The following is a 72,089-nucleotide window of genomic DNA, read 5'->3' on the forward strand; positions in this document are numbered from 1 at the left end:
TCACACAATAGGCTGTGTTTATTATTGGAAGGTGAATGTAAATTGACTCTGGTATTGCTACCAGCCTACCTGGGTCTGACTATTGGTGGCATTATATGTGTTGGTGTCTTTAGGCTGAATCTGTCATGTAGACACAAGAAAAATGTTTCAGGTGATGGATTTCCAAACACAAAATGTCAAGATATGAATGAAATAGCAACAATATAAATCATAAATGCATGTGAAACGAACCTGCTTCCCGTTGGAATATTCTCCTTTAAGATGGGAAAGCATAGAACCAGATGTCAGTTCCAATGTTATTTTTGTGTTCTTACGTATGAGTATTAATATCATCATTTTAAACTGGACCTACCTCTGGGACTTCATATACATCTAAAACAGAATCAAGGACAAAGTTAGAAACTCAATTTCCCAAGTCATCCTTAGTTTTCTTCAAAGCTCATGAATCATTGCATGTTCATGTTCATGATTGCCGAAAGTTTAACTCTTTATTTTTTAATAAATGCTCTCCCACATTGTAGTGTATGTAGTAGTTGCATTTCTGGAAGTTTCTCTACAGTCAACATTATTATTGATAGCTTGGTTGTGACTGGTAATGTGACTTACCAGGATCACATGGGAGTTTCCACAGGGTTTCCGTAGGGCTGCTATTTACACCTGTGACATGTATTAGAGGTTTTAAGATTCTTATTGTTATTCTCCTCATGATGCAGGACCGTTTTCATCAAAGGGACACACACAAATAATTCTTACTAAGTGGGGGGTTCTCTCTTGGCTCTATGTAGTCGTCTTGCTCACCAAGCTCTGGATCGATGTAATCGTCCTACAACAAAACAGCACATGAATGAGTCATAAACCCCTCGACCCCCGATGGTGTAAACATGATGGCCCCTTGCCTGCTTCAGTGTATCTTAAAAAACAAACAACAAAGAAAGAAGAAGGAGGCAAAAGCATCTGTACAGATCTGACGGTTGACAAAGAGAATCCATAACATAGAAACGTATGCACAAATGTATTGCCTATATGGTGAAACACCACTACCACCACAACTCTAAATCAAGCGTCACCTCATCACTGGGCTGCCGTGGCTTTGGGGGCAGCGGTTTGTTGGCCTTGGCTGGGGGCCGGGGTATCCTGGGTAGAGGATCGCCTCGCTCCTCGCTCCGGCACCTGTCTAGAAAAGGGAAGCAGAAGCGAGCTATGAGGCGTTTGGCTAATTCACCAGTGTGGAGCCCCGCATCATGCTCTAGTTTTCTGCAGCGTATGGTCAGCAATCTATGGTGTAGCGATAACAAAAAATGAAGGTCCATATTTGACAAGAAAAGCGTAATGAAGTAGCGAGGGCGATATAGGGAGCTGGTCCAGCTGCTAGCGCGTCGCTCATCCCCAACCGCGCTGCTAGCCAGAAGGCACTAAGGAGCTGGGGGGAGGCACCGCTTATGTTCACGTTATATTTACTTTACTTCTGTGTTTTGAAGCTATTGAGAAGGTATGTCAAGCAAAGAACACAATATAATGACGTTTCAAGAAATAAAAGCAGCCGGATTGTTGTGCTCATTGACGTGAGGCGTTTTGGGCTGGTTAGCCGACCTGCTGCCCAGGTGGAGCTACTCACCGACGTACTCATCCCTGGAGAAGGGCGAGGAAGAAGAGTGGGTGAAGAGTCTGTGAGCAGGGGGAGGCTCATAAGCACCGCCCTCTTCCTCATATTCATCACTCTCCTTTGTCAATAGGAAGATAGATATATTGATTAGGTGACACTTTTCAATATTCTGTTTTCACTACTACTACTAGGCCTACTTATAAGGATTATTATAATGACAATTATAATATTTAATAACAAGAATAAGAATCATACTTCTTATTAACATTAAGAAGAAGAATCATACTCCTTATTAACAATTAATAAGAGAAGCCCTTGTAGTATTTGCGAAATGATTTAGAAATGTTAAGCATTACGTACATCAGACCATCTCTCAATGTCGTCCACATGTTCCCCTGGAAGCCCAAAAAAGTGAATAATGTTAGACATTTTCATTTTTCTGATGTGCTATAGCTTAATGCCCCTATCTTCTGGTGGAATCTCCTTCTCTGCTTGTGCCTGGTCTTGTGAGTGGTATTGGCACTTTTGAAATGATATTGCCATATTGACTGGAATAACTTATCATGTCTAGACAAGACAGTCTATCTACTTATTATGCATGATCGAGTTTGCTCTAGTTCCATAGAACGTGTGTGGGAGACCAAGCATCATAGCCCCGGAGGCATCATCTCCGGTCGGAGTCTGATGGTCACATAATTCTATGCAAATAGTGGGATGTGAAACAGGCAGCCAAGCCAAACCAGCCGAGCATGGCATTGTATAGTATTGTAAAAAAAAATATTATTGGTAGCACTTTATGACTTTTGCTTACTATTGCTTACTAATTGCTTACTAATGAGGATTAATGTAGGAACAATCCGTTATAAATGTTAAATTCTATATTCACTACTACTTATTAATGCTGCAGTTATTTCAAAGTGCTACCAGATTATTTTACATGTCAATATATTTTCTTTCCTATGCTAAGAGCAGTAAACTATTTGAACTCTTTGTAAATATTTGCTAGAATCAACTGAGGGGGCCATATATTCATTAGTGGGTCAGTCATGTGGAAGATATTTCTGGGATGATATTTTCTATTCCACTGATAATTGATACTAAACGTGCTAAAATACTGTAATAACTCAAATTAAATGTAAATTATGTGTGATATATGGGCTGTTGGTACCTTGGTAATCTCTTTCTGGGACTTTTGGGCCTGGTTTGACTTTGAGTCTAAAGGGGAAAATATAATTTGGTTAACATCCTTTTCTTTTACACATATCATTTGATGCATATTTCACTTGGGTGTCTTAGCATGTGAACTATATAGAGAGTTTCAATGTCTTCCTTTTTTTTTTGAAAGGAAAGCGAGAAAGCAGCCAGCTGTTACGGATCTTCAATGACTCTTTCTGTGTCTATTTTCAACTTAAATGAAAGAGGAATTGGCCTCTTCAGATACACATGGGTGCACCCATGTGTAATATTAGTTTTTGGAGGGGGTGGTTGGAAAAGAAAATCAGAGAACATTGTGTTTAATCACTATTTAAGTGGGCTACCAATACTCGAGAGGCACCATGGTTTCCCTCATTTACAGTGGCGACATACACAATAAACACAATTACAAGGATAACATATAAAAATTACGCTAATATCTATTAAGTATATGCAATACAATAAGAGCAAGAATTAAATAGGATGAAATACTAAATGAGAATGAAATCAGCTTAAACAATTACAGTGGGATATGTGTACAATTCAGAAATCATAGAATTTAATAAACCAAAAGTAGGAAGAGCAGTCATTTTTAAGTTGCTCTGCAGAGCATTCCATGATTTAGGAGCAGTGAATGAAAAGGCAGTCATTCCTAAGCTGGAGTGAGCTCAGGGAACCTTTAAGAGGACCAGCTCGCTGTACCAGATACAATAGGTCTCTGAGTCCCATTCGAGCATGTTCAACATGTAGGGTGACTTTTTCCCAATGAAAGCTTTAAATATATATAAAAACCAGCGTTTCTCACGTCTCATTAAAAGAGAAGGCAAATCAACCTTTTCCTACAAGGTGCAGTGATGGGTTCTAAAGCAGTCACCTGTAATGAATCTAAGAGCTGAATGATATACCGAATCCAAAGGATTTAGGGTAGAAGCAGACACAAGCTTATAACCTACATCCCCTTAGTCCAGCACTGATAAAAACACTGCTTCAATAATCGTTTTTCCATAGGGAAGATGGTTCTATTCCTTTATAAAATCACATTTGCTGACGTAATTTGCTAACAAGTTTATCAATATGAGATTTAAAAGTGAGTTTTTCATCAAGCTAGATGCCTAGATATTTGTATTCAGAGACTTTTTCAAGAATAGTCTCACTGATAGTGGAAATGCAGAGTATTGTGACTATTGTGACCCATATCTCTTGCCTGAGAACAACATTAATTTTGTTTTGGTCTGATTAAGAACCAGCTTTGCTTATGGGAAAGAAACCAGATTGGACATTACCTAGTTTCACACATTTAAATCGGTCAGATAGGTAATAACGGAACCAGTTACGAATTTTCAGTAAGACCAATGCTACTCAATTTATCTAACGATAAAGAATGGTCGACCGTATCAAAAGCTTTACCAATATCATAAACAGGGCACTGCAGCACAGTGTTTTCTATTATCTAAGGCAGAGACAATAATGTTAGTGACCAGAGTGATGGCAGAGATAGTAGGCTACTATGGTTTGCTCTAAAACCAGATTGGTGTACAGACAAAATAGAGTGATTTGAAAGGAAATATTTGAGTTTGCGGTTAACATGAATTAACAGAAAAATCTCACCTTCTCAATTTGTTAAGGATGCTGCCTTCATTCTTATTGATGTCCTGGACGATTTTCTGGAGTTGCCTAAAGAAAACCAACATATAATTGATCTTCATTGTTATCCACTCCTAGCTATAAACCGGACAATCACATAGCCGCACCGGCGCTCGCACTAAAAGTTAGCTGGGCATGGGAAGAAGTAGTCTACGATGAGATCATTTCCCACTCCACGTTGGCAGCAGCTATTCCTCGATCATGATCAGTTTGTCTTTATGCTACACTTTAATTCCAAGCTTGTTAGAAACTTCTTCTAACCATGGTAAACTGTGTTCTTTTTGTTGAATCAAATGTGGTTTAACATGAGGACAAAGCAACAGATATCAAACCTTACTTTTGTATTGTATTTTGAATATTACAAATTCCACTGAATTTCAAACGATCTATGGTGTTATTGTTGTCGTCAAACGTTTTCTATAAAAGAACCAAAATAAGGTTCAAATTCTTACCGAAGTTTTGCAGTAGCAGGAGCAGCGAATCTACTGAATTGTTCCATACTAAGTAATTACTTCAGCCGTTACGTACTGATATGAAACATGTCTCCAAGCGTACGAGTAAGCTGCATGAAGACAGTCATTACGTTGGCATAGGGAGGGATTCATTCAAACCATGGCTGTAAGAATCATCACTTCTGCTTTCCACCCCTGCAATTCTCACGCACGCACGCACGCACGTACACACACACACACACACACACACACACACACACACACACACACACACACACACACGCACCCCCACACCCCCACAACCCCACCCCACCCACACACACACACACACACACACACACACACACACACACACACACAAATCGCACACGACGACGGTCACGACGCATACCTCTTACAAACATCCTTTTTTCTACACTCCCCCTACAAGTTTTAAAATAAGAGAATGATTATTTGGTCAAGCAAAACCTCTTTCTGACCAATCATGTTCGGTTTAATTTATTTTGTGTATATGTGTGTGTTTGCGCTGAGTGGCAAGTATGAAGATGTAGTAAATGTAACCTGAAATTGCTTAAATATCCTGGACCATGACCACAGACAGACAGATAGAGAGAGACGCAAGAGGATTCCTTCACGCTGAAGCTACCAGGAAGGACTCAAACAAACAAAGTTAGAACTTCTCTGTAATTTAAGAAATGAATACAAAGAAATGCATTGCTCACCTGTTCTCCAGAAATAGCAAATGATTCATTGTGAAAGGGAGGCTTTCATATTTGTTCATGGAGAGACCCATTCTTTTTAAACTTAAAACTTTCCCAAACCTTGCTGCCTATAATGTTCGATATTGTACAGTGCACATATAGAGCTGTATTGCTGTCAAGTTAAATACAGTCATACTCGATATAGGCTATGCATCACTGGTGACTTATATGGGAAGTTTTATAGATGTGTACATTGATGTTAGGCCTATGTAACCATAGAGATGATGTTTGAGTCGAATATCTCTCTGCAACTTCCTGATTACAAGAGTTTACGGTCAGAACTGACAGGATAAAAGGGAACTTGCGATAATATACATGGAAGGTCAACAGGGTTGCTGCTGATGACCTACTTAATATTAGTTACATATCAGCCATGATGACTGGTTAGGAATGTAATGCAACAGTTTAACACTTTACGAAGAATGCAGTCCCGTTTGTAGACACACATGTGGCATTTGCATCCACATTTCTGGTCTGTGTTCAATAAAGTACTAACATATATATTAACTTAAAATAAAAGGCCTACTGGATTAGCTTTTGAACATAACAAGAGAGGGGATGAATAGGTCCTTACGGTTGTTGGACGAGGCTGAACTTGCTGATGTCACTGTTGGACAGAGTCTGTAAAAAAAAGTGAGAAATGGAGAATTCAACAGCGACATATTATAAATACAAACTAGAACAGGATGAAATAATGAAAACTTTTAACAATATCTGTTAATAACCAGAAGATGGCAGTATATCCCGGAGAGTATGGATGTATGTGTGTGTGTGTGTGTGTGTGTGTGTGTGTGTGTGTGTGTGTGTGTGTGTGTGTGTGTGTGTGTGTGTGTGTGTGTGTGTGTGTGTGTGTGTGTGTGTGTGTGTGTGTGTGTGTGTGTGTGTGTGTGTGTGTGTGTGTGCGTGCGTGCGTGCGTGCGTGCGTGCGTGCGTGCGTGCGTGCGTGCGTGCGTGCGTGCGTGCGTGCGTGCGTGCGTGCGTGCGTGCGTGCGTGTGTGTGTGTGTGGATTAGATATATAATTTAATTATAGACCCCACAACTTGGGATCTATATTTAATAAAAACGTGTTCATATTTGTTCATAGATATCTTTTTTAATCAACATTTATTTAGTTTAAAGTATGTTACGGAAAAAATATATGCAACAATACAATAATCACAATTCATAGTACCTCGTTTTGATTAAAGTGGTATACGTTCTCAAATGAGGAAACTGTGGTTTGTAAAGTAAAGAAAAATGATTACCATAAAATATGCAAAAAATACCTCTAAATTATGTATTTCCCTTTCCATTCATAATTCATTGCTACAGGTCACCTCTTACTCTGTTCCCCTCCCTATTTAATTTACTTTTTTCAAAGCTGTGATAAAAAAACTGATCCATATTTGCAAACTTATGCTAATCAATATACAATAGTAGATCATGAACACATGTTCATTAGATCATTAGACCCACCTTTCCTCTGTGTGTGAGTAGGGACCTGGTATGCAATGTTTGGTTGATGGTACAGTATCAGCAACACGTCAGCAAAACGGCAACTTCATAGGCCAGCAATGTTTGCGAATAAATCATTCGAAAAAAAAAATCAATGAGTCACATGACTTGACATGAAATCCCCCCCCCCCCCCTCCCCCTCACAGACAGAGCATGCTTGATCCTGTTCTGGGTTACAGCGGAAGGGCGAGAAAAAACATCTGTTTCAAATCAGACGTTGCATTTTGACACTGAATATATTATCAGGTAGCTTGCCCCATTGTCTGCCTCCCTGCCTGAATAATTTATGGCTAGTGTCTCTGCCAGCTCAAATGAGACGCCGCACCCACATCTTCAGGTGTAAAGGGAGAAATCCGCTAAAAATAAACGTCCCTCCTGCTCCATCATACCACATCAGACGTTTCAATATAATAACACCAACACCAGAATGATGAATGAGGAATGAATGGCACGAAATTAATCAAGAAATGCAAGGTATTCTTATCATTGTGATATTTGATCTATGATCCCTTATTATTATAAAAAATTATAACGAAACAAAAAATATCGGCATGTCACAGAGCAGATCTGTTCCCGCTCACTGGTTAACGGGATGAATCATCCCCTTAGTGAGCAGACGGTTCATTCAGAGTCTCTGAGATAGGAGTAGTGAAGGAGCAGTGGACTGGACTCCAGCCGTCCATATAGAGGGCACCCAGTGTCTGAGTCACGTAACTTAGCAACCCTGTTCAGGGCCTGAGTTGTTTTGTAGGCTGCAGCTTGTGGTAAAGGAATGGGGACAGATGGAAAAGGAAATTGTAAGTGTCTCGGTCATAATGGTCAAGAGTTTTTTTATTGACCCTTGACAATGTTTTGATTTGTGAAGCCCACACTGGAATATATTGTTATTTCATATTTTTATGGTTACCAAGTGTAGCCTTTTTTTATATGCTCTTGTGTGGGCAGCTTGAATGCTGTATAGTGCTTTTTGATTGAAACTTAATTTCATGTAAGTGAGTTTATTTTGCATTCAGTTGATGAGTACAGACCAAATCCAGCACTATAGCTCAATGCATGCAGCAGTTCTTGACTTCCACACCCACAGTGAGGTCAGAGGTTAAAGCCAGGTCCCTCACTTCCCATAACCACCTTTTCAGATTCCGACTCCAACCTGCTTACTCCCTTTTAGAGTACAATGAATGCACATAAATCCTGCCCAGTCTAATAAATAAAACATAAAAACTTGATGAATAACCCGAAGAAGGGCCTCAAAGTCCTCTTACTTCTTGCTAAGAGTCATACTGCAGGGAGAGCTAAAGCCACGACGGACCAAGTTGGAGTTGGAGAGAGAGTTCACGTGCTAATACTCTGAATCATAAAGCACCAAAGGCAGTTTTATCCACTGTTGTGGTCCATGCTCTGACCTGAACACACCAGAAACCCACAGAGGTAAAATCTCACGTAAGTTTACCCCATCACCCCATCGCCGTGTTGCGTCAGTGCAAGTCAGTCGGCAATGCAATCGATCGATCCAAGGACATATGCACCCATGTATTTATTTTTCTTTCCTGATCGTCTTTAACGATGCACACTTCAAAGTCAATCCGACGCAATTTAAATCTCTTGAATTGATTTTGGTCTAAAAAACCTTGACCGAAAGCCGGGGCCGAGCCGAATCGACAGATAGCCAGGGAGCAGGAAGAAGCAGGCTATAGGGGCGCGGGAGACAAGATGAGGTGGGCATTGAATTGTAAATGATTTTGCAGCTTGTCTGAATTGCATGGCTCTTATTAAGTAAAGCTCATGGCTGTGATGTCGCTACTAAAACGAGAGCACGCCTAGGGTCAATGAATTATGAATAGTAAAAGCGGAGCGCTGTTTTCCTCACACAACACCACTAGTCCTGTTTTTAAAGTTCATCACACACCACACCCCCAGCTTGAATTAATCCTGTCAGAGGCTGATACAAATGAAACAGCTGAGGCAACCAGAAACAACAACAGCGACGGCAAAACATGAACTTGAACGAATGAGACGATGGGCGTTCTAATAGCATCTGAACAGGGGTTTGGGGTTTGGGATGGTGGCTGGCTGGTGGCTGGCAGACAAGTGGGCCATTCATCTATCTTGTTTCTCTCTGTCTTCTATGCTAGCCCGATATCAAATCAAACATGGTTCCCTTTAATTTATGAAACCTCTTCACAGTGCTCCAATCAGAGCGTGGAGGAAGAGGTCAGAGCACAGGGGTTCGCAAAGCAGAAGAAACAAACTTCCTCATTAGCAGAAGCCCATATTTAAATATCAATTGCACAAGCCTGGGAACTAACGGAAGGTCTGACAAAATCCTCCCTGAACATTTTCTGTCATCTCTCACCTCCTTGGCCAATTCAGTTTTTCTGAATATATTCTTTATATTACAAATAACATTTTCTTCTTTGTAGAACATAACTACCACAGGAACAGTAGGTGGATAGTCATATAAGAACTTACCAGGAGTCTATGCCCATTAATTTTAAATATGTTGACGGTCTCAGCACATTCTGGCATTTGTTTCTGAATGGAGCATAAAAACAACAAACAAACCAAAGATTATAAGCATTCAAATCACTTTAGATAAAGAGATGTGCCATGTCATGTGTGTGTAAACAATAAGAATAATTCATGTATGTGTATGTTGATGAAGTACATTAACCACATACGCATTCCCTTCTGGAAATGTCGATCTGTATCAATTTCGTGACACATACGCAAAACAAAAATAACATTAACATTTCGATCCCCGGCCCTCTTTCAACCTACCTGGCACATGAAGCGGGCCACCTGATCGGGGCTCCAGCCCTCACACTCCTCTTTAGATGGTAAGTTCATGTCCGTCCCTCCCTGCTCTTCATATAATAGCAAGAGGGTAATTGAAACTGATGTTTGAAACTGTGGTTGCAGCGCCTTATGCATCGAAGAATAGCCCTGAAAAGGGAAATGGAGACTTCCTTAAATGTAAAAAAAAAAAAGAAAAAGTTATCAATTTGCCAGGAGTAGTTTAACTTCTTTCACACATCGTTATACAGATCAGAAACATTGCAGTATTTTATTAATGCATGGTATTCAATTTGTCATATTACACATAAACCAGCTGAACATCTGTGGTTATCCCTTACTTACTGTTTTCATAAAGAAATAAATCCTTTTTTTTTTTTTTCTCAGGGGGAATGGTGACAGCTTTTTTGGTGAAGTGAATAATTGTTACAGAAAGATCAAGCAATGGTTGTGAATGCTGTAACAGAGTGCACTACAGTGGTTGATTTCACAGCCACATGTAAAGACTCAATCCCAGTTATTTGGGATCTTGTACCTATCAACTGGCCCATCTGTTGTCCCTAATTGGTGGTATTCTAGGTAATTCTAACGAACACATCGAGATAGTGACACAAAGTACAGAGGGGGGCTTTTATTTTCAGAACCTGGAATTTCCACCATTGTGAGAGGAAGCATGTTTGGTCCGACCAGATGAGTCACGTTTGGTTGGACATGACTACAATTACTACCGGACAACACCCATCGTTTGCCATACTGAGACCACACACAAGGGGTAACCACATATGTTAGATTGCGATTAATATATTTACAGGACCAGACATTCTGTCGCTGTGATTCGGATTAGAAATCCAAATTAATTCACAGATTCTCTCTTTGACAAACCAAAGGACTCTGTTACCATTGGCCTCAGCGTTTAAAGCACTTGTTTCCTCCTCTCATTCGCGACCTGAGCCAAGCCACGGCATGCTGGACACTTTGAGTGATTAGAGAGAATTGGGGTTGGTGAGGGAGCTGGCGTGGTGGCACTATTATTCTCGACATTTGTACTGTGATTTGATCAGAAGACCCCAGTGATGACAAAGTGCACAGATATATTGTGCATAGTAAGGGTCAGATACTCCCTGATAAATGTGCGGAAATGTACAAAAGGGTAGCTAATTGTAGCTAACAAGAAACCTATATCCGCATCCTGTACACCCTCCTCGCACCTATAATATCAAGTAAAGTCCTAACTGAGGATAATTACCTGCAGTGTGTTGACCTTTCTTCCACATGGTATTCTTGGAGAAAGGTCACTTGCTCATCCCACTGTTCATCAGGGAAAAGTCCCACAATGCAATGCATGTAAATGAGTCAGTGGAAGGCAGGTACAAATGATCCCAACAGATTGAACTGCCTGGCAGCCTGTGTCCCTGACAGCTACTGCTAAACACCTCTTTTTATGAGCTGGAAGTAAAACACGATCTGGCCTATTCAGTGGCATGTGTGTACACGCGTGGCAGTGCGCTTGCGCCAGCCTATATAGGTGTCTCTTAGGGAATGGGCCCTCAAAGGCTCTCTTCATTTAGGACAGCGGACTAATTAAAGCCTGGTCGCAGATGGCAGGCAGACCTGGCGTGGACATAATGAGAATGGGAGGGATGGAGGGAGGGGGACAGAGAGGGAAGGAAAGAGAGAGAGAGCTGTGGGGTTGTCTTCTGAGGTGACTACGGCCCCTGGAGAAAGGCCCTCAACCTCAGGTGTTTTAGATCAACAGCAACCTGCCCACTTGGATTGGCTCTGTTTGAGGCACATCTAGCCATCCTTGAATTGGTGATTCCTCTTGTGTCCCATCTTGTCATTTGTTATTGACCCTTTGAGGAGGGTCAATGCTTCATTCATGATGAAATTTGGGAGAGAGATTTACAATATAGTCATAACCTTGGCTAGGATTAGTTAAGGATTTAAAATATTATATTTAAGCAATAGATCACGACAGGCTGTGGTATGTGCTCATTATACCACTGTTAAGGGGCGTTGTCCGGCCCCGACGCGCAGCGTCGGTATGTGCTCATTATACCCCTTCACAGTGGTATAATGAGCACATACCACTGACTGAAGTGATCTATTGCTTTTATACAACGGTTACTATTATGGCGAAACGAAAGCCATAGACACACTCCATTTAAAAAGAAACAAAGAAAGTCAAAGTAGCCGTTTTATTAAAGATTACAAAAAAGTAGTCCCTCCTGGCTGCCTTCAAAATGCACGACGGTCGCTATGCAACACACTTTAGCGTCCCTCCGAGAGAAGGCTCGGCTAGAGCGGTTCGCCGGCAATTTATCCTAAGTTTAGGCCCACGGCGAGTTCACTCGCCGTGGGCCTAAACTTTCGTTAGTCCCTCCATCGCCTTGCTCACTCCCGGAGTAACAACATTTACACCCTCTCCATCATCCAACATATGTTTTACTTTGTAACTGTTTCTACTTCCAGGCGCGCAGTGATATGCAAACTTTCACAAAATGATCGGGCGTCATAGCAGTTATGTATACGCTCATTATACAACAGTTAGGAACCAATCAGATCGCTGGATTTAGGCCCCCCGTTGTATAAGTAAACATTATATATATATATATATATATATATATATATATATATATATATATATATATAATGTGTACTACAAATATTTGTTTCAGTGCACAGACTGTAGCCTACCATGCTTACTATTTCTAAAGCATTATTCTGCTGTACTAATTCGCACTCCATTTCATCTTGGCAGTTGAACTGTTTGGTAAACACCAAATCCTGAACACCTGTTGCCAGCGTATTTTCCTGTCTGCAAGGGATCCTCACCAATTCTATGCCAACTGTCATCAAGTCTTGGGCAAAATAAATCAACAACTGGTACCTTGCCAAACTGGGTGTTTTCTGTTGATAGAAGCATATAAAAGGGACACACAAGAAATAAAGAAAAACATCACCATATCCCGAGTTACAAGAACTGGATAAATGTAACGTTGACCTTGAGCGCTTGAGGTTACAGAGATGCTACACGCTACAATGCTACCTCCGATGCGGAAAAGACAAAGGCGCACAGAGGGCACAGAGGGTCCGAGGTACGGTGTGGAGGTGAAGTTTCCAGATGTGCGGCTGTACCTGGTGGAGAAGAAGATGGGGGCCACCAGGAGGGGTTTCCTGGCCCAGCTGGCAAGGGCCAAGGGGTTCCTGGTGGAAGACGTCCTCAGGTTGGGAATATCGCTGAACTCTCTGGATGTCCATTTTACCTTACAGACGACATTTAACTTACAACAACAGAACACGTGATAATATAAGTAAGAGCACTTTTGGAAAAGTCAGAGAATCAGTCAGGTCAATCTACCATATCGTTTCTTCCTCCCATGCATATTAACTATATTTCCTCCCAGGCTTACAGTGACCTATAGCTGACTAGGTTTTTTCCACTCCCTTCTTGTAGATTTAATAACTTCTAGTGAATAGTATTTCAGTCCAGGAGCTTACAGGAGGTTCGCTCTTGGGAGGGGAAATTAAGGAGAGAATCCAATGTGACACAATAATGTATTCTGTATGGCAGGCCAGTCCTCCGAAGATCAAGGGCCGCTTATTAAAAAGACAATTTGACACAGTATGGGTAATTGGATGCAAATAGAAAATACATTTTCCGTCTTTTAGCACTTATCGCTCCAGAAGAAATCATTAGGGGTTTATATGTGCAAATAGAAGGCATCATCAGAGATGATAACACTGAATGATTTAGAATTGATAGTTATGTTTATATAATATAGATAAAATCCCAATAAAGGATGGGTAATTAAACGGTAGCTGTCATGGCCAAACAAAATTTGTCATAGAGTAATTTGAATGCATAATTTGAATGTATTTTAAATTATATAAATATAAATCCCTGTTCTGAAGGGGCATCGATGTGAAGCCTGAGAGGTGGTTCATCTGACCACATTGAGACGTTCACACGACGCGTGAAGCCGCCACGCGTCGTGAGAGAGAGAGAGAGAGAGAGAGAGAGAGAGAGAGAGAGAGAGAGAGAGAAAGAGAGAGAGAGTGTCATTTGGGTACATGTTTCCATATGAATAACATAAACACGTGTTTTGTTGTACTGGATATGCGTGTTTATGTATACTTGCATGTCCATGTGTGTGCATGTCTTCATGTGCCAGTGTGCGCCAGCTTGGCCATGGCAGCATTCCCAGAAACACAGCTTGAGCTCTCTTACGGTTACACTTGGTGTGACATAAGACTTTGAAACCAACGACAGGAAGTGGAGCAGGTCTGCCTCAAACTGTCATTAATTCTGCACACTGACAAAGCTGATATCAGCTGCAGTTTGTCAACACCCCCCCCCCCCCCCACACACACACCACCCTGTTGACAGTCAGCCTGTCCCAAGTGTATGGGGCATTTATGTTCACGCATGAATAAGATGCATGGACACAAACATACACAAAATTCGAATTAAAACGTTATCATTGTCATACGTTCTTGCTGGTGATACAATGAGACTATGTGTGGGGAATTGTGATGAATGATTCACCATGTCATATCACAGCTTACCTCAAGTTAGCTGAACAGGGTTTAACATGCATAGGTTGATGTAATGCCAGCCTCATAATAGATCACCTAGTGCTGTGGCATTTTTTCCTTTTTTTTTACTGTTGCTGTAATTATTATTAGTAGAAAAACTTCCCAAAACGCAAATCCATTAACATTATAACATTGGGCTGCCATTACCCCAGGAAAGGGATATTGTGGTCATTTAATTTGGTTGATGATCATAAAGAAAAATGTACGGCAGATAAAAAGATTGATAGATGAAAGATCAGAGTCGAATCATTTCCCCCTGTCCTTAATGGCTCTGAGCTTAACTGAAGCTACAATCTGGTGCCAAACTGCATGGGATCTCATTTGCATGTCAATCGGCCGATACCATTCGTGTATGAATATGAAACTTTAGGCACGCAGGCTGAGATATATTCCTAATGTTGTAAGTTGACGGGAAAAACTTTTGAACAAACGGATTGCTTCATTGTCGTCCTCATACTGGATGGCTCCAACACCCTGCTGTACGTCTCTATGCAGAGTTGACGTTAATTCGCATCGCAAATTGTTCACCATTGGTGGGCGAGTATTTAAAAAAAATACCTTCTCTGACGTGGGTAAAAAAAAAGGCAATTAATTGCAGAATAAATTTCAGCTTCATTAATTCTCGCAGTCCATGCATTATGTGGCACCTGTAGTAGTAGTTGTCGACCCCAAACAATTATGCCGCAAGATAGTTTTTCCAGTGACATCAGCCAATCAGGGATACCTTTTTCAAGGGACATATTATACCACCAGGTGTATGTGTGTGATTAGCCTTACAAGTCGTTTTGAAAAACTGCCCCATATGACATCACTAGTGGGCGTGTCAACCTAGATCTGTGCTGGATAGATCAGTCTACCAGCCTACCCAGTGGACAGAAGTAAACATTGCTCATCTATCCAGCACAGATCTAGGTGGACACGCCCACTAGTGATGTTATATGGGGCAGATTTTCGAAACGGCTTGTAAGGCTAATCAGACTCACACCTGGTTGTATAATATGTCCCCTTTAAGATTAAGGAAGTTCACAGGTGTCGCCTGTGCCTCTAAAAACAACATCATGTTGTAAGAATACATTTTGAATATTTAAGTGTATTTATCTATGCCGTAGCAGAGGTATAGAGAACTAATAAAGTCAGTCTTTAAAAACAGACTATGCTATTAATGGAGCAAGTTATAGGGTTACAGTGTTTATCTTGCAACTGATGTGGAAGAGGCCAATAGTTATATACCGCTGGATGGATTGCCGACGTATGCAAATACCCTTTGGTGGGTGGGTGGTTACTGCTGACAAAAGCTATGTTTAGGTATTACGTACGCAAAGGTTAGGTTAATGAATTACTACATTAAAAATGGAGACATAGATGACCTACTGTAGGCTAGCAGGTGACAAATGCACAGCCGCTGTGCCATTCCTGAGCATATCTGCTAATACATGGACAACTCATTTATTTTTAAAATATGCATACATCAGTTTGATAATAACTACATTGAAGATAGAGATACAGATGACCTACAAATGCCAAGCCTTTCTTTCATTCCTGGAGCCTTTGCTAATACATGGACCATTCAAATATTTATGCATAATGTCACTGTTTGGTGAAGGACAAAAAATGTATATTCACGAACAAAGCAAATATTAATACGAGAAAACCTAATCATTGTTTTGCCGTCGTTGTGTTTTTCCCTGCACACAGTGAGCGGGTCACTCATGTGGTGTCCGAACAGAACCAGGCACAAGAGCTGTGGCAGTGGCTGAGGAGGCAGGCTCTGAATAACTTGCCCACACTGCACGTGTTGGACATCGGCTGGTTCACCGACAGCATGAGAGAGGGGAGGCCTGTCACTCTGGAAGCCAGGCATCACATACAGGTGACTCACTTCCACAGACATCACCCTTTTATATTATATATTAGTATATATGTGTGTGTGTGTGTGTGTGTGTGTGTGTGTGTGTGTGTGTGTGTGTGTGTGTGTTTGTGTGTGTGTCGTGTCGTGTGTGTACAGCATGTGTGTATGGTATGTATGTGTGTGTATGCAAAGTGGATATGTGTGCATGCATATGTGTTTGTAGGACATGTGTGCAAGCTCAAATCTGTGTCGTTTGTTTCACTTTCATTCGCCTCACATTTGTGTCGACTAGTCATGTTCCTGGGGCGGGGATCTGTAGGTTCATGTTTGTCTCAACTGGAAACCACCTGGCCGGCGGAACCACAATAAACAAGATGTGGGTGACGTGAAAAAACAAACGGAATCAATAAGCTTACACGTTTTGCTTTGATTTTTCATACATGAAAAGAAACAAATTACTAGACGGCAAACACTCAAACATGAAACCAGATAACACTTGCTTAGGAGAGTAAACTGACTTCTTTGGCATAAGTGATGATGCCAAGGGGATAGCACAGACTCTTCTACAGCGCTATCACCGTTGTGGTAGTGATCATATTGGAGGTCTATTTAAATCTAGACCTCCATGGGGCTTAAGCTAAACAACAACTAACTCACTTACTAACTCTCCTCTTGCGTTAAGCCAAAAATTTTAAACAAATCGATTAAAAGTAATCAATAACGCTGTGTTGATGGCCTTAACAGCGCTTACAGTCATTTTCCACAGTTGAAGACTCAGGATTTAGTTACAGGTCTACGATTACTGCACTTTATAGGCCTATTGGTTTATTTTTTATTTTTTTCTAAGGAAGATATCTTACAGTATGAATAAAGGGCCAAATAATATTACTTCATGGTAGACCGGACATTCATGTTAGGGCAAGGCAAGGAAATGGAGCATTTTACGTCAAAAGGAGCCTACCCATGGTTTATAAAAGTTCAACCTGTCTAAACTGAAAACTTTGACCAAAGACGTCGGAAAACAAACTGAATGTGTGTGCATGTGTATCGGCCTATTGGGCTTGAGTGTATGGTGCAACCGTACCGGGGTTGGAGGGCAAAGTTGTCCTTGCCCGTATACCAGTGGAGGATGGTGGTTTTTAAAGTGAGGGAGGAAGGACTGCGCGCTTGGTTGCCATTGGCCTGCTTGCACTGTTAGTGGCTTATGTTGGCATAACTTTGTGGACTGAAGTTGTTTCAGGGTGTTTTGGTGAACTTCAAAATAGCAGGGAGGGATAATTATATGAATAAAATTGATAGAAATCCACCAGGGGCAGCGTTGTACTTTGAAAGCTGGTGGGCAGCATTTCTTGGACTACAAGGGCAGTAGGAAAGTATGCAAAGCCAATTAGTCAAATCAGGCCTACTCTTGAATGGTAAGACAAAATAAAAAAATCTGGGCCTATCATTGGGCCTAATTTGCCCTCAATGACTGAAGCTATTAGTTGTAACTTGGCTATGTTTATTTTCAGCTACAATTGTTTTAAGAAAAATGACACAAGAACAAAAATGATGCCATTCAAAATGCATCAGGCTCTGAATCATTCACTAACGTTCTTTCCACAATATCAAACAGAACGGTCAGAGTGAGAAACAATTAAAAGAACAACACGAACATATTTCACAACTATTTACATGGGCTGTAAGCCGAACATTGTTTGAGGCTAATGTGGATGTTGATGGATGTTTCAGAATGTTGGTCATGGTGTTAAGCCAATTAAGATTAAGGGACATCATAGATCAAGTCAACCCTCCTCGTTTGTGTTGCAAAGATATCAGTTACCTTGCATACCAAACAGGAGTGATTTCAAAATAACGGCATGTGTAGCTCCACGTGTTTGCCACCCTTTCAAACGGCTTGGTAACCCAACGTAGGAGTGTAAAATAATAGGTAGGCCCAGCGTGTTTATTTCGGGACCTTGCCCAACTTTTGGCTGTGGAAACGTAAATATAAGCGAACCGAGCCGCACTGGTTCTCGTAGCGTAGACTTGAGGGGCTAACCCCTCCGCTCTGGATGGTCCACAGCCAGAGCTCCTGCTTATTGGTTCATAGCGCAGCCAGGATCCTTCTTATTGGTTCAGAGCGCAGCCAGGGCTACAGCCTACAGCCTATTGGTTCATAGCGCAGCCAGGACTCCTTCTTATTGGTTCAGAGCGCAGCCAGGGCTACTACAGCCTATTCGTGATCGTGAATAGACGTTGGCTCGATTCAGACTCCTTAGCTAGTCACACCCACTCAGAGGAGGAATTTCTTCCTCTTTCCCATTCAGGGGCGTAGCCAGTAATTGCCAACAGTAATTGTCAATAGGCGATAGGGGTTGTTGCTAATGTCCCTTTACCCAGGGAAACGAAGATTACATATACAAAGGCATTATAGTAGTCATATTTAAGGGCATTAATTCATTACAGTAGTGTGGGCAATCTGCATTTTTTATTCTCAACAATGTTCAGGAGGATCTTCCTCCCTCTCCTCACTGGGGAGCCGCCACTGCCACATACATATGTGAATAGGGGGCAGGTCCGTACCCAAATATGTGCTATGTGAGTTGATAATAAAAAGGTAACTGCCTGAATCAGAGCAGTGACCATTGCTGCAGAATCGTGTTTTTTTTCAACTGATCATCTCTTCTTTTTCATTACTGAAGTGTTAATTTCCTTAAAACATGCTTGTGTTATTTTTTAAGCAAAGAGCTTAACTACAATATCACATGGATTCTGGATGTCAGTGGCTTTGGGACCCATTCATTCATCGAGTCCCACTCAGTTATAGCAGGGCTTCGGTGTAGCCTAAAGGCTTCGAAGACACACGACTTCCCTATTATGAGAGTGCTTCCACATGTTCGAGTACTTTTCGAACATTTGGAAACTTTTGAGGAAATTGCATGGCAGGAGTAGTGCCAATCACCAAAATCGATAGAACACAAATGCTATAATTGCCGATGGATGGCCAGTAATGGAAAAAACCTTAATACCTGTTTTGTTTTGTTAAAATAAATATTATTATTAAAACCAGTTGTTTAATGTTTAATTGCTTTGTACTATCGAAATCCAGGTCCTGCAAAATTATTACCAGAAAATTATATTTCTGGTAATTATAATATTTATTTCCAATTTTTTCCATTTCTGGCTAGAAATGGAAAAAGATTGCTACCTGATCCGTTTTAAAACCTTGCCTGTTCCGTTTTGTTAAAATAAATTGTTGTTGTTTAATTTTAATTGCTGTGTACTATTGAATCCAAGTTCTGCTAAAGTTTTTGGCTTCTCAGTTCTCTTTTTGTGTGCGTGAATCATTCTAATTATCATAATAATTCTCTTTCATTATTATCTATTTTGCATCTAAAATACGCCCAAATTCCCCACCTAGTGGCAGCCAGCACTATAACCAGTATGGGTATTCTGAGCCAAAGTCTTACTTCTGTGCCAATAATTTGGCAAGCCTAGCCTACTGTATTGGGTATGGATATGTTTGTATTGGATTTGTTTTCTTTATGTCTGTTTATATTGTATGTGTAGGCCTATGGTACTTGTATGTATGTGTATATCATATGCGTGTTCAGTATATGTGTGCATATATATGGTATCCATGGCACTACAAACCGTACATGATGTTTGTCCCCCCCTTCTGCATATGTGATGTAATGTAACCCACAATTGCATGGATGGTGTTGTGTGCTAAACGTATGTTGATTGCTTTCCCTGGTTCACCTTTGCAGGAGTGAGGGTTGGGATTTTAGATGTAAGATATAAAACAGGTGAACACTTATCAAATCTCATATTGCAATTTTTTTTAGTTTTGACCCATGAAAGTAATGCAGAAATAATAAGCTATTTTCCTACAAGGACTGTTATTTATTTTTCTGTAGGTTTGCTATCGAGCAAATTGGAATCTGAAAATTATATCACTATGCAGTAATGAAAGCTTCAAGGCTAGGTTATGAGAAAAACATAGAGGCTTTATCAGGTTATTACTATAATCCCCTATCCCTGGCATCATCTAGTCTTGTGTCATGACATCACTGGTGAATTTATCATGGAAATACGGCCACTTGTTCACTCCCTTATTCCTTGGGGTAAAATAAACCTACAGATGTACAATACAGTCAAGTGAAAATAAGAAACATGATAAAACATGAAAGGCGATGAAAGGACTAAAAGGATGGATAATTCAACTATGTCATTTATTGCACCAATGTCATAATGACCCTGTCATAGCATGTGTTAAATATAGCCCAGCTCAGTTGGATTCCTAGAAGATAAGCCTGTTCAGCCAGAATCAAGAATTCAGCCTATTTTCGACAAAGGCTGGTGCCAAGAAGGCCTGCTGCGTAGTGCGATGGGCTCACAGCAAGACATTCTAGGGTTAAACATTAGAAATCAAGCGCAAGCATTTCTGTGTGGAAATAGCATGTTGGAGCATGTGTGGGTGGGTGCCCTGGTACTACTAAGACCAAACAGGATGCATAGCAAGTGCTGTACATAAAGTGCATTTGTTTATCACCATGTCTTAGCAGGGCCAAACACCAAAGGGAAGCTAGAGACACAATGCTTATGCATGCTCTTAAATCCCTGAGATCGTACATTACACTGGTTGTGCATCTCCGTTGAGATATATGAGAGCGAGAGAGAGAGAGAGAGAGAGAGAGAGAGAGAGAGAGAGAGAGAGAGAGAGAGAGAGAGAGAGAGAGAGAGGGGGAGGGAGAGAGAGGGACAGCTAGAGGCAGGGGGAAGAGGAAAAGTGAGAGGGGGAGAGGGGGACAGAGACTAACATTGAGATAGAGGGGAAGGGATAAAGAGATAATGAGAGAAAGATAGGCGAAGGGATAAAGAGATAATGAGAGAGAGAGGCGGAGGGATAAAGAGATAATGAGAGAGAGAGGCGGAGGGATAAAGGGATATTGAGAGAGATCGAGGGGAGTGGAGGGATAAGGAGGGAGTGCGTGTGGGAGGGTGCTGGTGTCACCCCGTCTCTGCCTCCACCCTCAACTTTAATCATGATCAAGCCTCCTGACAGGGGCTGCCAAAAAAACACACTCTGCTTTTAACTTTCCCTCCGCTTCTGCTCACAATGTTGTGTTGGCTCGCAGCTGGCTGACACTGTGTTACCCCCCCAACAGCGAACACACATGCAAACGCACGCACACATAAACAAACTTTTCAGAGTGATTGCAGTAGAATACAGGCCCACTCTCAATAAAGCGCCATCGAACCCAATTCATATATTTTTCCTTCCTTATAATCTTGTTTCTCCAACATAATAATAAATACCATTGTCAATTATTTTTCCCTGTTTAGAGAAAAACAAGTGTAAAATCATATGTTTTTTCTAGTCTCTGTAATCTAGTTGCAGCAGATTGGTCTACTCTGCTCCAAACTAAAGTTGTGTTTTTTTGTGCCCTGTGTTGCCTTGGATTTCACAACAAGGAACGTAGGCGGCTAGGTGTGTGGACGTGTTGAGCTTTGTCTGGAAAGCCGTTGATGTTGATGGCCGCGATGAGAGAGGAATAGACGGATAAAGCTATTACGCAACGTTGTGTGAAGTCATATACAACATAGCTCATTAAAATATTATAATGAGCATGCCAATTGTGGCAACAACAGCTGCCACGGTGTGTGGCGCATTTCATATCCAGCATCGCTTATTATAAGGCTCATACACCACAACCGTCACAGAGTCACTGTTGATCGTAACCATGGGGATAACATGCCCCCCCCCCCCCCCCTCTTCCTATAATGCTCAGCCCAAAACAGAAAAATAATAGAGGGCTGATCCAGGGGGCTCACTTACACTTAACGTGGAGGGAGTGCCTCGCTCTGGTCCAACTCATGGACAACATCTGTTTGTCACATTTCAGCAGTTCCTTGTCCCCCCCACACACAATTATTTGAACTTATGCACCGGAATGCCTGGCCGTTAATTCCTGTGCGTCGAGCATTAATTCCTGTGTGTCTGGCGTGGCTTCCTGTGCATCCGGCGTGGCTTCCTGTGCATCTGGCGTGGCTTCCTGTGCGTCCAGCCGTGCTTCCTGTGTTTCCAGCCATGCTTCCTGTGGGTCCAGCCGTGCTTCCTGTGTCTCCAGTATTGCTTCCTGTGGGTCTAGCGTTGCTTCCTGTGGGTCCAGCAGTGCTTCCTGTGTCTCAAGGGTCGCTTCCTGTTGGTCCAGCCGTGCTTCCTGTGTCTCCAGTGTTGCTTCCTGTGTCTCCAGTGTTGCTTCCTGTGTCTCCAGTGTTGCTTCCTGTTGGTCCAGCCGTACTTCCTGTGTCTCCAGTGTTGCTTCCTTTGGGTCGGGCGTTGTTTCCTGTGGGTCCAGCCGTGCTTCCTGTGTCCCCAGTGTTGTTTCCTGTGGGTCCAGCCGTACTTCCTGTGTCTCCAGTATTGCTTCCTGTGGGTCCAGCGTTGTTTCCTGTTGGTCCAGCCGTGCTTCCTGGGTCTCCAGTGTTGTTTCCTGTTGGTCCAGCCGTGCTTCCTGTGTCTCCAGTGTTGCTTCCTGTGGGTCCAGCGTTGCTTCCTGTGGGTCCAGCGTTGCTTCCTGTGTGTCCAGCGTTGCTTCCTGTGGGTCCAGCGTTGCTTCCTGTGTCTCCAGTGTTGCTTCCTGTGGGTCCAGTGTTGCTTCCTGTGGGTCCAGCGTTGCTTCCTGTGGGTCCAGCGTTGCTTCCTGTGGGTCCAGCGTTGCTTCCTGTAGGTCCAGCGTTGCTTCCTGTGTCTCCAGTGTTGCTTCCTGTGGGTCCAGCGTTGCTTCCTGTGGGTCCAGCGTTGCTTCCTGTGGGTCCAGCGTTGCTTCCTGTGGGTCCAGCGTTGCTTCCTGTGGGTCCAGCGTTGCTTCCTGTGTCTCCAGTGTTGCTTCCTGTGGGTCTAGCGTTGCTTCCTGTGGGTCCAGCGTTGCTTCCTGTGGGTCCAGCGTTGCTTCCTGTGTCTCCAGTGTTGCTTCCTGTGGGTCTAGCGTTGCTTCCTGTGGGTCCAGCGTTGCTTCCTGTGGGTCCAGCGTTGCTTCCTGTGTCTCCAGTGTTGCTTCCTGTGTCTCCAGTGTTGCTTCCTGTGGGTCCAGCGTTGCTTCCTGTGGGTCCAGCGTTGCTTCCTGTGTCTCCGGTGTTGCTTCCTGTGGGTCCAGCGTTGCTTCCTGTGTCTCCAGTGTTGCTTCCCGTGTCTCCAGCGTTGCTTCCCGTGTGTCCAGCGTTGTGGTTCATCAGTATTCCTGCCTCCCTCCTCCATCTGCCTGCATCATTAAACAGCCCCGCTAACGACGGCTCGGCTGACATTTATTGACCCGTATCCCCAAGGTAACAGGAAGGCCCGCTTGTCTGCTTATCCGTTGATGTATCTCCTATCCAGACGGAGAGCGAGCCAGTGGAGCACGCACACTGTTTATTTTCACACCGCCCGCTCCCAGTGTTTTTTTTGTTTTTTTGTTTAATGAGTTCTAAATCTATTTACGGTTTGTGTGTGTGGTTCGGCATCTGTGTGTGTGTGTGTATGTACACATGTGTGTGCGTCTGTGTGTCTTCACGTGTGTGTGTGTGTGTGTGTGTGTGTACACACGTGTGTGCGTCTGTGTGTCGTCAGGTGTGTGGGTGTGTGTGTGTTCCTGTGCGAGTGCGTGGGTGTGTGCGCGGGGGCATGTGCGCGCAGAGATAAACGTTTTCCCCAAAGCAAGTGCCTTGTGAATCCACAGCACGATCATTCGCCAACGCTGTTCTCCAACACTTCTTCTTTTTATCTCCTTCTTATTTTCCCTCCGTGTTATAAATATTCCAGGGCAACTATCAGGAAGAAAAACTAAAGAACTACAGCCGTTCACCCTGAATGTTTCCTCTGTGGCCCTGCTTCCCTGCAGGGCCAAAGAGGCCCTGCAAGGGGCCTCTGTGGCCCCTTGCAGCCTAAGTGGCAGGTGATGAGATGCTGTTAACCTCCTCCTGGAGGGGAGCCAGGGACACAGGGAGAGGGGGAAGCATGCCTCCCCCGGGGGTAGAGGACATGTTCCCCCCCATGGGACTGTGCGGATGTGTGTCCTCTGTCTCTTAGTGTTGTAATAGGCTGCGGGTTGGAAGGGATTTCCCATGGGGCGGGGGCGGGGCCACCGGGGGGGGTGTCTCAGGGGGTTTCAGTTGTGTGACCTATACAGGCGAACGGTGAGCAAGAGGGAGGCTGTGCGCTGAATGGATCCCTGCCAATTTTTTGGAGGCTGGAGGGTGTGGGTTGTCCGCTGTGCGCTTCATACCGTGCTAGGTGCTTGGAGCCGGGTTGACCTCAGCATCATCAAGGTCATCGGTGTGACCTTGAACGTGTGGAAACTCCCCCTCAGTCCCTTGCTGGAGTCTTTACTGATGCTGAGTTTAATGCTTATTCTGCGAAAGATGAGAAATGTACTGTTATCTCCGCCGCTTTAGGCGGGAAATGTGCTGCAGGATGATGTAATGGGATGTTGTAATGTAATTTAATTTCATAAATCAATCTGCGGCTGAAGAAAGAATGTAGCCTAAGAGCCACAAGCAAACGCACGCACAGACACACACACGAACGCACAGACACACACACACACGCACGCACAGACAGACAGACAGCCAAACACACACACACACACACACACATACTGTACACCCACACACAAAGTTATACTTGAATAATTGCAGCAAAGGATGTGCAGCAGCACTTTTGACTTGGAAAAAGTAATTTCCTATTACATAGAAAATCCCTCTTGGCAGAGAAAAAAATTATGAACTTTACTGATCCACGAACTATTAAACTGATTTGCAAACGGCTGATCCGAGGTTCTATGACATCTTTTCATGTGAACTTTCTGCAACAAAATTAGGTTTTTGTTGCAGAAAGATCCTAGCCATCATGTTCAAGTTGGCATGGCGACGAAAAAATCCATCCCGTCTCTGTCCGTCTCCACCTCGCTCCTGAGTTTCCCGTCTTTAATAAAGTACAAGCTACTTTATCTCTGCTCCTCATGCGAGCCACCACAACCCTGGCACCTTGGTAATTCCCTGTGACCTGACATAACATTCTGATGTCAAATTTTCTGCAAAAGAACATTAGTCTTACGCCGGAGATCCAGTTGACATGTATATTACAAACAGAGGGAGCCGCTAAATCACAGAATAAAAAATAGGCAATTTACAAGAGGCAAATTGGATGATGGCTTGCACATCTCGCGGTGCCACAGGTGAAAGCGTGTAATGGATTTGAACGTCAACAAACTCTGAGATGAGTGTCATTAATCTATTTCCCTGTGGAGGGGGCGAGCTCATTAAAGATATCTTACGGAGGGTAACTGGTGGCAATTTTATTCTGTGTTAAATTCAATTAGAAATGTTGGCTTGCGTCAGTGATGCCTCTCTCTACTTGCAAAAATACACTCCTGTTCTGAAAATAATCAAAGAGATTAATTCATTTTTTTTACCTTTAATTGTATACTGCATATCCAGTGGTTTGTGTGTTGCCGTGTTTGTGTGTGTCAGTATGTGTGTGTGGGTGTAAGGGTGGGTGGGGGAAATGTAGTATATGGCCTTTAAGAAAATGATATACATAAAGGTATTTATTTACAGATTCCATATATTTCACTCAGGAAATCCTTCCGGAGGCTTCTACACATCTTCCAGTGGTCGTGTTGTCTCGCTACGCCTGTCAGAGAAGGACATCCACTGAGAACCATAATGAGATCTTCACGGTGAGGACAAAACAATGGCAACCTCCCTTAACCCCTTTTTCCTGCTGGGACTTATTTAGCAATGCTTAAATCCCCAGCACATACAAACAGCCACCGCCCCCACCTCCCGTGGTGCATAAAATAAGCATAATAGTACTGGAAATGTGGTGGTCTTCACAAAAATGAATTATAGATTTAAAGCCACTTATAGGATTGGGGCACAAGCGGAAGTGATATATATATGTATGCTAGGAACTGACTCGTGGTGTTTGAAGCTTAAACATGAAAATAAATAAGAGTAGGCTATGCATTTACATAATTGATACAAATATTTGATTGATATGGACCAAATGAAGGAGTTCAGTGTGACTGTGTTGTCGCCGCAGGCCGCGTATGACTTTTTAGAATTCAGTAATCAATCATGATTCGATCTCATTAGAGCGACACTATGTTCCGGATCAGCTGACAGATGCCCACACAGGCACATGTTTCGTTGTGGTGTGGATCATGCCTCAAGCTCCATAAGTGTGTGTGTCATCTCATCACCCGCCTGAGCGATGGCTCGCCGCCTGGCGCCTGGTGGGGTTCGGCGCGGCGGGCTTCAGGAACGGCGCGGGGGGACTCCCAGGTTCACCGCCGGTAAGGGGGTCTGTCCTTCGCCCCCCTGGCAGATGGCGAGCGAGTGGCCTGAGAGCCGTCTGCAAACACGGTTGCAAACAGGCCAGGCTCATGCTTGATCCGACAGATATCTTCCATGTTTATGGATTCATGATAGTCTGGTGTTGGTTTCAGCGTGTTTAGAATAGGCTCTTGGTTTGTATGTGCCGTCCCCTCTACAGGCAGTCCGCTGTCTGCCTGTAGAGGGCGTACTTGAGCAAGATGCCACACTGCTTCTGAGTGACTAAATGGTAAATGGTAATAATAACATTTGGAACATATCACAGCTGGTTTAGTAGCTAGGTCTAGGAAAGTTGGTGAACAAAGGCATTGTATAGGCAGTGAGCTGTCACTCAAACAGCGTGTCTGTTCAACATATGGTTTGTAGAAGCAACTCATTTCTCAGTAGCGATTGTATAGAATAACAGATGTCACTCTGTACGTGGAAGAACAACTTTTTGTTCTTCAAGTCAAACAATTAATACATCATTTTTTTCAAGGACTCAAACCGCACCCAAGATGTGGGTGAGATGTGGGCGATGCATGGGAGACAAAAATAAGCTGCCCTTTATGACTGACTGCTAATATGCGTATTTGTGTGGGATTGCAGAGCCCCGCAGATGAGTCTGTGACCTTATGTGCACAGCCCTACTGCAACGTATGTGTTTCACCAGGACTTCAGTCATCCGCCATGACTGCAAAGCTCCGTCATGAACTCACACACAAACCCACGCATCCCTGCACACACACACACACACACACACACACACACACACACACACACACACACACACACACACACACACACACACACACACACACACACACACACACACACACACACACACACACACACACACACACACACACACACACACACAAGCATGCACATACACTTTCTACCCGCTCAGGCCTGTTTGAATGCAACACACACCACCTTCACCTGGGGGAAAGAGAGATGGCTTTGTCCCATATCTGTTTTCCGCAGCTTTGCATCTCTAATTAGCAATCTCAATGCCTTTCTCTTTCCCGAATTATTAAACACACACACGCACGCACGCACGCACGCACGCACGCACGCACGCACGCACGCACGCACGCACGCACGCACGCACGCACGCACACACATCTATAAGCGTCAACTGATATGAGAATGAATGGAGTCATTCTGCGCACGGGAAGAAAGAATAAAAAGTCATCCGCTCATCATAACGGCTCGGCAAAGAGTCAGGTAGAAATCAAACAAAGCGGCCGCCTTTTCAAGGCAGGGCTAGACACTACCTCTTTGACCTTTTTTCGCCAACACATTCAGGTCCATCTCTTTTTCTATTGAGAGACTCTAAATCGCGGCCAGAGTTGCGCTAGATACGGAGCACGACCTGCATGCCGCCGAGCCGAGGCCGGGGCGCGAGGGGAAGGTCCTTTCAGACGACCCCGTCCAGCGGCCGTTAAACCGCTCCTTGATCCATCTTCTCTAGGTCACATGACGACACGGGGGTGTCAGGCTCTCCTGATGTATGGTCATGTGACATGCAAGGGCGGAGGGTTGTTAATATGTGATAATTGTTTGTGTGCGTGTGTGTGTGCGTGTGTGTGTGTGTGTGTGTGTGTGTGTGTGTGTGTGTGTGTGTGTGTGTGTGTGTGTGTGTGTGTGTGTGTGTGTGAAACTCTAAATGTTTTCCAGTCGTGTGTATGTGCCGTGTGGTCTTTTGAGCGCAAGCAACCTGTTCAGTTCATAGTGTCAACATTTACATATGCTATTGTATGTCAAATGATTAGGCATGTCCTTCATTATAGAGCATGGGACCAGTAAGACAGAGAAAGAGAGAGAGAGAGTGTGTGTGTGTGTGTGGTTGTGCATGCGTGCGTGTGTTCAGGGAGGATGGTGATTGGAGGACCCCGGGGGTCCTGGAGGAGAGGAATAAAGGGGAGTCATGGGGTTGGGGAAGATGGCAGCTTCCACGAAGTGGGAGGAGGAGGAGGGGGAGGAGGAGGTGGAGGGGGAGAGGAAGAGGCACGGTCGCTCCGACAGCGCCCCAGTGAGCTGTCAATCGCGGGCCCCTAGCAGCCAGCAGCCCTTGACTCCAGAGCCAGGCACTATTGATTTATTCATCCCACTACTCTCTTTATCCCTCACCCATCCCCGGCTCCCCGATCACATTTCCCTGCCCTTTTCTTTATTTCTTTGCTGCCCCCCCCCCCCCCCCCAAACCAACACACACACACACACACACACACACACACACACACACACACACACACACACACACACACACACACACACACACACACACACACACACACACACACGTCACACACACACACACACACACACACACACACACACACACACACACACACACACACACACACACACACACACACACACACGCACACACACGCACACTCACACACGCACGCATACACACACACACACACACACACACACACACACACACACACACACACACACACACACACACACGCACACACACATGCACATACACACACAGATACCTAAAGACATACCAGTGGACACGAGAGACACAACCACTCTCTTTCTCTTTCTTGAATGAGTGATGGGAGAGGAAGCGATGGAGCAGAGGGATATATGTGAGAGAGAGAGAGAGAGAGAGAGAGTGAGAGAGAGAGAGAGAGAGAGAGAGAGAGAGAGAGAGAGAGAGAGAGAGAGAGAGAGAGAGAGAGAGAGAGAGAGAGAGAGAGAGTCTTTCTGTTTTCCATGTAATTTCCTAGGAGCCTCTGCTCTGTATACAACATATTGATAAAAGCTGTGGTGTGATGTGTATGTCCGGGTGATACTGTATGCTCCACTGATCCTTAACTGCATCCAATTGATCTTCCCCATCTCCCACAACAGGCAAGACAGACAGACTAACCCTGCGCTGCATGGAGCCAGCAAGGCTCAAACTAGATGCAAAAAAAAAATTTGATACTTTCACAACTATTTTCTTGCAAGATCCAACTCCATGTTACGTCCGGGGCTAATTGAACCTAACCTGTTACCAAATGGTCTTGCAGGCTTTTTTCAGTCACTTTCTCATGAGGGTCTGGCCATTTGCTGTAAGCAATTGATTTATAGCCATGCCTTGACAGATAACACATTCAGCCAATCAGATAAACGTAACCTCACCAACGTAGCAAGATAATGAATTCACCTCGAATCCGGTCAGAAGAACAGGGAACACGATTCTCGTTTTCCCTTGATCAAAATCTATTGCACTTTCTGCTGCAGTGCTTTCCAAAAACCTTCGAAACCAGTGCAACCCCTTACAGTGATTTATGTTACAGTCCCCCCAATCTCAAAAAACAAACAGAAATGCATGCCTTTACACCTGTTACATTTAGTAGAATATGTTCAAAACCATGTGTGCATCCACTGTCCGTGTCCGCATCCTATGTCGTCTCTCTTGCATTATCAACTAAGACCTGCCTCTTGTTACAACGGCGGCCTCTGGTTGGTCCGTCCATCAGGTGGACGTTCTGAGAGCATCCAGGGAGGACAAATCCCAGACCTTTAACCAGGAAATAATCCTTTTCATACGAGGGCTGGCCCGTGCCAACTGCGGTGTGCAGACTCCTGCCAAATGTGTGCCTGGATTCGTGTGACCTCAGTGCAAAGTTGTGCAGTGGAGACAGTCCCTGTCTCCACTGCATGTTACATCTGACACGGCCGGACACGGCTGCTTGATGGCTGACACATTCAACGCCCCTCAACATGGTAGTTTGGGACTTTGTTTTGTTGAGCTGTGTGGTGAGAACCTCCACTCTACAGTCGGCGAGCAGTGATGTATGCTGGAGCGACAGCCAGGAGAATAAGCAACATCCATTTGATCAGGAGCACTCCTTCATTCATTTGCACACAAGGGGGGGGGGGCTGGTAGTGCCGTTGAATCGCTAATATCCATCTCCGTCGGTCCAGAGGCAGTTAATCTTGCTTAAAATCCCTCCCTGTTTTTTCCCTCCCCATTTCTCACCATTATGCCATTTCTGTTTCTTTTTTTATTTTCTCTCCTCGCCCGGAGAGATGAACTGCTGCGAGAACATGACTGGACAGCAGGCCCTCCGGATGCAACACGTCGGGGGTAAATGGGCTACGGTGGATCATCGAGGCCCCCGTGCTGTGCAACCCCCCCCCCCCCCCCCCCCCCCCCCTCTCCATCTCCTCCCCCTCATCCTGATCCATCATTAGTGAGATGAATGCTATTCCATTCACTGATGTGGAGCGCGCTCACAGTCCACTGGCTGTTCAGGGGATGAGCTGTTTGTGCGTGCGGTGGGTAGGTTGGTAGCTGGGTAGGTAGGTTTGTAGGAGGTTTGTGTGTGGGGAGTTGTGTATAAAAATTGAAGAAAACCGATAGGGATTGGGTTTGAAACCCACATTTCAGCAGTTTAAGTCTGTAGGCGGCTTTGAAGCAAGATTATCAAACCCCTAACTGAAAATGAAACAAACATCTGAACAACTTATTGAGGATGTGATGTGATGTAGTGGGTGACATAGCAGTGATATGGATGCACCCTGGGGACAGATCTTTACTTGACTTTATGCACAACGTTTTAAAAACGTAGTTGAAAATATAAATAAGTTCTTATTTGCCCTATATAGGTTAACACATGATTTTGTATGGATTCATTCTTACTGGCTGTACTAAATAACCAGGTAACGACAACGTTTTGTCTACGACCCTCCAAATCTGATTGTAGTGATTTTCGCCATGAGCTGGATTAGCCGACTGTGTTTTATACCAGCCGGGGCTAACATGCCACTTTAACACATGAGCGTGTTTTAATTGGTCTACAGGGAGGCTGCAGCGCCCCACTGGATTGGTGGAGTAACGTTGAAGTCAGAACCCCTCCGTCAACACACACACACACACACACACACACACACACACACACACACACACACACACACACACACACACACACACACACACACACACACACACACACACACACACACACACACACACACACACACGTGAACTCCCGCCTTCCTAATGAGGGGCTTGCTCCTTCTAGTTGGGGCCAGCTGTGTGGGGAATTTCTGTTTTTGCGTGTGTGTAATTGCGCGCGTGCATGAGTGTGTGAATGTGCACGTGTGTGTGTGCGTCCAGTACAGAGGTCCCCCCCCCCCACTGGGTTGCCGGGTCAGTCTGTCTCCTGCACTGTCCGACCTGTGTTTGACATGCTTGGCTCAACTGACGCGACCCCGCCACAGCCCCACCTCTCTCCCCAGCCTAGACGCATGGAGAGCCAAAGGGGTCGGCTGAGCCAACACTGCAGTAAAAACTGCCCACAAACGAGTTTCACTCATGCCGTTCAGTCCTAGCTGTTATCTCTGCCAGGGCTATCATTCCCCTTATCACCTACTCCTTTCCCCTCTCATCCTCTTTCGGATGACACGTTAAACCGAGGTCCTGACTCCCCGTGCTCACTTAAGATCCCATGACACCCATCGCAAGAGTAGGGGCGTTAGCCTTGGTGTCCTGGATGCATGCGCAGTGCTGAGGAAACACAGGATCAAAATAGGTCGATTTGTTCGTTTGTGGGCACCATTGGGAAAACAAGCTAGCCAGGGCAGTTTGTGTGCGCTAACCTGGGTTGGACTAAACAGATACAGCTATGTGAGCTGCTTCTCTTTTTGGGAATATAATGGATGTTAGTTGATTGATAACTGCCCAGCTTCTGCCCATTGCTACACATCAAGAGGCGAGTTGAAGGAAAATCATGGCTGATTTACATCTTGACAATTTCAACAATAACCTGGGTTCTTAAAAAACAGGCCAAATCCTTTAAGATTGCCAAAAGTACTTGCCGACATTGATGCATTATCTTTGCTGCTCAATTCCTTATTGGACGTCAGTGTTTGGATCTAGACTGTCAGTCACAGCCAACCCACATTAGATTAAAAAAAAGAAAGAAATAAAATCCATGCGTGCGAATCCTTAACAAACAGGAGTCTAGTGATGCAAGCTAGGAGGGAAGCAGGTGATCCTCTTCAAAGTCCTTTAAAGATCACTTCTACGGGTGAGGCTGCTCTGTCAGCTAGAAATACTCCAACAACAACAACAAGGAGTGTTGCCTGATATATATAGTCATATTGTTTTTATGGAAACTTAACACACCTGCATTCTTGGCTTTATTTTTGCCTCAGTACCTCCAAGCACTCTGACGCCTTGCCAGCACTTTTTACTTTAATGGAGTATTACTTCAAACGTGGATCCGGTCGTGAGTGTTTTTCCACCCTTTCCAAATTTAGCTGGTGGTCTTCCAACAGCACTTTGATGGGATTGTTTGGTTTAGTTTATTCAGGTCTCTGTTTGGTATCTATAGGCCACCATACTGTCAACTTCTTAATCTACACTGTTTCAAGGGAAGTTAAAGTTTGATCGTTAAGTCATAGATATCATGTCTGAAATGTTGTGGTGGAACCTACCACTCGTATAACAATATAGTACCGCTATGCACATTCTCAGCTTTGACAGCAACAATGTGTGCTTGAAGAAAAGAAATCAACCATAATTTCGATGGTGTATTCATAAGCACACACCACCTCTACCTCAACCCCTCCTGATGACAGATCTCTTGGGACCTCAGAGAGCGGTCATCTGGAAGGGATGGCGCTGTACCCATCAGGGACAGGATCTGAGGGGGGGTGGGTGGGTGGGTTGGGGGGTCTGATCCCTGTCACCACGCTGCAGTGAACCTCACGGTTGAGTGCACATTTGACACACCTTTCCAACCCCCAGCCCCCATCATGTTTTTAGTGTTATTACCTCACCTTCACCGAAAACAATGCATTCACAGAAGACGCTCTCTAGGACCAGGCGGTGCTGGTTCGTGGGGGTCCGCTTCGCGGTGGCCTGCATCACTGCTGCACAACGCCCGACACCACTGCCAAGTCATGGCCCCTTTACGCACAAACAGAACACATCAAAACCTCCTCTTCCACTCTCAATCAGGGCTGGCATTACGGGCATTGTTTTCCGTCCCCAGGGCCAGACTTCGTCAGCGTTCAGGCAGGAGAACAGAGCTGGGTACCCTAGGGGCTCACTTTAATAAGTTTCAGAAGAAGCAGTGAGCTTTAAGATATCCCCCCCCCCTCCCCCAAAGCCTCAGCTCTTGCGTCGGCGCTGCGTTCCTCATCATCACTCCCTCGGTGCCGCCGAGGCACTCCAATCTTCCACTCATTTTTCCTCCCCCTCTCTCTCCCTCTCTCTCTCTCCCCGCCCTCCCCCTTCTCCACCACCTGCAGGATGCCTTTGAAGTGATGGCAGAGAGCTACGAGTTCAGCCAGTGCGATGGCCAATGCCTGGCCTTCAGGCGAGCCGCCTCTGTGCTGAAGAGTGTGCCCTGGCCGGTGAAGCGCCTGGGGGCCGCCACCCGCCTGCCCTGCTTGGGGGAGCACACCAGGGCGGTCATGGAGGTAGGGGGCTCTCCTGTCCCTCCCCACTCTTGGCTCTTTCAGCCATCACTCGCACGCAGCTAGCAGACACAGGCTGGCCGGCTGGCCCGGACGGGTTAGCTACGTGATGCAACATGGGCTTTTTCTTATTCTTTTGATTATTATGGATAGTATATTTTTGTACACAGAGGAAATGGGTGGACGGGATCAGTGGCATGCAAACACAACTCAACATGCAAAAACACACACCGACACACCCACACACATGAGTTGTCACAGAAACCCACCTCCCGTCTTCCCTGAGAACGTGTCATAGAGGGTCACTTGGTAAGCATTCCCTCTGTCACCAGCCTTCTCAGGGCAGGAGTCATGGCTGGCTGTCAGGCAGAGGCATCAGGACATGTTTACTCAGAGAGGAGGCAGAGGTCCCCGAGGGAAGGATAGAGGCTAAAAGTTTAGCCTTATTCACTGACACTCAAAGATCCCCATCCACACCAACACACACGAACACAGAGCATATTTCAAAATGCAACGAATGCATCGCAGCACGGACAGATTAATTACTCAGCAGAACCCCCCCCCCCCCCCCCCCCCCTCCCCCCCCAGCCGGGAAAAGGGAAAACCAAACACATCCTTGTCTGCGTTTCTGTGTGGAGATGTGCACTGTGTTTTGCAGAGGCAGGTCCCTTTTCATGAACAGAAAGCTACACAGGGCAGCAGAACGCCACCAAGTGAACAAAAACAACGGCTTGTGACGCACACTACTGCTGCACATGGGCGAGAATGTGTTTTGAACGGAGTGCGCCGAGGGAGAACAACGAGGAAGACGACGTAGGATACCAATGCCTGCCTCATGCAAAAGTTTCGGGAGTATTGAGGCAACGTTGGGGACTGAATAACTTATGTGTATTTGTGTGTGTCTTTGCATGAGTCTGCATGGGAACTTGCTTTGTGCCTACTATCCTCTCATTGTCTTTTCCTGTGTGTGTGTGTGCGTGTGTGTGTTGGGGGTTTGCCTCAAAGCTTAAGGGGTTCGTTAGAGCAGCGTTGGCGGCATTGCCAGGCCTCAAATGTTCTCTCTCTCCCTCGCTCTCTCCCTCGCTCTCTCTCTCTCTCGCTCTCTCCCTCGCTCTCTCTCTCTCTCACTCTCTCTCTCCCTCGCTCTCTCTCTCCCTCGCGCTCTCTCTCTCTCTCTCTCTCTCTCTCTCTCTCTCTCTCTCTCTCTCTCTCTCTCTCTCTCTCTCTCTCTCTCTCTCTCTCTCTCTCTCTCTCTCTCTCTCTCTCTCACTCTCTCTCTCTCTCCCTCGCGCTCTCTCTCTCTCTCTCTCTCTCTCTCTCTCTCTCTCTCTCTCTCTCTCTCTCTCTCTCTCTCTCTCTCTCTCTCTCTCTCTCTCTCTCTCTCTCTCTCTCTCTCTCTCTCTCTCTCTTTCTCACACATTCGGCTGATAAATATTGGGGCGTGCTGGGTGAAATAATGGCTTCTACTGCACGCTGCCAGGCAATACTAACCATATTACTGTGATGTTGTTTTATTGCTCAGTTCCCTCCTACTTGTTGTATACAGCTGCTGCAAAATGAACAGTTATAATGTGATCAACAAATAAGGCTGTGTGCTGCCGAGAGAAGAAGACAATTAAATTTGGAACAAAACCATTCCACAACAAACTTTATGGAAAGAAAAATTTCACCTTGGGGCTTTTTATGAATGTCATAAAACCTGTATTAATCCCAGGTTTCAGAACAACAAAGCCGTTAGTCTCAGGAAAGAGAAATAGGAATACAGATCGAACAAAGCGCTTGTGATAAGTGGATGATATTCTCAAGTGAGGAAATGTTTGCTTTATTAGCACAGGGCTTATCGAAAGGTTACTGCAAACCACACTGCTTACGACAACGTTGTCTTCATTGTTCTTGTTTTACTTTGCGGTGTTACTGTTTTGATATTTTTTTTTTTCAGGAGATCCTTCAATGCGGCCGTTCATTTGAAGTGGAGAAGATACTTTGCAATGACAGATATCAAAGGCTGAAGGTATGTTGGTAAAAGAAAAATTGGGCTATGTTCAAATCGGTCAGCTTGTGCCCTCTATATACCACTTCTTAGGATGTCACCACTTTGAAGGGTTGTCCGACATTGTGAGTGTATAAATGTGGCACCCTACAAAGTGCACTGTTCAGTACCGATAACGCAGCATAAAAATAAGGGTACACCTGATGCAAGCTTATTTCCCCTAGTGTATCCCATGATGCATAGCGGTTTTCAGTGTCATGGCATTCATCTAATAGAGATAGTCCGGCCCATATTAGTTATTTATGCAAATTATGTTGTTTATGCAACCAATACACGTGGCAGCCATTCTTCTCCGGACCGGGTCATAATTGTTTTATGAATTCCACATATTCTCTGGCTTAGTTGTTTCATAAGCAGTGGGCTACATAATGTTCAGTGTGCAGAGAATGCGGACTAAGGGAAGGAGTGAGTCACTTCCACTTTCTTCTCTTCTCTGTTTGGTGCTTATTGAACCACTGGGGTCCCCATTATAACCGCTGTCAACACACAAAACGGGGCCTGAAAGAGGTGTACCCTACTTGGCAGCTAAACAAACTTGACCGGAGAAGGTGTATACTTGTACGCAAACATTTTGCGAGCAGCGGATGTCGGCGAGGTAAATGGTGAGCCGGTGAATTGAAGCCAGATTGTATAATGATGCCTCTCCCACATTTCTTTCCACTTGATAGATACTTTCCCTTTATCATAAACATTCAAACCGGCCCTGTTATTTGTTCTTGTGCTTGTAGTGAGCCATAACCATTCCATAAGCACCTTTCAATTGGAAAGGATATAGCTTGAGCCTACTCAAATCTTCAATCAAATCCCTCTCAATATTTAATCAGTGATGTATCCCCATCACATATCCCAACCCGAAGCCGGAGGACGGGCCGACCGAATGGCAGCTAACTGATTTACTTTGTGGAAAGTCTACATCAAATAGCTGTAAAAAAATAGCAGAACAGAGTGCCATTTGATTTTTTTATTATATAACGTCATACTGTGCACTTATCACCAAGCCTACGATTTCAGTTGTCAAATCGCTGCAGTGAACATGACCTGTCTCGTCTGTCACAGGCACTGCCTTTACCGCGGCCTAAGGTGTTGTCACTCATTGCATTATGGTTGTGACCCCAGCGCTGTGGCCACTAAACAACACCCACAAGCACCTTCATTTATGTTGCAGATTTCTTTTTTTCGATGTACCATTGATCAACATTTAATTGATATGGCTCCAGCTTCATGTGGTACTTTGCATTGACCATTTATCGTTGGATTTGTTTGGGTAGACTGATCAATGTTGGGTAGACTGAATCCAGGTGGATTCTGATTTCTAATCACTGTTACATGAAAATGACCTGTAGGTGTGTGACCGTATGGTTTTACTCCTCTTAATTTACCGCCCGCCATTTTTGGCTTTTCTACAACCAAACCCTTTTAGTATGGGCCCTATGCACTGCTTTATAATGAGACCCCTGTCATTTTACTGATTACCTTCACAAGTTATCAGAAGGTAACCACAGGCCGTCACCGGAAGGACTCTCTCTTCAGAGCGTGTCATCTTGTGTGCCTCTCTCTCCTGCCAGCTGTTCACCAGCGTGTTTGGGGTTGGGCCAAAGACAGCCGAGAAGTGGCACCGCGGGGGTCTGCGCACGCTCAATGACGCTCTGGAAGACCCCGGTGTTGAACTGAACAGCATGCAGAAAGCAGGTAAAGTGGAGCCATCGCTATTTCACTGCCTCTCAATGAAATGATGGGTTTCTGAAAGAAGTCAGGACTTCAGAGAGAGAGAGAGAGAGAGACAGAGATACAAAAAAGGGCAATAGCTCAACTGTAGCGTCGACCTTTTGAACGCGTTCATGTGGTCCGGTGGGAGAACCCTTATTGAAGGAGCTTGGTGAAGGAAGAACATTACAACCATTGTGGGCCGAAAGGGGACCAGCATTGAGATTACAGTCAGAAAGCAATAATAAACCAGAGTATTTTTTATAAAAATCGATGCTCTGTGGCTATGAAGGGCAAAGCTCATTGTGGAACGGCACTAGCACTAGTTTTCATCAATCAGAAAGCAAAGGCTGCGTTCTTCCTTGAGATTTGTAGGTGCGGGAGGACTTGTTTAACACAAATAGTGGTGCATGCTGGGGGTTATTTCAGCCATTTCTAGTATAGTGCCTTCTTTTAAATCCGTGGCCTACTGGTTAAGGACCAGTAACTGGAGGGTGACCAGTTCAAATCCCGACTGGTACACAAAAAATACCGGCGGGGGGAGTAGTAGTGCAGAACCCCCCCCCCCCCAACGGGACAATAAAGGATAACTTAAATGTGAAACTGGAAATTATAAAGGGGTTATATAAGTATTGAATTGTCACATCAATTTTGACACATAATAACATTAATATCCTTAAATTAATTAACTTGATGAAATAAGAATATTAAGGCTAGACAAAGACATCAAATATTATCAGAGAACGACATTCCCAAAATGTATTTGGAGCCCCAGCTCGCAATTCCCTTCAATAAAACTGTGCATGTTGAGCCTTTTTTTCCCCCGTTTTCCACTTATTTTTTATGCCAAACCCGTTCTGCCTGGACAATCCTTCACTGTGTGAAGCAAGGCATCAGATGGCAAATCAAAATGACTTGGGACAAGTTGACGGGCCCATTCGGCCCTCCCCTCCACCCGTAATGCATTATGCTGACAGACGGACAACTTAATCAAGTCTGTCAGTTTTGTTATCGTTGCTGGATAACAATGAGTAGCAACAAAATCTGATTTCAAAGTAAAGCGAAAAGGGAAACAATAAGCAAAAATGCGTAAGCAAAAGATATTATTTTATTGGCAGTGGTTTCTACATTGTTGAAGATTGACACACGATAGAATAAACAAAGGTTGGCCACAGTTAGTCGTCAGGACAACACTGAATACCATCCACAGTAAGACGCCCAACGGCCCTCGGACAACAAGCCGCTCATCATCCCGTCTCCCCTTGACACCCCACTTCCTGCTCATAAATTATACGACTCCGACCTTGTCTCCTTCCACAATAACATAGCCTGGGGTTGCTCCGACACTGGAGCAGCAGACTTTTAATCTCGAGGCGCAGGGTTCATGTCCCTGCTCATCGACTCCCTATTTATAGAGGGCAGAATGCCGGTACAGTGCATAGCGGTTTGGTTCTTTGTCCTCCAGCGGACACATCGCTGTGAGGGAGCCTGCCACCAGGGAATCGGCCAACCCAATCAGAAAGCTTTAATAATATATGAATCATTAATTTACTATACAAGGCCCAGCACAATTTTCTCTTGGCCCATCCAAAGTCCAATCCCTGGCTTTTGCTTCCTGGGTCTGTGTTCGGATCCCGTTGTCCGCAGCCAACCCACAGGAATCCTGGCTCAATGGCTGCCCCACATCCACCTGCTCCCTGATGACGTCAGTGTATCTGACAGCGGTCCGCTCTTCCTCCCTAGGATTCCGGCACCATGGGGACATCTCCAGGGCTGTGAGCCGGGCCGAGGCCCTCGCCCTGGGGGAGATCCTCCACCAGGCGGCCCTGGGCATCTCCGCGCACGCCGTCCTGGTGCTTGCGGGCGGCTTTCGTAGGTACGACCGCTCCTGGTTCTCCGGGTCCCGACTCGGGGACCAGGCTCCAAGTCCGGGTTCAGACGGACTAAAGGCTCGGACCATCTCTAGCTGCAAGATCTCGATTTAATTAGCTATTTTGTCATTTAAGAGAGATCTTGGTTTGTGTGTGTGTGTGTGTGTGTGTGTGTGTGTGTGTGTGTGTGTGTGTGTGTGTGTGTGTGTGTGTGTGTGTGTGTGTGTGTGTGTGTGTGTGTGTGTGTGTGTGTGTGTGTGAGTGATTATATTTAATGGCATTAAATCACTGGTGGATCTGAGGGTCATCAGGTAGGACTCAAGAGAGAAAGAGCTCCCATCATGCTCTGCGGTACTTACACTCTGTACGTAGTGCTGCCCTGCTAGAAACACCGTTGATCATGTTTGCATTTGGTTCGAGGCTTATCTGGCTGTGTCCACATTTGCGGATGATTCGGGATTACATGGGGTAGATTTGCAATACTTTTCCAACGCTCTGATTTCACAAGAGAACTCCCCCGGCTGTATGCAGACTATACTGTGTTCTGCAGCGCGTTGCTGTAATCACTTTTACCCCCTGAGGGCTGTTCACGGGGGGGCTACGGTCTTTACATGGCGAGCGGTCCTACTGGCTCAGGCTATCTCTCACATCCCCCTTCCCCTTGTCGAGGCCCCTTTGAACTGCACTTGTTTTTTAATGTGCTTTCTGCCCCGTCAGTAGGCACAGAGAAGTCTGCATAGGGCTGGTTCTGGCCCTAGCTGCGGGCAGTGCCGTGCGGTCTGCTCAATAATTCAAAGGCAGTGGGCTGGGGACAAGTAGTGCTAGCATACTGACCGGGCTCTGCAGTGCCGGCCCGTTCTAGAGCCAGCCCTTGTCTGGGGGCCCCACCCTGGTCACTGTGTGTATGTGTGTGTCTACCGGAAGCAAGGGGCAATTAATTTTCTCTTTCTTCTCTCTCCTCACGTCTTTCTCTGCTTAATTTTTCTCGGCAGATTTCAAAGTATCCAAAGAAGTGTGTTGCGGTCATTTTGGAGCACTTAGTGGGAGGGTTTGTTTTATGTGGCGTGACAGTACCAGCTGTCTTAACCCAGAGCGTTTTTATTTTGTGCCGTGACGATGTGTAGGCGACAATAAAGAAAACAATCAAAAGACAAAAACCAACCAAACCAACCCTATCGTTACAGTAATTGGTTTGCATTGAAATAAGAAGTCCTGAACATTGTTAGAGGTGGTCATTGTCCACAGGTTGTCATTGTTTGCACTGGGCTGCACTTGTTTTGCAAAACCAGAGTCATCAGACAAATAATAGCCTGATTTACACTGTCCAAACAGCTGTCATCAAAGAGAAATTACATCTTATTCTTCCTACGCAATGCAACTATGTAAGTGGAAGGACGGTGAGATTAACAGTGGAAAGAAAGTAGAGTGAGTTTGAATAAAGACATTTTTTATTCTGTAAATATTTGATGACACCCCCAAATAGATACACCATCGCCACCAAAAGTAATATCTGAAACACAATGTAACTGGCTTGTACTTTGTCAGAAAAATGCCACATACATCCCATAGTTGAAAGCACTTGGTAGGCTACTAGGTAATATGTGAAGCTTATTCATGTTAATATTAATATAAATTACAAGAGAGGGCAGGATAATATAGTGGCTATGATCCCAACAGAAAGCTACTGGGTTTGATACCCAATGACTGCAGTTTAACCTTTAGGATTCTGTGAGCAAGCAGCCTATCTCCTCCACTTGGATGAAAGCGTCTGATAAGCCGTAGTACATTGTGAATATTGACCTTGTCTCAATGGGAGTGAATTATACTGAGACCATAGAGGCAGGTTGTGGACTGATCTGTCAATAGGTCTATATTCCATGCATCGGATAGGAAACGGATCAGACACAATCGCTGGGAATGTATACCACATATGCAAAGCAGAAGTTATAAATGGCCAAACACAGCGACTTATCTTTGCGCTAAATCCCCATATATTCAAATATCAATTTAAACAAGATGGATGTTATGCCGTGCTTTTATGTTTTGAGGTTCCATCGGAATATGAGACTTATCAGCAGTCTCGGCTCAGTGAGGGAAAAGAACAGCCTCGCCATCTGCCTTTACTGCACACTGTGCTCTTTTTTTACTTCTACTTGGGGCTAAGATCACAAGCAATTATACATTTCTATAAAAAAAAAAATAATGCTTTAAGATGCAACACTTCCTAAAACTTACTTAAGTAGCTGCCTTGCTGTTATGCTACATGACAACAGATGAGATAAAGATGGCCGCCACAATCCTAAAGTCACGTGATCGTATCAACAGTATCTTATGTCAGTGTAATGATGCCCTGAGCCCACATTAAAGAAAAAAATCCTCCAGCATCATTCAAGGGAGAGGCGACAGCTGGAATGGATGTAAATATCAACTCCTCAAGAGGGGGATTTGGCAAACGAGATTGAAAAAAGTGATTAGTGCATCACGGCTAGTTAACACCGGCAGGGAGGGAGGGGAGCGCTATAAATTGTTATGGGCCAGGAGCCAGCTGCGGAGCCGTGCGCGAGAGGGCCCCGAGAGGCGGGCCTAATGTCTTCAACGTCAGGAAGACGGAGCCCGCGTATTACCTGGATGCTACAACGTGTGTGTTGAGAGAACCTTGGATGCCGTCGAGCAACCGCACACACACACACACGCACGCACACGCACGCACACACACACACACACACACACACGCACACGCACACGCACACGCACACGCACACGCACACGCACACGAGAGAGAGAGTGAGAGGGTAATGGATGTGTTGTGAGTCCGTAATTAACTTTTTGTATTATTGAAAAACGCCCAATTTACATAATTGAAAATGGAGCTAGAAACTTTATCTAGTCCACTGCTCAGAGAAACAGTTATGAGTCCAATGAAGATGCCTGGCTTCGCTAATTTATCTTAATTATATATATTTAGAAAGAGCTTTACTCATAGTGAAGTTCAGCTTTCCTAGCCATGATTTCTGGTGTAACCCGAGACATTTAGCATTCTAATCCATTGGCTATCGTCCAGGGAGAGAGAGAGAGAGAGAGAGAGAAAGAGAGAACAGTTCATCTCCCTCGTCTCTAATTTGCTTATTTCAATGTCTCAAAAAAACGATCGGAACATATTAACGCAGTCGATGAAGTGCATCCTGCTGGCCCCGGCTAAGTAAAATTGTCTACCTTGGAAAGAAAACGGGCGATGGCAACGGAATGAGAGCCAGGGGGATACAGGGGGAGATAGACTGATCTTCCTCTTCTAAGAACCTCTTTAAGATGCAGGTGACACGTCCCAAAGTGGTTTGCCTGCAGGGGAGGATTGTAAAAAGATATGAGGCTGAACATACCTTCCCTGTCACCATGGATCGCAATTGCGGCGCCAGTAAAGATTCATGTCTCTTTTTTTTGTGTCTTATCGAGGCCTTATATCACAAAAAATGTTGGCTGGCTAAAAGGCTGTTGACACCACGCTGCAAATCTCCAATTTCCGATCCCGGCCTCATGGCTTTGCTCCTTATCAATTCCCATTTGTCACAATTATCTACAAAAAAAAACTGTGAACCAGGGCATTCTCTCATTGTATAGGCCTACATCAAAAAGAGAGATGTTTATGTCTCTTGAAAGAGATGTTACCCACACATCCCCAACGCCTTTATGTACCACACTATAAGGCGTTATGATCTGTGCTTGAACAACCCTAGAATGTAGTTCTGAGGAAGTGCCTCCTACAGAGCCATTATTTATTCACTCCATCCTCTTCTTAAATGAGCGAATATCCTTGCATATTTTAGGGCTCCTTCATGGCAAAGTTTAATAATAAATCGTTTTCCCTCATGCAATAGAGGTGCATTGTTAGCTACATTAGCATCAGGTGGAGTGAAAAGGGGCAATGTAGCGCTAGGTCCCAGAAACATTGGCATTTATTGGATCACTTGCCATGAGTGCATACATTTCCCAGACAGTGGTGGCCCTAGCAGAAATTGAAGTCCAAATATTGTCATCGTCAAATGCCATGCGCTGACAATTCAGACACACTTTCTTTTAATGTTCGTTAAATAACGTGTTAACAACTTTTACTGTGAGAAATCAACCCGAGGTCGAAAGTTTTAGCATTTCCCACTGGCCAAACGCCTCCACATGGCTGAAGCTAATGCTGACGCACAATGCACAATAAATTTGTTGTGTGAGAGCGTAGCTTACGTCGTTAGTCAGAGAGAGGCGGAAAATACAATAATTGTGCTGTAGAGAAGGTGTGTGACACGCTGACTGCCCCTTTTCCCACTGTCTGCGATTCATTTAGAGAGAGCATCTGCAGTAACTCCTAGACCCACTAATGCCCTCGCTCAATCTGTTTAATCTCTGCTTCCTTAAATTGGCTTTAGAAAGCTACAGTCTACATCACTGCAAAGTCACACACACACACACACACAGACACACACACAAACACATGCACACACACACACACACACACACACACACACACACTGACACTGATAGACACTTCAATACAATCTCGGGGCTTTAAGAGCTGATTGGAGGGAAACTATTTTCATGCTGATGATCTTCTGCTTTGATTTTGCTATTCACGGCACACATTCACGCAGTGCACTCCAGTGCATTTTGCTAGCGCAGCAAAGCCTTTTCTCCCTACAAGAGGAGCTGCATGAGCCCTCAGAAAAGGATCTCCGAAACGCTGCGTTGCCATTTACGAGTGTTGGGAGATTCTGGAAAGAAAGTAGCACATTTAGCCGATGGGCAGCTGAGGTACCTGGTTTTCAAATAGCCAAAATGTCTGGGACTATAGATCGTCCCAGAGTGCCCAAATGACACTTACCCTAACCCTTGGTTCATTAAAGATTAGAGAGAGAAAAACATATTAATATCGAACAACATTCAGTTTAAATCTCAGCCAATCCTGCAGAATCACCTGGCAAGAATAAAATTGGCAGCAGGCACTGGGCTGTTCAATGCCTGATGGACACACTTTGTTTTAATGTTAGGGTTAGTTTCATTCCATTTCATGTAACTGCCTTGTCAGGCACTAAACAGCTGTTTGGTTATACCTGCTTAGCCTGTGAATTAGCCACGGAGAGCCATGCAATTTCCCCACAAACCAGCAATGGTCTGCCCTCCTGGCTCCCCTCATTTAATTTGGTGCTGGTTGCTCACCTTTTTTGCATTTATGGTGTATTTGTATATCAGAGACTTGTGAGCGTTGGTTCAATTGTAAGCTTACACTGTGCGTGTTCAATAAAGAACTCAAATCGTCCAATAAAATTAGTCGAGCCTAAAATGTAATCCACCTTTTATGTCCTTGAAGCCATGTGTAGAGTAATATTACATTTCTGACACTCCTTCTATAAATATGGAGGAGAGCCACTGAGGATGATATTCAAAGTTATTATAAAGATGGTAACACGGAGAAGAACTGTAGAGGAGACGTGGAAGAAACCAATACGATTCAGCCATTCACAACGGTGAATCAATAAGCATTCCTTCGACTGATGTGGAATCCCTCATAATAACACGTCATACTCATGTTTGTGTGTGTGTGTGTGTGTGTGTGTGTGTGTGTGTGTGTGTGTGTGTGTGTGTGTGTGTGTGTGTGTGTGTGTATCTATGTGCGTCAACATGCAATAGCTAGTACCTAATGGGCTGGCAGAAGAGCTGGCAGCTGTCCTGCTGTGTGTGCAACAGGATTATCCTGATCAGGTTTGAGTCCAGCCGCTGTGTTCCCCCCCCCAGGCTGTGTTACAGCCACCACAGCTGACTGCGGGCCTGCGTCAGCATGGCCATGATCCCCCTTTCATGTGGGCAGGATGGGGCTCGAGGGGTATTCACCCGCCCTCCACACAAGTGGTGTATCGTGGTGTGTCTGCCTCCCCGACGGGGGGGGCCGCAGTGGGAGTCAGTACGTCTGTGATACCAAACCACATGTCTGAAGGACAGCTTAGACGCATATGCATTGAATTGAACGTGTGGTTGTCGTAAAACATCTCCGTCACTCCACCACAATGGTTGCTGATTTCCCCAACATGAGGTGTGAATGTATAGCAAATCAGGCAGATATGGTGGACAATGTATTCATTAAAACAATATGAACCCAATCTTATTAGTCATATATTACTCAAGAGGTGAGAGAAAATGAGATCCGGAAAATTCCGTTACTCCCACATTCAGAGGAAATTGTTTTTTAGCATGGCAATTATGACGTCCAAGCTTCAGATGTATTTTCTTCCTTTCTTTGTCTCTTATGAATGTGTAGATCATAGTTCATAAGAGCTATTCATCAAACGCATCTGTGTGGGTATATAGGCGTCAGGGGTATTCAACAGCTCAACTAATTCAATTCAATTCAATTTTATTTGTATAGCCCTTAATCACCATTACAGTCTCAAAGGGATTAACAGGCCAAATATTTACGACACCCACCATTACCCAAAAACTCCCTTGAATTAGCAAGGAAGAAATGTTGGTTTTACACCTCGAGACCGCGCGAGGCCGCACCACCGCACCACCGCACCCTTTCATCCTCTAACTGACGGATACGTCACTCTAACAGAGCTATCTTATCTATGAGAAAGGCGGAACAAGAGCAACCCAGAGTACATGCTGACCGTGGTTGATGCAGACGGAGCTCCAAAGAGGAAACAGCGAATACAATACAGAGTATGCAGAACAGGTCGGAGATATAAATACCGGTAAATAGATACAAAACGAGATAGCAGGTCGACGCTAAGCGTCCTGCTAACCAAACCAAACAAACCAAGCCGGCTACGCGGAAGTTGCGTCAGCGGCGTCACACAGTGGCCTGGGGTCAACCGGCGGAGAGGTTATCTGTGTACACATTGTGTTTGCTTAACTTGATAATGACTTGATAATGACTTTGCTTATAGCCTCCTCACCACCTGCACCACCCCCTCCCTGCCTGCCGTACTGCAGCGTGGCTGCGGCTCCATATGGACACAGTTTATCACATGGATCCAAGTGGAAAATGATGATTCTCCCAGAATGCTTTAAACACACCGGCAGCTGCTGTAAAAATTGAGTCTTTAGGCTTAACAACTTAAGACAAATTGTTTGAATTATAGCGGGGGAATAAAAAGCTGTAACGCTGACCGCGGCATGCTGCGTGCTTTTAACAGCACCTTCTGCCAGCCCCCCTCAAGCCCCCATCAGTTGTTGCATCTAAAATAAGTATATATATTTATTTAGACATCTTTTTCAAAAAGATGTGTTAAAGGAAAGCTAAACCCTTAAACAACTACCAGTTGAGTAAAAGTGAGTGTAAGTGGGTTATTTAGTCTACGAATGATTGCGGGCCACGCATTTCGACTTTAATGCGTCTGTGTGTTGATGTCTGTTTGTTGTTGTCCAGGGGGAAGGAGTTTGGTCATGACGTGGACTTCCTGCTCAGCACATCGGAGCAGGGCAAGGAGGAGACCCTGCTGCTCAGCCTGGTGGACAGCCTGAGACGCCAGGTAAGGAGTCACTGGGACATAGTTTGGTATCACTGAGTGTCCCCGCCTAGGCGGAAAATAGGGCAGCTGTGGCGACAAAAATAGCATGTGGTTCATTCGATGGTTGATCCGAGTTTGGAGTTCTGAGAGGGAAAGAAGTATTATGCGATGTGCGTGTGTACGCCCATCATATAAACTCTCCTCAGAAATCAAGCTGTGAGTGCGATGCGTTTCATCAGAATTCAATGCTCCCCACCTCAGAGGAACCAATGAAGGATTACCTCGTTCCCAGGGGTTCTCGTTTTACGCTGTAACGCCTGAGATTGGGTGCTTCGACCGAGTGTGGCGACAGGTTATCTTCATACCTTCCTTCTGGAAATTATACTCCTAAAGTGCAGGACAAAGAAGTATAAAATAAGCTTTGTTTTAGCAGCCATCACTCAGATGAACTAGTCGTAGTAGGATATCGAAGCTAATCCGTTTTAAATTATATGTATGAGTGGATTTATTGATGTCGGGATCTGGAGTGCTTTTAGTATCTACTACTGTGTTGTCTGGATGCATATATATACCAAATAAACAAACTGCACCTGACCTGAGCTGGGAGAGGGCGGGACTTCCGAGCATGCTGTGGAGGAAGCGACAGGTGTTCAGTTACATGGGTTGAGGGGCGGGAGGTCGAGATAAGCTGCGCCTTCCGATAGAGAGGCGACCTTTTCCGTTTCCGATGTTGCGTTGCCAAATTCATTGTAAAAATAACGAGTGTATTCTCTTTCTCTTGGTTGTTTCGATTTACTTCATTGTCTTCTCTCAGCTTATTGAAGACGGAACCCCGTTGATGAGGGTTGCTCCGGCATGTTAGTTCTCAATAATACTCACTCAGTTATTCACAATTCTGTTCTACGATTGTCATAGTGAAACAACATAAATATCCTCAGCACCCAGGAGACCGGATTCAAGGCAGGTGTCTCCAAGAGCCGATTAGACGTTCAAAACTAAAGCTGATACGAAGTTTCAGTGTATCATAGAGCCAGCTGAACTGCCTATGCAACTCCCCCAGAGAGCTGGGGGAACAGCAGCTCCCGCCCGTGAGGGCCCTTTGTGTTCACACCGCACCAGCGAGGGCTCTTTCTGCCATGTGCTCCGGAGCCCCTCTCCGGCCCCGAGAGGGACAGACAGGTTGGGCTTGTCACAGAATATCAAAGCCATATTATTTTCCATTTTTTTTAGCATCGGCACCACAGCCCTTTACAAGAAAAGCCATTCTTCTTCAGGAGTGGCTCACTTTCACACTTTAAAAAACAAATAGCAGAGACCAGAGGAGCTGGGAGAGGATGCTGGACCGAAAATGGATTCTGTGATGGAAAATCTGCGGCGAGAAAAAGACAGAAAATACCCAGAGGGAGAGTGGGAAGGTTGTGAGGCGGGGAGGAAATGATGAGAGAATGGCTGTGAAGAGCTGAGTGACCGAGATGGAGCGAACGCAGAGTGCGCTTTCCGCCTTCATCGCGTAATGATGTAATTTTTCCAAATTAATGATGCAATTATTGGCCGTTTCTTTTCAAGGGGATTATTGAACACTGTTTGTCACCGCAGTGAGGCTGGTGCCACCGCACTCCAGAGTTGTATGATCAAAATGTGCTCCAAACGTGAACCAGATATTTAATTTGAGGGCATGTTGACACACTGTTTCTTGCTCTCATGCCTCGAACAGCTGTGTGACGGAAAATACAAGCTAATTTTAGGAGTACAAATTTATTTAGCATTTAGACAGCTCATTATGAGAAACATACTCTGTAGTCGCCTTAAATAGAAGGAGTTAAAGCTAAAAGCTGGAGAGAATAATTTGTTGTCTCGGCAGGTCGTGAGGAACTTCTGTTTAGTTTCATTGTTTACAACCATGCATATCACTTGTGCCATTTCCACAATTTATATGCTAATCGACTGAAAAATGACAGCATGTGTAGGAACAGCACGTCTTGTAAGTCCTCTTTAACTCTCCTCTTTAAAATTCTTCTACTGATCAAATGCACCAGCAGAATCCTTTTCGGTCTGGTAAAGCCTCCCTTCATGTCCTGGTCCCTCTCTAATTCACATTATTTATTGTTATAGTTATAATAAATAATAATAATACATTTAATTTAGAGGCGCCTTTCAAGACACCCAAGGTCACCTTACAGAGCATATAGTCATCATAAATCGTTTAAAAAACATTGTGGAAAAATAAATAAATAAATAAATAAATAAATAAATAAAATAAATAAATAAATAAGTAAATATAATAAATAAAAAAAATAAAACAAAAACATGACAAAACAAAACAAACAATCAATCAAAACAGTGATCAGTTAGACGTTGTGTGCGAGTTTGAACAGGTCAGTTTTGAGTTGTGACTTGAAGGTTGTAATGGTGTCTGACTGTTATGTTACTACAGTTATGTTTTACTTATATTCGGATAAGGCTGAACAGAACCAACAGTGTCTGTTAATGTCTGTTTAATATGTAATTTTATTGCATAGCTTTGTTGAAAGCTCACTTCTGATCTGGTCAATTACGGCATTCAGAGGTTATTTCTGAATAGCAGACCGCTGCTATGAATAACAGGCCATTGCAATGGACGCTGTAATTTTAGTTTTTTATCTTGGGGTTTTCTTTGGGTCCTGCGTCACCCTGTCAGTTTTAAATTGTGATAATGAGCAAGTTGCTGTACTTGATTCCTTACATATTGCTTTATATTCTTTCAGATTATATATTGTGATGTAATTTAATTCAATATTATATTATTTGGACCTGTCAATGACCTCCCAAGGGCAGTGTGGATGATATGAAAAAATAATAACATTAGGAGAATCACATTTATTTGTAGCTTTTAATTATTATTTTTTTACCAATTCCATGACTAAATTACATTTAACCATGAGTGAAGATTCACAAAGAGTCAAGATTTATTTTCTTATTCTAAATATTCTTCTTATCATCCCCATTATTCTCATTGATATACTGAAGCTGGTCACTTTTCGGCCTAAGCCACCTCATACAAGCCTAAGCCAGACCGGCGTGCTGTTGTTGACATTGCCGACAGCGCGTGTGAACAACTTCCTAAGCTGTCCTTCTTGACACCACTTGGCACAAGGACGTGGTGTGTAGGGCGGCCAGGGGGAGCTGTTGCTCCCCAGGGGAAGGCCCAGAGTGGGGCTAGACGCAGAGGAAAGAGTGGTCCAGAGAACCACAGTGTACCCACTTTGTCATCCGACAAAGACGGGTTTAAAAATACGTCTCTCTCTATCCACCCTCCCCATGCTTCCAAGGATACACTCACACACACACACGCATGCACACACGCACAGACACATACACGTACATGCACACCCACACACGCACGCACAGGCACACGCACACGCACAAGAACAAGCACACACATGCACAAGAACAAGCACCCACGCACCCATTTACGCACACGCAAACTCTTACACAAACATACTTACACTCACATGCTCACATCCACACACATGTTTGTCCCTTCAGGGGACCTTCCGGTTCCTTATTACCTAACTTGTGATTGCGGATCCTTTTGCCTGTTCTATTGGTCGGAGGAGGAAATGGCCGTGGAACATCCACTGTCTGCCCACTTAGAGCACTGGTTCTAAGTGGGCAACATTGTCCAGAAATAGGGAGCGCATTTCGAAGCTCTACTTAAGCAGCCTGAGCCCATTCACATTAGGTGCCTTCAACGTATCCTGAGAGTGACCTAGCAACACTGTGTAGTGCACTTAACGGTCCTACAGAAGTCCAACTCCAGGGGGATATAGGGGATGATCCCGCAACTTCAGCTGAGATATCTCTGCCGTTTCATCAGAATGCCAGATAATCATCGGCCCGGGAACATCCCGCACAGCCAACTTGAACTAGGCCGTCGTTCTGCAGGCGATCTGTAAGAGAGGCTTATAGACCATCTAGAGACGACACTGCGGAGGTGTAGGACCAATCCATCTTCGCTGGAGCTCTCTGCTGGGCTCCGCCCCCACGCGGCGCCAACTCTGCCACCGAGGAGTGCAAATGCAGAGGACAAGAGAACAGAACACCAGCCGGCTAAAAGACAGGGACGAAATAAGCCCTGCCCCATGCCCTGTCTGTTGCAGACATGGTGCATCACGTATTTGGTTTAACAGTCAGCAAAGGACCCACAAGCAGTAGTGGTAGTTATCGCACACAGTGTTTCCAGTCCACTGTGTGTGAGGTCATTGTGTATGTCTACTGTGTGTGTCCAACGAGTGTGAGGCCATCGTGTGGGTCCACTGTGTGTGACCACTGTGTGTGAGTCCAATGTGTGTGTGTATACCGTGTGTGTCCACTCTGTGTGAGTCCAATGTGTGTGTGTCCACTGTGTGTGAGTACAATGTGTGTCCACTGTGGGTGTGACCACTTTATTTGGTCCACTGTGTGTGTCCAACTGTGTGTTTCCCCTTTGTGTGTGTCCACTGTGTGTGTATGTCCCCTGTTGGATTGTGTCCACTGTCTGTGTGTGTGTCCATTGTTTGTGTGTTCCCTGTGTGTGTGTGTGTCCCCTGTGTGTGTGTGTGTGTGTGCGTCCCCTGTGTGTGAGTGTCCACTCTCTATGTGTGTGTCCACTGTGTGTGTGTGTGTGTGTGTGTCCTCCGGAGTGTAATGAGGATGTGGATGACGATGATGACATTTAACACATTTCTTTGTGATCAGCATCAAGGAGGAGACATCATCACCTTAAACTCACCTCATTAGCGGTTCGCAGCAAAAGTGTAAACCAGGCTGTCTGCTACCACCCCCCCCCCCCCCCCCCCCCCCCCAAACTCCCACTACAGCTCTGCTCCAGCCCGGCGGGGCCCACTGCAGTAGTGCGGAGTACTGGATAATGGATAACTGTAGCGTCGGCGATGGATGGGATTAGAACTGGGCCGGGATGGGTGATACCATGGGGAGAGGGGGGGGGGGAGGGGCTTGAGGGAGGGTGATTAAGTAGCGGTGGCAAAGGTGGGCTCTTAAGCCGTATGACCTTGTCATCTGCAACCGAGCCTCTGGGGTTGGGTGTGTGTGTGTGTTTCTGTGTGTGTGTGTGTGTGTGTGTGTGTGTGTGTGTGTGTGTGTGTGTGTGTGTGTGTGTGTGTGTGTGTGTGTGTGTGTGTGTGTGTGTGTGTGTGTGTGTGTGTGTGTGTGTGTGTGTGTGTGTGTGTGGGGGCTAGAGTATGGGAGTGCGGGCGGGTGTTTTGTGGGGATGTCTTAACTTGAAATATAATATTGGGGAGTGCACACACACACACACACACTCACACCATCAGCACCCTATCCACCCTATCCACCACCCGAGGGGAGGTGAAACGTACATTTATCTGGCAATGTCCTTGCGCCGTTGGGTTCATCTTTTAGTATGTCCCTTCTCCGCCTCTTCCTCCTCTTCCTGCTTGCTGAGGGGTGTAACTTGGCGGGGGGTTTGGGTGGGGGGGTAACAGGATGCAAGGTCAGCCAGCAGCTCCGGACCCGATAAGCTTCAAGGTCCTCGCCTCCCTCCGATGGCAGCCGGGTGGGGGGCGGGGCTTCAGGCTGTCCTCCTTCTATCATCCCTCTCTGCCTCCGAGTCCCATGTATGAACACAGCTCATCACTTTCCGTGGGCGCACTAGAAATGTCGTCGGGTTCAGGAGCTCGGTTGCCCTGGTTGCACAGAGCCAAGGCCCACAGGGCCGGGGAGGGATGTGAGAGGTGACACATCAGTGATTCTGTGGAAGTGCGATTATTATTTTAGAATCACAGTAACATTTTGCTGCTCAATGCTAATGGTTACTTTTTCCTGTTGACACTGATTCGAAAGGCGATGCTCTGACTCTGCATGTTGTACACACACACACACTCACAAGCTGTCTTCTCTCTCGGTCTCTCTCTGTCTCTCTCTCTCTGTCTCTTTCTCTCTCTCTCTCTCTCTCTCTCTCTCTCTCTCTCTCTCTCTCTCTCTCTCTCTCTCTCTCTCTCTCTCCCCCTCTCTCTATAAACTTGCTGCGCCTCCATATTAGCGATGCCATCACTTTATTCAGGCTGAATCAACGTCAGCGAGTGGGGTTCCAACACGCCCCACTAATACATACTAATCTGTGACTTGGCGGCAGGCGCTAGATGTGTTCTCTGTGTCAGAGGGGAACATGTCATTAGATCGCTGACTGCACGGCACTTAATGTTCCCCGGGGCGGGCCGTGCTGCTGACCCTTTCAAAACAAGATAACTATGCAGAAGAATATTTAGTAAAAAACAAACATAGATACCCTGAGCTCTGATACCTGGCATCACCGTTCCCGACACAGCGTTGAATCTCGTGATTCAGTTGTTTTTCTTCTTCTCTCTTTTTTTTATACACTTAAAAGCAAAAAAAGCTTTGGGGAAAACAAATTATCTTCTCTTTGGTAATTCCCTGTGTAAACAGTTCTGGTGGAATGAGCTTACCTCTCAGAGTGCGGCTGACATTACCTGCTGCGTGGGAGTTGATTAAAGACCGCTGGCAGGCTAAACAACCCTCAGGCGCTGCTCCAACGCACAAAAACTTCACGGCTTCCCTGTTTTTGGGTGTGTGTTTCACTTGTTTTTGCCGTTTTTGATTTTTGCAAGAGCTATGTTGGAAAGCAGCAGGGACAGACGTCAGAAGAGAGGATGACAGGAAGTTCAATTGACTGACAAGGCCGCTAATCTCCTTTCGTTGGATTCGCACGCGGTTTGGTTTCAATGGCGTTCATGCCCCCTTATGGACTGCGTGACAGACACGCTCACATGTCATTAGTTGCTTGTATTTGCTCTTAAGGCATCTGGATGGAATCATCTTGGGAAACAGAACAGCCTGTGATGAGTGTCTCCACGCATAAGCTCGCCCCCATGTATGAGATCGGATTGCAGACATCCTCTCTGCACTTTGGCTCGCTCGTGGGTCTGAAGGAGTGGAGTGTGTGTGTGGGGGGGGATTTCAAACGACTCTCGCTCTGTCGCTCTTTAGGCTCATTATCAAAGTAGAGTGTCGCTGCCTTTCGCCTCGCCCTTGCTGAACATTTGGATTCAGGATCTTTCACCCAGTCTCCCTCTCTCTGTAGTTTGAAGGTGTGATGTGTAATCGGGTGCGTGTTCCCCTTTTTGCCATCAGGGTGAGCGGGGGACGGTCGATTTGACACAGGGGGGTGAGGGGGGGGTTCTTATCTCGCCCGCTGTGCGACCCCTCAGAAGACCGTTGATGAGCGAAACATACATGGAGGAGGCGGGGGATGGGACTTCACACGCGCCGCTCAAAAGAAGCTCAGCTGTCGGTTAATGAGTACACCGCTATCAGCAGGAACCCAGGCCCTCCTCTTTCTCCCAGAAAGGAGGCGGGAAGCAGAGAGCGAGGTGTTTGACGCTTTGCCATTAACCCCGGTTATCTGCCGGGATGGGAAGAGCGGGCGGCCCTGGTTTGGGGCACTTTGCTCTGGCCTATTACTGCTGCTCGAGCCGAGAGAGGCTGATCCATTGGCCGCCTGGGAATTCCAGGGACCCCCGAAACTTCCATTGGCTGGCCGGATAAATGGAGGATTTGTAAGGTGAAGCATTATGGTGCTCCATGGTCCAGGTTAAATTATAATCAGAGCCGCCTGGGTCCAGAGCCAATCGATCCCTAGCTATCGCTCTTTCGTTTCTTTCCTCACTTGCTCTACATTGGTTATTCACACAGTCTAACTCTCCTCTCTAAGACTCCCATAGACACATCCTATATAATTCAGTCCCCTAAATACGCGTTTAACGTCCCTGACGGAGAGATTGCAACAAGCTACACAGTAGAGCTGTTTTACATGGGAGAAACTCAGCTTTCGCCTGTGAACAGCCCGACAGACTTGCAGGGGAACCCACCAACAGAACAGTTAAACCAGAACTCAGAGCTCTAAAGTACAGTCTTGGCGGTGATTCACATGACTGCCCATCACTGACTTTGTTGTCTGATTGTTTGCGATGATATACTCCCAAACAATGATCCACGATAAACATTCTTATCTTACCAGCAGCGAGGCAACACAACCTGTCATGTGGACGCTCGAACCTGTGACTGATTGACGGTCTGCTCTCTGTTGACCCCTACAGGGCATTCTGCTGTACTGCGACCACCACCCCTCCACCTTTGACATCAATAATCTGCCCGGTGTCAGCTTTGAGGCCATGGACCACTTTGCCAAGAGCTTCCTCATCCTGCGGCTGGAGGACCGCCAGGTGGAGGGGGGTGTCCAGCGGCCGGAGGGGCAGCACGACGGCCGGAGCTGGAGGGCAGTTAGGGTGGACGTGGTGGCTCCGCCCATGGAGCGCTACGCCTTCGCTCTGCTCGGCTGGACAGGATCCAGGGTGAGAACCGCTGTGATTGGATCCATATGACTGGATACTCTCAGTTGGATTGTTTACAATAAGCACTAGGGTGGAGGAGATTTGGGACTTTTTCCGGGGGAAAATAGATTGCTATCTCCACTTTAAGATGTGCCGAAATAACACTTTTTATTTTCTCCATCCAGCAACTCATCCTAAGTGTTAGAATCTGTTGATTGTGTCTATTGAGTCCCTTTTTCGGGGGGGAGATTGTGTTGTAAACACAATATTTCGATTCATCTGATCACATTTATTGAAAAAATAATTCTGATGGTCTGTTCAGACTGACCTTGCAGTATAATTTGGAGTAGACATGTATTTGGAGGTATCCTTTGAAAGTGGTGCTAAAAGGTTTTTGATATCTGAGACAACTAAAAACAAGGTCCTCTCATGTTCACCATTAAAGAAAAAAATCATACGTTTATCCAATACACAGATGCAAAAAAAAGTTAAATCTGGTATTTCCTCCAGTTGCTATTTCCTTTCAGTGCCTTTGAAACGTAGACAGGAAAAATTGCATCTAATTTCACATTATCGATTGCTTTGGTCCACAGCAATTTGAGAGAGACTTGAGGAGGTTTGCCCGAAAGGAGAAGAGAATGCTGCTGGACAACCATGGCCTGTGGGACAAGACCAAGGTACCCCGCACTCCTCCTCCACGTCCACTTCCAAACAGAGGGTGCTTCACATACTTTTATAATCCCATCAATGTTGTAACCTCACCACTCTTGGAATACTTAACTAAAAGAGTATGAAGAGTAGCAAAACATGTTGTGCTGACAGTGGGAAGCCATCCTACTGAGAACCATGCAGAGGTTCAACCAAAGACCATTTCAAAATCCCAACCAATCACGTGTCAGTTTTGTGATGGCCCAAAGGAGCCCTATGCAAATACTGACAAGTGGACGGCTGGACTTAAAAACACATGCGCAGGAGCCGTAAGATATTGATCCATGTAAATCACGGGGAGAAACAACAAAGGCAGCAGGAGCAGTGAGTGTTCTCTGGCCTTTCACAATAATGCAGCTACCGCTGCATTATTCGAAACCGTGTGTTTCTCCAGAGTCGGCCCATCGCCGGGGATTTGCCCAATGTGTAGCCTGCAGAAAGTGTGCTTGTGAATCTGGATGTGGAATTATCCAGCGGTTTTCAACCTTGAAGGCAATAGAGGGGATTAGCTTTGACTGTTTGACTGGACCAGTGGGGAGGTGTGAGAAATGATCTGAAAACGGTCCGTGAAATATGTATTTTCTTTTGTGGGTGTGCAGGAACCCGATAGCAGGAAAGCACGATTTTTAATTATAGCCTTATTGCTACAAGGTAGGCGTTTATGTGCTAATTAAGTCCTCCACATCGTACGCTCGCAGACACACACACTTAAACAGGCGTGCACGCGCGTATGCACGCACCCACACGCAAACACGCACACACATAAACATCAGGTAAATAAGAAGGAAAGGCCTCCAACTGTTATTGTAGCACGACACCGGCTGGCTTGGAAAAGAGTGAGACGGATTGCATTGCAACGCAGGGTGCATTGATACATTTGGCAAATCAATATATTGCATCACAGTCTTAACCAAACAATTCAATAATAAAAGGATTGTAAATAAATTAACGGAAAATCCATTTGATTTAATAACCAATTAACTCTCTGCTCACCCACACAGTCAGACTTAATTTGATTATATTTAGTGACACCTGGCCTTTGTTTGAGTAAGGAACTTAATTGTGAAGTCCAAAACTCAAGGACTGACAATAGTTTGTGTGCGTGCTTGTCTGTGTGTGTGTGTGTGTGTGTGTGTGTGTGTGTGTGTGTGTGTGTAGGTGTGTTTGTGTTTGCGTCTATGTATGTGTGTGTGTCTGTTTGTATTTTAATTGCTCTGCCGTATTACAAGCATTGTTAGTCGAACCGCCGTGCTTTCCGGTTCTGACATTTCCGTTAAAGAACTGTCACAACTGTCGCTTTTTGACACATGGGTTTTCTTAACGCCACTGATAACTCTGCCCTGACATGCGAGAATCCATTCTGACACAACGTTTGACACAGAGTCTGAGGCAAAGTTAGCGGCGCGAATTTCGGGAATATCTGAAGAAGCGTGTGACATCGCGGTAAGCTTGGGACGAGAAAGACTGCTGGTTAGCAACCCTTTTAGCGTTCAGAGGTTTTTCAGTTTCTTTGATGTGGATTTTGAATGGATGCCGAGACATTAGCCGTACAGGTCTCTGAAGCGAACTGGCTCCTTGTGCAGCAACATCAACTCCCCTCGCTGCATGCCTTTGTCCTTCTGTGAAAAGCCAAGACTACAGAAATCTTCAGAAAGAGTGCGGCTCCCCCTGTACACCCGGTTTCATCAATCCAGCAAGAGGTAGAAAAACAGTTCACACATCCATCAAAGCCGACAACAACTTTTGAGGGAGCATCACTCTGGCTGACGGTTGACAGACTCTACCTGGGATGAATATTTACCCCGACTCCCCGTTCCCTCTACTGTTTCCTGGAACTCACTGCTTCTGATTTCCATACTGGAGGGCGGGGAATGAGATGGGGGGGGGGGGGGGGGGGGGGGGGGGGGGAGGGGGACACAACGTTTCTGAAGCAGAACAAGACACGATCCCGGCAGCGATGGATGGCAGGTTGGGGTGTGGAAGGCCGAGAAGGCGGTAGTGTTATGGGGTGGGGTGGGGGGGGGGGGGTGGGGGGGGTACGTAGGGACTCTGTCACCACACCCTTACTCAGTCTGAGATCTCCCCAGGGATGGGGGTCGGAGCGTTGGGATCACAGGCCAGCGTCTCCCTGACAGATATTATCCACGGGCGGCTGCATCAGATGGTGTTTATTCATGAATACAAGAAGGGCAGTGGGCAGGCTTTTGCTGACCGAGCAGCCGTCCAGGGAGTGTACCGGTTAGTTCGCACACGGGCGCACTTCGACCAAAACACAAAATGGCACACAACACACCCAGCGTCCCTTCAAACATGCTAAAGCAATTTTCTGTTAACCGTGTGTGTGTTTGACTGTTTATGTGTGTGCGTGGGTGTGTGTGTGTTTGTGTGGGTGTGTATGTGGCTATTTGTATGCGTATGTGTGTGTGCGTTCGTGTGTGTGTGTTCGACTGTGTGTGTGAGTGTGAGAGTGTGGGTGTTTGTGTGTGAAATGGAGGGAGGCTTCCACTGGGACAGCTCATATTAAATCATGGTGATGTGAGTCCATGGGTATGGTTTAGTTTGGCTGTGAAAACGATTTGCCGTTCAACAAACCAATTATACACATCTGAACAATGATTCAAACACACACACACACACACACACACACACACGAACCCACGCAAACACACACACACTCCCGCGCGCGTCCACGCTCGTCACAGAAAAGTAATGCCAGAGAAGTGACAGTCCCGGTCGGCCCCCTCTTTCCCCGTTAGTTTCAAGGTTGTCAGGGAGCTTAACGGCGGCCCATTGCGACGGAATCGCTCAGCGGCCAGATCCGTTTCCTCATCCGCTGGTCCACATCGCTGGCGTAATTAACTGTAATGAAGATCAATTAACTGGCCCGGGGTCTGCTGCTGCTGCTGCTGCTGCTGCTGCTGCTGCTGCCTCCGCAAAGTGCTGGCTCTTCACCTGCATTTAGCTCACCGCTCTCTGCTTTGGGCAGGCGCCGTACAGAACCAGCTCAGAACCGAGCTCTCCCCTCCCCCTTCTTCCGCCCTAGCCCTGTTAATGGGTGGGTGGCGGCGTAGTGACACATTCGTCTTTCCATTCGTTCACTCTAATTGCTCCGTCACGTCGGACGACGGATGAGAGAGGAGAGAGGGAGGGAAGGGTCGGGGGGGGGGGGGGCCAGACGAGGTGAGACGAGGGCCATTTCGTGGACTTGAAGGCACGGCGTTTGGGCCTTTTAAAACTCCCACCCCCCACCCCCCATGACAGACACAAGCCGGTCGTATTATGAAATGCTTGAAAAAAGATCAGAGGGGGCTGCGGTCCAAGCTATTAAAGATCCTGTTCCTCCCGATTAACTGCGGCTCAGGGGAGTGGATCCTCGCGTTACGGTGGGGGGGGGGGGGGATGCAGGGTGGAGGGGGGGGCCTTAAGGCACGCAGAACAAAGGCCGATGCGCGGCTGTCAGGTTTACGCCGGGACGCGTGCCAGCTTCGCACCTGACAGCTCAACTTCCTGGGAAGTAATATAAAGAAGGAGAAGGAAAAAACCAAACGCTGGCTGACTCGTAACTCCTGTTGTAGTCAGTTACTCCATGGATCAATATCCCCACTCTGTGCCTTCACTCGCACACTCGCTGTGGCGGTGGGGTTCCGGGATGAGGGGAAGTGTGTGTGTGTGTGTGTGTGTGTGTGTGTATGTGAGTAAGCCAATGCGGTGTGGTTAATGTTTTTTGGAGGGTAAAGCGTTCAGGGGTGTAGGCGCGGTAGGGAGGCAGGCGGGGAGGGGAGGGGTGTGTGGTCCACGGGGGGGGGGAGGCGGGAGTTGCCTGTGTGTGTGTGTGTGTGTGTGTGTACATGTGTGTGTGTCCTCTGCTGTATCTCTGAAGGTTTGTGATAATTAATACGCGCGGTGGGCTTGATGAATGAGGACAGGTGGAGGCCTCCATCACTGCCCAGCCAGACTGACTCCCTCCCTGGGCCCAGTGGGGGCGGTGACCTGCCCAGCACCACCTCCTCCACCAAATAAAAACACACCACCTACCCTTGAGAACCCACTGCGGATGTGTGTGTGTGTGTGTGTGTGTGTGTGTGTGTGTGTGTGTGTGTGTGTGTGTGTGTGTGTGTGTGTGTGTGTGTGTGTGTGTGTGTGTGTGTGTGTGTGTGTGTGTGTGTGCGTTTTCCCATTGTACCCAATCTTAAGCCCATGAAAGCCCATAGAAGCCCACAGACCTGTACAGCAGATGCGTCAGCTAAGTGGGCCTGGGTATGTGGGCTGGTGCTCTTATGCACACATGTCTGGGCATGAACTTCACCGGGCAGGCACGACGCGCACACGGAAATTCATGTAAATGCAATTCAGTTTCCAGCATGCATAGGATTTGTTTTCCCTCTGCGACCTGACTTTAAGGTTCATCATCTTGCTCTTTGGTACACGCGCGGCGCAGTACAGTACATGGCTGGCTGCGTGCTTTCTGCGAGCGTGGGCGGGTGTGGTTGTCTCCCTTCTCGGGTGGGGTAATTACTCGATGTCATGTGTAGGTGTGTGATTAATGAGCTGCTGGTCAGAGGGGCTGTGGGTACGGATCTCCGTCCCCCCCCCGTCCGTCCGTCCGTCCGTCCCCCTGCGTGGGTCCCTGAGCCCTGCCACATGGCTACAGACGACCTTATGCTCTTCCTCCTTCTCTCCTTCCTTCCTTTCTTCGTTCCTTCATTCGTTCCTTCCTTCCTTCCTTCCTTTGCCCTCCACGGTACATGGAGGGTCCGAATCCCCGCTGGTCAGAATCTTATGAGGAAGTTGTTTCCCTGCTCTGGCGCGTGGTGGGAATCCCACCGGGAACAGTGATGAGGAGAATTCACCTCAGGCTGGGGGATACATATTGCTGTGTGTTATGTCATCTGCAAATTTGACCCAGCAATATAATGGAATTTTGCTTACAGAAGAGAAAACGACTGGAAACCCACTATTATGTAACCCTCAGGTAGACGGGCATAACAAAATGATTTATTGGTTCTCTCATGCAAATATGCTTCATTTAAATAGCCTCATAAACTGGCAAAAGGCGGAAGAAACCAGAATGCAAATGCTTAGGCCTTCACATCCACACGTTTGAAAGATGCAAACTCTTAGTTGATGGTGGAGAGAGAGGGAGAGAGAGAGAGGGAGAGGGGGGAGGGGGCAGACCGTGTGAATGGGTGACCTCAGGAGGTCAGTGCTAGCGAATTGATGATGCAGGCAAGTTTCTGCCTTATGAAGTATCTAGAGCTCGCTGGATGTTGATATCCGAAGGGGATCTGCAGATGATCAAGGAGGGCTATTTTTTGTGTCAGGATGATTGTGTTTCATTATAAACTTGCCAGGCGTCTTGAACAGTATAAAAAAGTGTGCAGTATGCCTCTTGTCTCAATTAAGAGAACTTGCAAAGTAAAGTTTAGGCGTTCAGACTGCCGCTTTTAAGACGTGCCTTCTGAACTTCCGTCAGAAAAAAACAACATGACTCTCGCTGACAAAACCTCCAGCACCGCAGATGTTCCAAGCTCACACCTCCTTAAATCCTCGACACACAGATACACACACACACACACACACACACACACACACACACACACACACACACACACACACACACACACACACACACACACACACACACACACACACACACACACACACACGCACACACGCACACAAATACAGGCGCACACACAGGTACACACACACAGGCACACATATAAAAACAAACACACCCAAACACACACACCCACACACACAAACATCAGGCACCAGCACACACACACACGCACCTGTGCACACACATTCATACCTTGGAGCAGTGGATGAGTGGACAATAACAGGGCAATTGCACTGGGCTTTGGGGAGCGTTCCTGAGCGCTCCCCGGCTGTCGCGGTGTGTGTAGCAGGCAGGGGAGCATGCGCACAGAAGAGTCCCATCTCTCTGCAGGAGCAGAGGAGGAGCGGGTGGGGGGGGGGGGGGGTAGAGTCGGTGTAGGCGGGGTGGGCCGGTTTAATTTAGCGGATGACGGCACAGAGTTCTTCAGGGTATCCGTGCCGGACTGGAGGCTGCCAAAACACAAGCACGCGCATGCACACAAGACGGACACACATGCGCGCACACACACACACACACACGAACGTTTGACCCATACACACACACACACACACACACACACACACACACACACACACACACACACACACACACACACACACACACACACACACACACACACACACACACACACACACACACACACACACACACACGCACAAGAAGGGAAACAATGCTTTCACACATCCTCACATGTCCTCTTCAAAGTGGCACGCTGTCAGCGGCCGCCGTGCACTTTCTCAATGTTGTTTAGAAGTGTCAAGCGGTACACCGTGTCACGCAGGCGTGGGATGGGTGCCCGGACGGCTGGGTGGGTGGGTGGGGTGTTAGGGGGAGGGAAGGGGAGGGAGGGAGGGAGGGAGGAGCAGTCGGTTTGCGTGAGTTTTTTATCCGCCGACCTTGGTGCCACGTCTGTTCTTGTGAATTTTAATTAAAGGCGAGATGAATAGACCTGAAGGAGCTCTGTGTGACCATGGAGCTCAGACAGGCGCCTCTGCTGTTTGCCCCAAAGTGCCTCGCTTCCCTTCAGGATCTACCTATGTATGCCTGTATGTGCGTGTGCGTGAGCATGTGTGTGTGTGTGTTCGTGTGTGTGTGTGTGTTCGTGTGTGAGTATGTGTGCCTGTTTGTGTGTGTGTGTGTGTGTGTGTGGCGTTGAAGATCATTTTTCTCCCCGAGACTTCCGCAGATTCTCACGTGAATGACTTTCATGATGATTGGCGTTTGTGTAATGCCGAATGGATCCCGGGAACGTCTGGAGAACATTAGCTTGAGGAACATGAATCAAATGGAAATTTAAGACGTGTGTAGGAGACGACAATCCAGGAGGGGATCTCGGGAAGGGTTGAGCCAGGGACAACAGCACGCAGCCGATTGAAACGGGACACCGACACACAAACACACACGCACACACACACAGTGCCTTATTAGTTTAACCTGAAACATCTTGTACAGCAACATTCCACAGAGAGGCTTTCAAGATAAGTTGACTTAATATAGATTGCATGGTGTTCTCGTGGAATAAAGCGGAATAAATAATGAAACCTTCACCCGGTACTACACACATAGTGGTGTTACACGGCTGTAAGTGACGTGATTAGAAGCCAGGTTGTGCACTGTCCTGTTGTGTTGGTGGAGAATTGTGTAAACTACGGCAGCAACAGCAGTAATTGGAACCTGGGTTCTGTGTTTGGTGTTGAGTTCAGGCACAATCAATATGAGGTCCCTTCTCCCTCTGGGCAGAGTCTAATTATCTTATCGTCTGGTTCAGTACAGTTACAGCACACTCTAATTGTGATTCTGCATTTTATCTCTCTTCGACCTTCTTTCGCAGTGTTTGCTGTATTTTTGTATAAAAGTTTAAACAGCCCTGGTGTTCCCTGGACATATAGTCTTTACTCTCTTGCTAATGGCAGCACATTAAAGAAGCCCCAGGCTGGGTTATTTAGCTTTCCGCTAAGGCTTTTCATGTTATCACTGACTGCTATTAATTTGCTGCCTCTTGAATCCAATCTCGGCGCAAGCCGCTATTAATAAGCCTCTCCTTCATGTGGAGTGTCTAACTTTAGATCCGCGGCCTGTGTGTTGTGTCCACACATCACGTCTCCCTGTCTGGATGAATCTACTGAGATGGAAATAAATAATAAAACCTCGAGCTGCATAACTAACGACTGACGGCGTCAGACAGATCAGTCTGGGAGGGCTTACACATCACCTCAAAAAAAGAGAGTGAGACAAACATAATTAAATGTTGTGCTTTGATCACACCATGTTCACCCATGAATATGGCTGGAAAAGTGTTATCCTTGAGGAAGGCGCTAGTCCATATGTGTTTTTATCCAATCCCATATATAGTGTATCTTTTTTGGTAGTCGCGTAACCAAAGCACTTGTCAAGCCCAGTTATGCTACCTTGAACATAAACGACTAGTATAATTGGGCTACAGTCATTTATGTTTATTTCCTATTTAGTTATTTAGCAGCCGCTTCTGTGTGTTCTCCATGTTCTGAGTGTCTGTTAATTGATGCCATGAAGGAGCTAGTTGGTGGTTAGGCCTCTTATCTACAGGGAGGGTGTGGACAACGAACTCCGTACCTTTCGGCAGAATAAAAACCTCCTTACTGTTGGCCGACACAGATTGAGCATATTGTGTTATTTACCATTATTTTATTCTTTGCAAAAATATGCTTGGTTTCTCAGCCATACGGTTGTCCATTATCGCATATTTCAAATGCTGTCTTATGTTCTGGGTGTAAGAAATGAGTTGAACAGTACACCACCACAATACAAAAAAACGACCTTCAAAGTCAACCAATCAAACAAAACGTCCTCTCTTAAACAAAACCTGAAAGAGTCCTTCATCCATCCACAGTTTTTACCGTCAGCCTGTCGTCGCGTCATTATAATCATGTCATTCGATTAACCCACGTGCTCAGGAGGCCTGCCTTTGTCCTTGCATCTCCTTGAACAATGAGTCTGTTCTCTCTATCCAACGCCATGCCACTCCCCTCCGTCCCACGGAGAGAAATGACACCTCCCAACCTCATCAACCCAGGGACTACTGTCAGCACCCCAGGCCAATCTTGGAGCCACACATTTACTCATGCACACACGCACACAGCATGCACGCATGAAGGCACACATCGCACGCACGTACGAAAATCCGACTTTGCTATTTTCCTCTTGTTAAAGGTTTTTCAACACAGCCATAAGCCTGAAGAAGCTTTAGTGAAGAACAAACGGTTAAATATATTTATGCATATATATTGTTTTGTTTCAAGTGAATGGATATTGGTTTCTGCTTTAGTAATCCTAACTCTTTCATTTATCTTTAACCACAGGCACAAGAAAATAGTTTGAATAAATGTCACCATGGTGTTGGTCTTTTGGAAACCATTGCCACGGCATTAATTTCCTGTATTTCTTCCCGAAGGCAGGTCTCACGTCTACGTCTGTTATTTCAAAGGCAGCAATCCCATTCCCTTCTGCTGTCGGTACACTCCAAAATGATCACAAACGTTTGGCCTTCTGTAACTCTTTTAATGTTGCAATACTGTGCAACCCCGTAGGACGTTACTGTCACCATCAATTAGGTTGGATGCTGCTCACTGGTGCTGCTGTCATGTGGGCCCTCAACAGCAGGATCCACTTGAGCCATAAATATACGGACCCCTACATGAGATCCAGAATAGCCCGGACCACCACGATGGCCGTTGTGAGGTCAAGGTCATTGAAACCATTACGGGTGACGGGGAAGCTGGTGAAGGTTAGGCTGCTGCCGTATCGTTGGCGTCTGCATGCGTGTGCGCATTTCAATATGATTGCTGGCTGCACAGGCCCGAGTCTTTTAACTACACGCACTGTCGGCCCCCAGTGGGAATCGAAACCTGGCACTGTGAAGGCCATTCGGTACCAGGAGAGCTGGACAGCACCTCGGTCCTTTGTGTGGGGGAATTGTTATAAGCACTGCAATCAGGTTTAAAATATGCAGACGTAGGGACACAAAGGCCCCACGCCATACGGTGTGGGGCAGCCAGTGAGTGACAGTGAGTGACTGTGTGTTTAGAAAGCCATTTAGAAAAGCAATTTGTTTTAAAACAAAGACCGACTTGTTTTTCTCCTTCACGAAACAGTGGGAGCAAGGAAATAAATAAATTAAGGATAAATGCATTGCTATAATTACATAGGCAGCTATGGCCCGTTGACTTTGGGTGAGTGTAAGGGCAGGGTTGGGGGCGGGATGGGGGGCAGGAGACGTTAATGACAGAGCAGATTCAGAAAGACACTCACAGTCAGAAAGAAGACTGACCCACGGTGGGCACAGGTGGGGGGGCAAGGAACACATTATGTGAGCAATGAAGCAGAAAAAACAAAAACGCTTTAGATTCGGAGTGAGTGTTATACACTCGCCCTCCCCACGTCAACTCCGACTCCATCTCATTCCTCTACAACCTTCACATGACTAGCTTAATTTATCATCTTCTGACTGTGAGTCCTTTATCATCACAGTCTGCTGTTTTAAAATACACAGGGACATGGAAAGCAACAAATCTGAGTTTGTAACAAAAAAAACTACAACAGAAGAATGTTATTACACCCTCAAACCCACAAATTAGGTTACAGTTTTAAATTGCATCATAGCCAAATCTCTACAGTGGGAGAAGGAGATTCGGCGGAGGGGACCGGATAGTGCGGTAGGAGGGAGAACAGGGTAGTGAGGGGTGGAGGGGTAAGGGGCGGGCTGCTTCCAGGTCAACACTCCCGGATCCATCCCCACCTCATTATTTCGTAGCCTATGGCCCAAATGAGAACATATTCTTCGGAGTGTATATGTATGCACATATACATGCACTATAAATATAAAACTGCTCCGATAAGACCACATGGTGGGACTTGAATATGTAGAGCAGCATGCGTTGTTTTATCTTAAGTGCTCCGTTAGAAACTGCTGTCATCACACTTTATGGTTTGCAGCGTCAAACCGGTTCCATAGCTTGATAACAATGCATGTAAAATCCATATGAATGCATACATATTTTAAAGCCATTTGACCGTGTAGCCGCTCGGAGCTGTCTCAGGTTCACATTATTGTATGTTCCTATAGATTCCTCCATCCGCTGTTAGCCCGCGGAAGCGGCAACCCTTAATTATGCAGAACATTTATGACACCATGCCGGCCCATGGTTACACTAAGTGTCGGGTGATTGCTTGCTTAGGGAAGCGGTCACTTAAGCAGGGCTTTGGCCACCTGCTTTACATTCAGCTCCTGCACCCTACTCTGTGGCTCAAGGGTGGTTTCTCCCACGAAAAGTCAGTGCTGTGGTTGCGGGGCGTGTCTGACTTCATTAACAGGCACCTAGCAGCAACGCACATATGTGGTCATCTATGGATTCTGCGGACCACCAAGGATAAGCTTTGTGTTTTCCCAGCAGTGGTCCACGACCCATTTGTAACCGTGTATGGGAATTTGTGTGATAGAGCCCTGCGTTCATAATGGGGTACAATCTGGAGAAAACTGATGCATGGCAACCACCTTCTCTATGGTTCATTATATCTGAAAATACTTGGGCTCTTACACTTCATAGACAGCTACATACATTTTCCTCAGCTCAGTGGCGTGGGGGCATTTGCAAGATGCAAATAGATTGTCGCAAGACGTTGTGTTGGCTAGTACTTACCACAATTACGCAATTATGGTATAGCCAGATTAAAACCAATATGAAATTGACATTAACATTGACACATGCAACCATTGTGCCCTACAATCATATCTCTACAGTTGAACATTCATGTAATTCAATCTTGTTTCAGTCACGTTAATAAAGCTGCAGCAATGCCTGAATTCCACTGGCGCACACATCACAGTACAGCGAGCGCTTTGCCCACTGGGAGCTGGAGATGGTTCACTTCAAAAAGATTGATTGTGAGATACTGCAGGCCCCTCCTGATCCGAAACTGTCTTAAGAACCATTTCACACATTTAACACCCAGGTCTTTTATCATAGTAAATCACCTCGCAGGCTTGGTAGATGAAAATGCTCCAACCGCTGCATCCACTCCCTGACTCATTCAAAACAAAATTGGCCTCAATCCCATTTGCATACATCTCAATGAATAAACCACTTAGGCTACACCTGTTTTCTAATGCTCTCCGAGTAGGGGGAGGGTACAGCTTTTAGTGGAAACAGCATGGATGTATTTTCAAATTGCATTCATAGATCCTAGTTTTCTCAATTTTGGTAAAGTAGAGCTGCAAGTATATTGGATCTTCATAGAATGAACTATAAGAGTCCACCACAATGTGCCAGGTTCAAGGCTAATAAGCAATTTCATTGACAAATATGGGCCCTTTTCATCAGGGTTGACCCAAATGCTTCAGAGACAGATGAACTGTGCCTGCCCGTCAGAACCTGTTGGTAACTTGTCTTAATGAACTGCACAGTGGTGGTGGGGGGTTCCATTCTTCTTTTGCTGTATCCATACTTTGGAGACCCATTCATCTTGTTCATTTATTTACACAAATCTCTGGCTGCCGGCGCTTCTTCCATACCCGTGTGTTCTGCTCCTGCCCTGTGTATATTGTGCATACTTAAGTGGTACAATGTTGGCTACTGGGAATGGGGCTCAAAATCCTAAAATACATTTTTGCAAGACAATACTATATTATTATATCATCAAGCAAAGCAAATGTACCCAGGACATACAAATTGAGGTCCTCCATGCAAACATATATCCTGAAGGAACTGTTTACTATATACTTTACATGCAATATACTTTTAACATTATTAGTAGAAGTACTTTTAAAATGGCTTGCGGTGGCTTAGCAGCTAGCAAAGGTACCGTTTTGGTTGCTTTATCAGACAATATCAACAGATTCTAAAGCTCTTATCAATATCTGCACAATCTACTTCTAGTGTGTTCCAGATTCTTAAGATTCTACTATCTCAGTGAATACGACCTGTGAGTGGCTGTAGGAGGCCACAATCAGTGAGCATTATTTCAAACTTTTCCAGCCTGCTCATTCTTATTTGTAGTGGTAATTTGCTAATTTTGTAATTAGTGGAATAAGCAGTAAACCAACTCCTCTTCAAAAGCGCTTTGTTCACAAATCTTCACATAAACAAAAACCCTGCAGCGATCTGCTGGGGCTTCACACCGGCTCACACACAGTCTCAATCAAACCTCTGAGGCCCCAGCGATGAACATACTAAGCGGATCAGTATCGAGCAGGCCCAAAAGCACTGGCAGGTGTTACGATGGGCACACTCTTAAAGTGATTCTGTCTCTCTGGCTCCAGAGCTCATATTTTGTTGGCTGCGCGTGTCGTTTTAATTGAACAAAGCGCGTGTTGCTGACGCAGACGAATCTGATCACACGCGCTCTGGTTGCAGGAAGCACATCGGACATGCAAAACCAGCCCCGCTTCAAACAAACCAATTAATTATTTACGGGCTTCAGTGGAGCAAACAAAGTTAATTTATTGTTATCATTAGGAGTGTTCTGTTTGGGTCTATACTGGAGGAAAGCAGGGCTACAATTACATGCTGGCAAGACAAGGGGGCCGGGAGGACTTCACACAATCTGAAGGAGTGTCTGCCGCTCCAGAGCCTGCAAGGGGTCAACCAGGCCTTCATTGATCAAGATGCAATCGTTTCTTACGTCTGTACTGGAGCGCACCTGCCTGCTGTAATACCGATGAACTGTACACAACCACATTCAAATCCTTAGAAATACGCCTCAGAACCCTCTTCGCATCTGAGTCACGGTATAACCTCCAAACGGCTCTCCGGACCTCAATATGGGAGAGTAACGGACGGATCCAGCCCCATTGATTCCACCCGTCTAATACAGCTGGGCTTTGGGGTGCGCGTTTATTGACGCTACAGATCTCACCAAAAGTTCCTCATGTGGACATCGAGGGTGTTGTGTTGCATCCCTAGCCCCGCAGACCGCTAGCTCAGCACAAATATCAAAGAGTGTACCAGGAAATGTCCTATTTAAATGCAGACTCGCATTGTTCCCGTCATAACATGAAACAGATTAAGGGGCCTGTGCCAAACGGAGAGGCAAAACAACACTTATCCCCTGGCATCGTCAAAATTAGCATCTCTGCTGGTGGGCTGATAGTGTTGAGGAAAGCTGTCATAACCTGTCGCTGGCTATGACAGGTGTGTGACAGGCTGCCTCCGCGGCCCAATGGTTAGCGCCGCAACTCACAGCACTGGAGCAGATTGTCTCTGAACCTCATCTCTAAAAGTCCTGGGTCTTACCTTATCTGATACAGCCCTGGGTCTGGACTTTATCTCACACAGTCCTAAGTCTGGACCTTATCCCATTTAGTTCTGGGTGTGAACCCATCTCTTACAGTCCTCGGTCTGAACCTCATCCCCTAAAGACCTGGGACTGAACCCATCCCAACACATACAATCTATGGATCGCGTCGAATTGGAGTCTATGTTTCTTTGTAGAGGTGTAGTCTCCTCAGATCGTCGGCAATTTCCTTCCCAATGGAGGGACACGCATGATCGAAGCCCTGGCATCTAGACCCATTTAGCTGTAGAAAGCTGTCAACATGCTAAACAGGAAATGTCACCATTAAACCCCGCTTAGGTCTGTTCCCTGTTTTTTTGCATGCTTTTTGCAAATTATGGGATCCAGTTTCCATAATTTACTATAAATAGCATTTAGTTTACTTTTGAGGAGAAATGGCATGTAAAAATCAGGTGAAGAAGAGGAAGCAACATTTGACAAACTGTGAACCTGGAAAAATTGACAGAAGAAAACGCATATCATTTGGTCTCTGGCGTTACCAATAAGACGAAACAACTTGAATGCTAGAAAGTAACCAAATCAGTGAGAAGAAGAAGTTAGTTCTGAGCCACGGCGCCGGATGGAGAATGAAATAAATAATCTGATTTCCAGTGTGAGCTAAGAAGTGCATAACTGCGCAGAGTATTATTTATTTGTTTATTTTTAGAAAGATCAAGCATTTTATTTGCTTATTTAAATAATGATCATTATAATTATTATGATACATAGCGACAAACTCAAGAACGAAATTAAGGCTTGTCAAAAATGGTGGTTAACCACCGAACACAATGAAGTGAAAGAGAAAAGGAAAGAAAAATCACATCAATTGTGCCATACACTTTCATAATAATTATTTGCCACTTTGCAGCTTCACACTTGAAATTAAAAAGCCTGCCTTAAATAGTAGGTGTGAAAGATGTGCGCATATTCTCACCGCCTGTGGATTTGTAGTCATTCCATTACATGCGTGGAAAGGGGCGGTATGAAAGGTGAGTACCAGTTCCTAAAACCTTCACCACTCTTTCTATACATTCAGAAACCTGTGTGGAAAGTGTCTGGAGCAGACTTTCTTTGTTAGGCCTACACATGGAGTGGGTCCCTGGGGTACTGCCCTGCTGGGGACCCTTCGATTAGCTCAAAGCAGAGGGCACATTCCTGCAAAGAGCTCAAAGCAGACCTCTTATCTAACGTGTCTTGTCTTAGGCAGACAGACACCAGCAACATACTGGTCAGGTTTCAAAAAGGTATCAATGGCTCCAAAGTTGCCAAACTTATATCGAGGCTGTAAAAAAACACAATCAACCAATCAAATGAAATACCTTTGATTTGCAAATGTTTACAACCCCGCGGAGGCAAAGAGCACTAAAAGAGAGCAGATGGGAGTGAGGGTGCAGGACCGATGCGGCGCATCCACCGTAAATCCTGTGCTTTATGATCAGGACTTGATCGTTTGGTCCGTGCTTGTCCCCTGGTCGCTGATCAACAGAGGGCAGCAGTGGGGGAGGCAGGGAGGAACCGCGGAGTGATTGACTGCTCGATAGCTGGTGTTTTATGGAGGCCGGCCAGCGCTCTGTGGAGCTTGTCGTAATCAGCCGTGTGATTGGTGGTCACTTGAACCGGAGGTCCACTCTGGCTGAGCGCGGCAGCGGGTTTGTAGTCTAGATCACCCCCGGGGTATGGGTGGGCGGGGGGGTGGGGGGGGTACCTCAGGTTTGATCTTTGAGGTTGAACGAGTAAGACAGGAGAGGGAGGGAATAAAGTTTGTCTGGCAAGGTGGGGGTACAACTTCCACATCTCTTGTGGTTGTTCCT

General features: G+C 45.6%; 2 protein-coding genes across 4 annotated transcripts in view; one reads left to right on the plus strand and one right to left on the minus strand.

Moving 5' to 3' along the window:
* The window catches only part of blnk (B cell linker), a 15,525-nt gene extending 5,470 nt beyond the window's left edge, over positions 1–10,055 (minus strand). For 2 of the 3 annotated variants that reach the window (XM_056609736.1, XM_056609735.1), the window contains exons 1-13: positions 9,928–10,055; positions 9,619–9,681; positions 6,229–6,275; positions 4,406–4,471; positions 2,772–2,818; positions 1,964–1,998; positions 1,616–1,721; positions 1,068–1,174; positions 754–823; positions 607–657; positions 353–372; positions 232–254; positions 70–120 (exon numbers count right to left, since the gene is read on the minus strand). In XM_056609736.1, coding sequence (XP_056465711.1) covers positions 70–120; positions 232–254; positions 353–372; positions 607–657; positions 754–823; positions 1,068–1,174; positions 1,616–1,721; positions 1,964–1,998; positions 2,772–2,818; positions 4,406–4,471; positions 6,229–6,275; positions 9,619–9,681; positions 9,928–9,996 — 755 coding nt within the window. In that variant the 5' untranslated portion in view covers positions 9,997–10,055. Of the gene's footprint in view, positions 1–69; positions 121–231; positions 255–352; positions 373–606; positions 658–753; positions 824–1,067; positions 1,175–1,615; positions 1,722–1,963; positions 1,999–2,771; positions 2,819–4,405; positions 4,472–4,893; positions 5,101–6,228; positions 6,276–9,618; positions 9,682–9,927 lie in introns of those variants that run through there. The other variant, XM_056609737.1, reaches the window with a different exon arrangement.
* A 2,914-nt stretch (positions 10,056–12,969) lies between these two features.
* On the plus strand, positions 12,970–56,778 carry dntt (deoxynucleotidyltransferase, terminal). Its single transcript, XM_056609960.1, has 11 exons — positions 12,970–13,169; positions 16,237–16,411; positions 25,996–26,097; positions 34,010–34,180; positions 36,117–36,188; positions 37,793–37,916; positions 39,675–39,807; positions 47,211–47,313; positions 55,407–55,661; positions 56,234–56,317; positions 56,743–56,778. Exons 1-11 carry the CDS (start codon positions 12,970–12,972, stop codon positions 56,776–56,778), a joined length of 1,455 nt encoding a protein of 484 aa, XP_056465935.1.
* The last annotated feature ends 15,311 nt before the right edge of the window (positions 56,779–72,089 follow it).

This window comes from Gadus chalcogrammus, chromosome 15, assembly GCF_026213295.1.
Source record: "Gadus chalcogrammus isolate NIFS_2021 chromosome 15, NIFS_Gcha_1.0, whole genome shotgun sequence".
Classification (NCBI taxonomy): domain Eukaryota; kingdom Metazoa; phylum Chordata; class Actinopteri; order Gadiformes; family Gadidae; genus Gadus; species Gadus chalcogrammus.

Excerpts from the sequence above, each read along its gene's own strand:
- dntt (XM_056609960.1), top strand. The coding sequence starts at position 12,970 with ATGCTACACGCTACAATGCTACCTCCGATGCGGAAAAGACAAAGGCGC. Across the intron at positions 26,098-34,009 it reads ACCATAATGAGATCTTCACG|GATGCCTTTGAAGTGATGGC; the intron begins GTGAGGACAAAA and ends CACCACCTGCAG. Across the intron at positions 56,318-56,742 it reads GCCTGTGGGACAAGACCAAG|AGTCGGCCCATCGCCGGGGA; the intron begins GTACCCCGCACT and ends GTGTTTCTCCAG.